This window comes from Physcomitrium patens, chromosome 6, assembly GCF_059467195.1.
Source record: "Physcomitrium patens ecotype Gransden chromosome 6, ASM5946719v1, whole genome shotgun sequence".
NCBI classification, from domain to species: Eukaryota; Viridiplantae; Streptophyta; class Bryopsida; order Funariales; family Funariaceae; genus Physcomitrium; species Physcomitrium patens.
This window is the reverse complement of record NC_143415.1, coordinates 19,705,480-19,777,568: the sequence shown is the minus strand read 5'-3', so window position 1 is coordinate 19,777,568 and position 72,089 is coordinate 19,705,480. Positions and strand designations below refer to the sequence as shown.

Below are 72,089 nucleotides of genomic sequence, written 5' to 3'. Positions count from 1 at the left end.
AGTTACTAATTGGTTATTGACAACCTTGAGAATTAGACTTATGGTTAGGTAGTTTAGTTGGTAACAATAGGTTGTTAGTGGAACAAGTGATTAAGAATTCAAAGGATCATAACCTTTGGAATCTGTTGGCTGACGGTCCATCTTTTGGATAGGATAAAGAGGTTGAGGAAAGAGAGATTGGGGCTAGACTGTGAGAGTTGTAAGTTGGGAGGCCAGACTGTGAGAGTCGTAAGCGGGGGGGCCACACTGTGAGAGTCGTAAGCCGGGGGGCCAGACTCTGAGAGTTGTAAGCCAAGGTAAGCTTGGTGCTACCTCTTTGTTATCTTTGCTTTTATTATTTGCTTATAAAGAATTGTGATTGAGAGAAGTATTATTGAAACTATGATTTGAATATTGTAGAATATGAGTTTGGACTGATCAATTTGAAAAAAATCTGTGACCTTGAGAATTAAAATTATTGAATTATATTGTATTAAGTGAAGATATTGAATTCTGTATGATGAATTGAGAAACTGAATATAATAAGTAAGCTGGAGATCAGTAATTGAATATATAAAAATCACAAAGAGAGTAAGTAGAAAATGAACAGATAGGAATATGGAAGTATTATTGAATTGATAGTCGTAGAATAGATTCTGTGTTGAATTAAGATGGAAGAAGTAAGCCTTGGTATTTTGTATTTTGACAATTGATTTTAGATAGCTAGAGTATAGTCATTTGTGATACTAACAGATCCAATTCATATAACTAGTTTTTCCCATGTTCGAACCCACTCCTATTAGTTCAATTGCTTTGGAATATTGAAGCATGAATACAATGAGAACAACAAGGTATAAATACATAATAACTTTGTGAGTGATTTGCAAAATTATGATTGTTTTATATAACTTTATTTTGTATAGAATAACAACAGATTGTATGTTGATAAAATTTGTATATTTTATAGCAAATATATCGATGAAATTGTATAAATTTGTAAATAAAGTTATATAAGATGTTTTTTTTAAATTGACCTGAATTTGGTAAAAAGAAAAAATAACTAAAATTTATCTAAATTATGGTTTCAAAAATTGAATTTAAAAAAACAATGAGGATTTTATAATTTTAAGTAATTTCTTACTTGGAGTTAAATGGATTACTTATTTTTTAATGGTTAATTAATTTTTTAATAATAATATAAATTATAAAAATAAATTAAAGTTTTAAAAAAAATATAAAAAAATTGGAAGGTTGACATTGAGGTTAGAGATTAGAAGACAACCAACATATAAGCAAATTAGGATCATTTTCTTTCAATTTGTATATTTGATTCTTTTAAAATATTTTGAAGTTAGTTTCAATTAATAAATTGAGACAAATATAATATTAGAATAAAAAAATAATAAAAATAATAATTATGAAGGTTTAAAAACTATTTTAGAATTAACTTAAGATTCAATTATGATTTTATTAGGATTTGATTAGTACTTTATTTGGATTTTATATAGGTTTTTTAATTTATTATCTAAAATTTGATTAGAATTAAATTAAGATTCTTTTAGAATTTTTTTAGGACTTTTTTGGATCTCTTTATGTTTTTTTTTAAGATTTCTTATGATTTCTTTGGAATTAAATTGTAATTTTATTAATATGGTTTAATATCTATTTAAAGTTGATTAGATGTCAAGGACAAGAACTTGATAAAGACAAATAAACAAGTGAGACTTCTCTCAAAGAAAGATGTCAAATTGGAAATAACTCAATATGTATATTAAGAAAGAAACTAGAATGGCTATTGCCAAAAGACAAGAAACCCTTGAAATTAGACCAGAAGTAAAAAAGGAGTTGATAAGAGTGAAGAGAGTTTCATTCTTTTCTCTATTTATACTAACTAATTAGGACTATGTGGCAATGTTCTATAGGACCTCTAATATGTGTTGACTTTGTAGGACACATGCCTTGACTTACAAGGTAAGTTTTTATATGTGTGGGCCACATAGTTAGCTTGATCTTCAAGCTAACAACATGTGGGGCACATGGCCAACTTGTTGATCACGTTTTTAATCCAAAAAGTCAATTAAAGACACCTGTAAAGTCAAAGTAGCATCTATGAAGCTTCTAGAAAGCTTTGATAGGAAATATTATAGAATTAACTTATTTTTACCTACTTTTATTTATTTCTACCTATTTATATATCTAATTATTGGCTTACATACGTATGTCTATGACATTACCCCCTCTTCTAGGAACGAGTTCCACAAAGAGTGGTAATCATATGTTGAGAAAATCTATGATGCGACAAATTATATTCGCCACATACTCTGATCTTTGTTCTCTTTAAAACTGATTGGTAGGGCCTCTCAACCATTGATAGTGTTCCATATCAAGGTACAAAGACCACCCAGTTATTTGATCGTTGGTGAGGCCTTCATAACTTCCTTCAAATAAAATATTTGGAATAATGTCAGTAGTTGTTCCTACCTCTAGTAAAATCATCAAACATCAAGAGTTTCTTTCAAGGTCGTGATATCAAATACATTTTTATCTCGCCATCTATTCGAGGAAGAACATATTGTTCTTGAAGATTTTCATTTCAATTGCGTCGTCTTCAAGGTTATAACAATCGTAATGTCTCGTTTGACAGGTCAACAAATAAACGCTCTTGAGTCAAAACTACTAGTTGTTGGTTCTCCATCTATTCAGCGTCACAACTATAAAGAAGCTACAATCAAGAATTGAAAGTAGAATGTTATCTTGCCTAGATCTTGTTTCTTTTATAAAAAAAGTTTTCATCTTGATTTTGATGGATTTCGTCAATGACAAGCCTCCATCGCCTTTGTTGCATTTGTAAGATTCTTTATTGTCTCCTATGTACATTCACTAATATCATATCCGTATCAATGAATAAGATATTTTAATTTATTTTGGCGCTGCTTAGAATCTAAGACTTCTTTCACTTCAAACTCTTCCTTATTGTCCACTTCTATAGGACGAGGTGGAACTTGTCTTCTTCTTGATATGTCCACTATCTTGTATGGTTCAAGAAGAGACACGTGGAATATTAGATGGATTTTCATTGACTCCGGTAGGTATAAATGTTATGCAACTACATTGATTTATGCAGAAATAAAAAATGATCAAAGCCTTCAATAGTCAAATTTGTCACAAAGACGAGTGGTCTTGGTATTATGACAAAGTAACCATACCTTATCACCCATGTGGAATGGTGGTTGTTTCTTTTGATAGACATCCACATTGACCATTTATTGTTCATTAGCTTCTTTTAACTGTGCCTTCATTATTGCATGTAGCTCTAATAAATGAATTGCCAAATCTTTGGCCACAAGATTATCAACTTTTGAAAAATCAAAAGTATCAAGTCGTGGATGATAACCATAATTGGCAAAGAAAGGTGTTTGTTTTGTAGAAGAATATATCATTTTATTGTAAGCAAACACTGCCAATGGTAAAAAAGTTATCCAATCATCTTGTTGGTAGTTGATGGTACATCTTAAACACTGCTCTAAAACTTGATTAACATGCTCCATTTGTCCATCAGTTTAAGGATGGAATGCCAAAGATAGTTTTATATCCACTTTTAGAATCTTGAAAAGAGTGTGCCAAAATCTTAATACAAATTGAGTTCCCATATCTGATATAATATCCTTGGATAATCCTAATAGCGATAGATATTGTCAACAAAGAGCTTAACTATTTCTTCACTTATGATGGATTTATGCATAGTACAAAATGTACCATCTTGGTAAAACAATCTACTATCATGAATATAGAGTCATAAAAACTTGAGATTAGAAGATCTATGATGAAATTCATAGAAACAGAAGATCATTTTTGTTCTGAAATGGGTAATGGCTGAAGAACTCCGTGAGGTCGATGACAACAAGTTTTTGATCTTAAGCAAGCATCACAAGATTGTACAAAATCTTTGACTACTTTCCATATTTATAGCCATCAAAAGTCCTTGAATATAAGTTCAAAAGTTTTATTGTACCAAAAATTTTCTGCTATTGGAAAGTCATGACGAGCTTGAAGAACATGTAATCGAGCTTCACCTTCTGGAACATATAGGCGTCCCTCAAAATATAGTAGATTGTTCTTGAATTCAAACTTGTAAGTGTCATGAGACTTTAAAAGATTTACCTTAATATCACGATGTCGTGTTGTGGTTTAGCTACTATATGAAAATAATGTAATTATGTACTTAATATATAATTTATTAAGTAACATGGTGAGAGCCATGTTAGTAGATTTTAGTTGGTTGTAGAATATAATTTAAGTATTACTTTGAGAAGAGGTTGTTTAAAAAGATTACTATAGAATTTGTATAACTTTAATTTCTTTATTATAGTGGCTTTTAGGATTGGTTTTAGTTGATAGTAACTTCTAAATATTTAGAGTCACCTTTGTTAGACATTGGTGACATTTGAAAACTTATTTTGGTTCTTTTATTTGGTGTTTAGAGCATACATTATGTAAATCTTATAAGAAAAAGGATTGAAGAAGGATTTTGGTAGCAAAAGGAGGAATTAGGGCACCAATATAGATGAATGGAGATGAAAAATAAAAATCTCCATTCCTATTGGTCAAAAATCATGACCAATGGGCTTTGAGGAGGCTGCCCGAGGCCATATTAGGGATTAGGGTTAGTTTCTCGAGGCCATTCGAACTTTGAAGGCTAAGGTCAGAAGGTTTAGGTTTTTGGTTAAGGTTTTGGTGCCAGTTTTGTGTCATTTGGGGTTTTTATGAAGAAGTTTTAGGCGCTCAAAGTTAAGGTGTTAGTTTTGGACCTACTATCACTCTTTTGGGCATAACACACGCATATGGATGGCAATTGAGGATCGGCGACCGCGACTCGAGAGAACACTTTTGCGGCTATACTTTTTACATATTTCTTATTACATTCTAAGTTGGGATGAAGGAGTTATTGGATTTTGAAGTCAGCACATGCAATCTAAGGATAGTAAGTAAACCGATTTATTAGTGTTTGTCTCTTGAGCTATATCTTGAGCAATTTTGTGAGATTTTGGCTCAAAATTTCAAGAAATGTGTAATTTCATGTTAGTAAACTTTGTGTAGAAGTTTTATGACATTTGGAGTTCGGATTTTTGAGATATAAGGAAAATAGTTTTCAGGTGCTTGTAAATTAGGATTTGGAGTGTCTGCTCGGATTTCTTAGATGCTAGAAGATCGGGAGTGAATTTGCAATTTTTTGTTTTTGTGGTGCAAGTTAAGGGTAAATTCTACCTATCTTGTAAATTTGAAACAAAATGAATAGTTAGATCAATAGTTATGATGTTTTATAGTTCGGGGCAAAAAAATCCTTCGCGCGAAAAATATGTTTTGAAGGGATTTTATTATATTTGGAGTTTTATACAAAAATAAAGGAGTTTTGGAAGCCAAGAAAAGAATCATATAAAGGTTTAAGGTATACTCTCTATAGCTAGATACCCAGTGTATTCCTAGATAGCAAATCACACCATACGACAACGAATAAGAAGATCAGAATACATACTTGACTAAACTTGCTTAATAAGAGTTGAATCAACAATTAGTGTTGATTTCATTGCTCAAAGATGAAGATACTCTAGCTTGAAGAGAATTGTCCATTATTAATTGAAAGCAACATCTCTTTCTTAAGGTATATGGTAAGATCGTTTAGAGAGTGCATCTAATAAACCTTGTTGTTTTCTTGGTCGATAAGTGATCTTAAATTTGAATCTTGACAAAGACATACTCCAACGGGCTTGGCATCAATTCAAAATACATACTAATATAAAATATTTAACGTTCATGTGATCCATACATACGATGATTGGACTAGAAGCACCTTCTCGATAATGGCACCATTCTTGAAATTAATCCATGATTGCAAGAATTTCTTTGTCATGGATCTTATAGTTGATCTCAACTGCTAAAAAGTTTTTGGAATAAAAAGTTATTAGATGAAGTTTATCATCTGTTTCTATTTTTGACAATACGGTACTCAAAACAAAGTTTGATGCATCTATTTTCATAAAAAATAGCTTAGAAAAACCAATGCAATATAAGATTGGTGGAGAAACAAAGGTTGTCTTCAAAACTTCAAATGCTACTTCCGCTTCTTGATTCCATTGAAGTTTGTCTATATAAGTCAAATGTGTAAGTGGAGCTGCAACTTAAGAGAAGTCTTTGATGAAGATCCGATATTAGTTGGAAAATCCCAAAAAGCATTAGACATCCTTTACCATTTTTGAAATCTTTCAATCCATAATAGTTTGAACTTTTTTAGAATCCATCTTAAGTCTATTATTTGAAATGATGTATCCTAAGAAGTCGACTTGAGTAATATGAAATATACACTTTTCTATCTTGGCATAGAATCCCGCATCTCTTAGTTTTTGTAACACATGACAAATATGAAGTTCATGTTCTTCTGAGTTCTTAGAATAGATTAAGATGTCATCTAATTAAAAGACAACAAAATCATCTAAAAATTTCCAAAAGACATCATTTATTAGATGTTAGAATGCTGTTGATGCATTTGTAAGTCCAAAAGGCATGATGTTGTATTTGAAATGTCCATACCTTGATCGAAATGCAATCTTCCATTCATCTCTTTCTTTAATACATAGTAGATTGTATGCTCCTCGTAGATCTATTTTTATATAGATCTTAGCTTGATTCAACTGAACAAGGAATTCAGATATAAAAGATAGCAGGTACCTATTCTTAATGGTGATTTTTTTGAGTCCTCGATAATCGACATACATCTACAATGATCCATCTTTTTTCTTCACAAATAAAATTGAAGCTCTTGCTAGAGATTTGGAATGACATATGAAGTTCTTGTTTAAATTCTCTTTAATATACTCCTTGAATTCAACTAACTCATTTTATGATAAATTGTAGATTGGTCCAAATGGCAATTGTGCTTCTTCTTGAAGGTCAATTGAGCAGTCATAGGAATGATGTTTCAGAAGAGTATTCGTATTTTTCTTCTCAAATACATCTTGAAAATCTTGATATTTGTTTGGAATGCTACTTGAAGTCTTTCTACTAGTAGAAATAGGTGTGGCATAAATAACACAAGGTGATCCTTCCTTTGTAGCATGCAAGAAAGCTCTTACACCTATAAATACAAGTTTAATTATACAAGACTTTTGACTTTCTACTTGATTAACTACACTCTTAAGTAAACTTTCAAAAAAGTCAAGACTACAAAAAGTTTAATCTATTTTAGGATTATATTTTTTTAGCTATGATAAACCAAAAATCGTTGGATTAGAAGGAAATCTAATGATATTAAATATTATAAAGCTACTATGACCATTAATTGCTACTTCAATAGGAACGGTGGATTGTTCTAACATGAGTATATGGTGAAAGATGATAATATGGATCTTATTATAGAAGAGCCAAGTTAAAGGATAAAGTAGAAAAATATGGATAAAAGATAGAGAGGTAGTAAAACTTTTAGTAGTAATACTGACTTTTTAAAAAAGTGACTTCTATTTACTTTGTAGGGCCATAAATAAGGCAAAATAAGGTAGATTGGAAGAATAAATAATAAAAGCATCTTTATGAAGAAGTTAAGAGTAAATTCTAGAAAAAAATATTTAGAAAAACTAGCTATTGATACCCAAAGAGGGCCGTTTATGAACCAGGATCAAAATCAAACTCCAAGGCACAAAACCGAGTCTCGACGACCACTAAAGGATTCTTTTGTAGATCGAAGAGTGGGATTGGATAGCAGACTAGATAAGGTTTTTATGAGCATTGATTTTAGGTGATTTGGATCTATATTGACTTTGTAAGAGCTTTGCAAAGTCAAGGTTTGTTTTGGATGACTTGGGTTTTGTGAAATAAAATAGAAGTTACGTTTTAGATGATTTCAAGAGTTTTGTAGTAGATCTACAAGTAAAATTTTGTGAATTAATGGTCGTAGTTGTATTCAATATGTGTTATAAATCTTAGCTCAATCTAATGGTTGAAATGAAGGTGATTGAGGTTTAAGTGGATCAAGGTCTCGGAAAGTAGAATTTTAGGTCCAGTGAGGGTTATTAAGATTTCTTGCAAACTACTTGTTGAATTGAAGTAAAATTTATGTGAAATGATATTAGACTTATTTTTCTGTGTGTATGAGAATTTTGAGATCAATCGAATGGTAAAAATAAGAAATATTGGCTATGGAAGATTGACATCATGGTTGGAGAAGAAGGGTGGCCAATATCCGAGCACGTTTTTGAGGTTATTGTCTATTTAGTAATTTTGATCCTTTTAAAAATTTTTGTACTTGTTTTGAACTTAGTTTTTAAGAATTATAAAAAATTGAGTTAAGATCAACGATTTATTCATTAGTTATTGAGGTTAAAATCTATTATAGAAATTACTAGGATTTAGTTAGGGTTTGATTTAGGATTTAGGGTTTGATTTAAGGTTTGTTTAGGATTTGGTTTAGGATTTAAGATTTGATTAGGATTTGTTTAGGATTTTTTTAGGATTTGGTTTAGGATTTATGATTTGATTAGGAGTTGATTAGGGTTTGAATTAGGATTTGGTTGAGATTTGGTTTAAGATTCGTTTAGGATTTAGTTTAGGATTTAGGGTTTGATTAAGATTTAGGGTTTGATTTAGGGTTTGGATAGAGTTTAGTTTAGGATTTGATTAGGGTTTGGTTTAAGGTTTAGGGTTTGATTTAGGATTAAGGATTTTATTAGGATTTGTTTAGGATTTAAGATTTAATTAGTTTTGGCCTAAAGTTTGAATGAAGTCCAATAGGATTTTAACTAGGATTAAATTAAGATTGAATTGAGATGTATTTGAGATATATTTGTGATCATTCTAATATTTTTTTAAGATTTCTTATTGTTTCTTTGAAATTTCTTTGAGTTTTTTTTTAAAAAAATTTAATTAAAGCTTACTTAGCATTATTATGGTCTAATTAGAGAATTCTTAATATTCTATTAGAATTAAGATTTTGTTATTGTACTTTCTATTCTATTTTCTACAGCTAAGTGCCTAGAGCATTCTAAAGCAAGACTTCACATATTACGACAACAATTTCATGAGTAACATCTTCTGAAGATAACAGACGACCATCTTTGACTTCTATGTGTATACGTTTAATTTTCTTCACTAAAAGTGTGCTATGTCTTCTAGCAAATTCTTCATCTAAGAAACATGTTGAGGCTCCTGAATCTAGCAGGACAGAGGCTTTGTGATGTTTAGGTCCTAGAATAACATTTATCGTAAAACATGGAGAGGATTCTGAAGAGAGGATAGGACCTTTACTAGGCGTTGTATAAGATTCCAACCGCTGGTCAAACTCATTTTCCGACATACTATCTTCTTTGATTGCCCTACTCCTCATTTTATAGTTACGTTGCTTCTTTAGGCAACGTTGAACAGTGTACTTAGGTTCTCCACAATATAAGCACAATCCTTCCTGACAACGACGAGTCTTTTCTTACTCAGTAAGAAGTTTGAAACATACAGCATCAATTTGTATATCCTCTACTTTCGAATGTATGTGTTGAAGGAATGTTGGTATTGCCATTGAATTATATTAATGTTGAGATTTTCTTGTAGAATTCTCAAATCAAAATTAAAAAAGATGATTGTTACACTTCACAGCAAAGTCAATTCCTTGGCTCAATGTTTGAAGATAAGGTAAGTTGAGCATTAATATTTTTACCTCATATTGTAATCCATAGAAAAATTAGTTAACAAGTGTAGCATCATCTCACTTGATATCAGTTACAAGTTGTCAAAACTGTGAAGTGCATAATGTTACTAATTGATTGCCTTGTCACAATGTATGGATCTTATTGGTTGCAATATGAATTGCATCATATTCTCTATACATGGATCAAATCTCTACCAAAAAAGCCTCCAGATTATCTAATATTGGTTCTTGTCATTCAAAAAAAGATGAAAACTATGATAATGTTGAACCTGAAAGAACCGTATCAATGAATCTAACTTGCGATTGTAGAGTTGGATAGCTTTGGAGTTGAAGTTCAATGACAAATTATATTTGATTGATAAATCTTCTAAATTTTGATGTGGTGCCATCAAACTTCTCGGATAGGATAATTCTAGGTTTTCTAATACTGGAAGGGCGTTCAACTATGGGAGAAGGGATATGATTTTATGCAGATGTTAAAGCAGCTCCAATCATTTCCATATCTTCACTTCCTGGCAATCTTGTTGCTCTTTATCGTGGTAAATTGAGTTGATGCATTGCAAGCATTAACTCCTTCAATTGCTCTTGCATTTATGTCATTGCATTCTTCATTTCAGCAAGTTTTGCCATAATAACACTTAGAAAAAAAATGTCTAATATTGCTCAAGACAAATAAAAGACAGGACTTGAGTACAAAGAAACTACTAAGGACAATATCAATTTAGAAGAGGGTAATCCGTAACTTCTAATATGCTTATGACTTATCAAGAGAAAGGAATAATCCACTCTTAATTAAGATTAGACAAAGCTTTGATATTATAAGTGTAGTCTTATCAATCTGTTAAAGATAAGAACTTAATAAATACAAATAAACAAGTGAGACTTCTCTCAAAGAAAGATGTCAAAATAGAAATAACTCAATATGTATATAAAGAAAGAAACTAGAATTGCTATTGCCAAAAGACAAGAAAACTAGAAACCCTTGAAATTAGACCAGAAGTAAGAAAGGAGTTGAGAAGAGTGAAGAAGACTTCACTCTTGTCTCTATTTATATTAACTAATTAGGGCTATGTGGCAATGTTCTATAGGACCTCCAATATGTGTTGACTTTGTAGGACACATGCCTTGACTTACAAGGTAAGTTTTTATATGTGTGGGCCACATAGTTAGCTTGGTCTTCAAGCTAACAACATGTGGGGCACATGGCCAACTTGTTGATCACGTTTCTAATCCAAAAAGTCAATTAAAGACACCTATAAAGTCAAAGTAGCATCTATGAAGCTTCTAAGAAGCTTTTATAGCAAATATTATAGAATTAACTTATTTTTACCTACTTTTATTTACTTCTACCTATTTATACATGTAATTACTAGCTTACATGCGTATATCCGTGACATTAGAATTCAATAAGATTATTTTTAGATTATTTTAATTTATTAAGAAGGTATTCCAAATATCTTATATATCATTTTTTGGATTATATATTCAACTTTTCAATAAGATAAATCATTCCATAACCAATGTCCAATGCATTTTTGAGTTGATTTTTATATTACACAAAAGAGCTTTGAAGAGTGGTATTGAATAAGCTTTTCAAAGTAGAGTTTGAAATCAGCAAGAAGTTATGCTTCAAAAAATCAATAAGAAGCTTGACAATCTACCTCATTGTTCTCCAATCTAATCTATCAAGCTCTTGGGATCTATGAGTCTAAAATCCACCACTCTGTGGAATTACTACTACATAACAAGCTCAAGAGGTAGAATGGAAGAACTTCCAATTGTAAAATTGTTAAGTTAATTTCAATATGGATGTTTTTAGTTCAATTAAAATAATTGCCTTTCAAGCAATGGTTACTAATATTAAATTAAAATATTATATAAAATTTATTATGTAAAATGATAAAAAAAAAATTAACTAAATTATTACTATTAACTCATAATAAGAATAAAAACTTAAATTTAATTTTAAATTAAAAGCTAAAATTAAAAATTAAATTAAAAAGTTTAAGTTAAAATTAAAAATTTTAATTGAAAATTAAATCCAAAATTTAAAGTTGAAAATTAAAATTTAAAATTTTAAGTTAAAAGTTAAAGTTGAAAGTTAAATTTTAAAACTTAAATTTAAAAATTAAATTTAAAATTTTAAGTTAAAAATTAAAACCTAAAGTTAAAAGTTAAAGTGAGAATATTAAAGGATAATAGTTAAAAATTAAAATTTGTTATTCAAAAATTGAAATGTGGAGATTACAAGTCACTGTGAAGATGGAAATAAAAATAAAATAAGAGAGGTAAAAGCGAAGGTACCTTGTTAACGTCCAAGGATTGAAGGCAGTGACCTCCTTCTACTCTAAAATTTGCCAGAAATTGTAACTAGTTCTAAATTGGACGGTTCTTAGTTTGTTGCAAGGTTAACTTAAAGACGCTCTTGTTTTAATAAATTTCTTTGCAATCTATTAATTCAGTCATAAGAATTTTTCTTTGAAGTTGAGTGATCCAAACTACCACTACAACCACCCCCCTTCACTTAGAAATTTGCTAAAAATCCAAATCATCTTCAAATCCAGCAAAACTTATGTCTTTCAAAGCTTAGCTTAAATACCTTAGCTTATTAAGCTCAATTCTTTCAAAATTTCAATTGAATCCAATTATAAGGCCTAAAGAAATGCCTTCCCAAATTCGATAAATCCAAATTGTGAAGGCAGTTGACTCTCTTGTAGTCAAAATTCCACCAAAAAGTCAATTCAACTCCAAATTGAGTGAGCCTTATCTTGTTGGAAAGCCAACAACAGAAGCTACAATCACAAGAAATTTTATATTGAAATAAAAAAACTAACTGATTGATTGGAAGAAATCCGAGGCTCTTGAAACCCTTAAAGTACTTGGGAGGCCAAGGAAGCTATCTACCACAATGAAGCATGTTTTAAAACCCAATGATTGTCATTCATAACTAAAAATCCATGAAAACCTGCCCACAAGTTCACAATAAGATTCAATGATCTAAATGAAATTAAAATTAGGATTTTTGGCCAAATTTTGGCATGGCTTTGCCCTTCACCAAAAGACGAGAGAGAGAGGGCTTTGAAAACCAAGCCTCTCTTATACAATTGAGTAGAGGCTCATAGAATGGTGGATGCATCTTTACCCTTGATTTCTAAGATTCCTAATCTAGATCTATGGCCTTCATTCATCCAAAAGCCAATTTCGTTACTAAGATTGATGGATATTATTAGTGGTAAAAAAAATAATTTTTGGTAAATCTAACTTTACCATTGTATTCAAAATATCTTTTTATGCTAAGGTTGACTATTCACATGCTTTGATCTATGTTTATTTATAATTTTTATGAAAGTTTTTATCTCTAGAGATTTTAGCAATTATTGTAAAATCCTTCAAAAATAAAAATTTCAGTGCTCGACTTATATGTTGGAGGAGAAGGTTCTTAACTTGTTTTCTTCATCCCATAAGATGAATCCAATGCCGCCATTACATTTGAAAGCCTCCATTAATTGAAAAAAAACTACTTTTCCACTTGGATTTATTGAAGTTGAAGAAGAAGCTTCATAACTGTCATTACTAAACTTCACTAAAATCTTTTAGAAAGTTCAAATTCTAATTCACTATAAATCATATGACATGATTGTAGGTGAACTCATAGACTCACAATCAACCCTTATAGGAATGACTCACAACCTCTAAATTATTAAAATTAATCAAATTACTATTCTAATTTTTTAATCCTTATCATTTTGGTCTTAATTAACTTAACTCAAGGAATCAAGCTAGGATTTATACCATCAAAGGTTACAACCCTAAAAATTTAATAAAACTAGATTCTACTTATATAAATCCTAATCTACATGCTCAATTATCATAAAATAATAAATAATTTAAAAATTAAAAATTTGGAGCATAAATGACAGCTCATAGGATCTAAAAGTAATAAGCTTCGAAGGAGTGTAATGACACAATCATTGTTGTGTTATAATAAAATCATAAAATAAAATATTAAAGTAAAGATTTTATTATAGAAGAGCTTAAATGAAAATTATTTTAAAAACATAGATAATAGATAAAGAAGTGATAAAAATTGGTAAGTGTTAATATAGCCTTTTTGTAAAAAGAACTTCTACTTACTTTGAAGGGCCAAAAATGAAAAAAATCAAAGTGCATAAGAAAAATAGTTGATATAGACATCTTTAAGAAGGAGTTAAGAATAGTTTTTAGCAAACATTACCTTAAAAAAACAAGAATTGATATCCAAATAGGACTAGTAATGAACTTGGATCAAAATCAGATATTGAGGCACAAAACTACACACCTATAGCAATATTGAGATTATTTGGTTGATTAGAAAGTAGAATTTAAAAGTAAACTTGTAAATTTTTCAATAAACATTAATTTTGAGTCATTTCAGTTTGTATTGACTTCGTAAAGGCTTTTCAAAGTCAAGGTTGTTTTGGAGGTGACTTTGGATTTTGAGTAATACAAAGAGCTCATATTTTGGAGAGTTGTGCAAAATTGGTAGATAATCTATAGGTGTAATTTTTTGATTGTGTGATTGGTGTTATATTAATTTTTTTTTTTGAAAGTTTGAGCTTAATGTAATTATTTGTTTAAAGATTATTAGAATTCAAACATATTGGGATCTCAAGAATTAGAGTTTAAAAGACCACTAAGGGTTTCTAAGATATATAATAATCTATGAATTTAATTAAGTTTTAAAAAAATCATAATAATATTTAAATTTAATTTTAATAAATTTAGAAAGTTTAAAATCAATTGAACAATGCAATTTAGTAATATTAGCTCTAAAAAATTGGGACTAAGATTAGAAAAGAAAGTCGGCTAATATCCAAGCAAATTTTAGGATTTATCTTTTATTTAAAAATTTGATCTTCTTGAAATTAATTGTACTTGTTTTCAACTTAATAATTAAGAAGTGTGCAAATTTAGACTTAAAATCAAGGATTAGATTATTAGTTCTTAAGATGTCAATTTATTGCAAAGATTGATTAAAAAATTTCTTAAGTTTTAAGGTTTGATTAGGATTTCATTAAGATTTGGTTTAAGATATGATTTAGAATTTGATTAGGATTTAATTAGCATTTGATTAATTTTTTTTAAAAATTTGATTAGGATTTGATTAGGATTGATTTAGAATTACATAAGAATTTAGTTAGGATTCATTTAGAGTTTTTAAGTAAATCAAAAAATCAAATAATAAATATAAATATACATATATTATGATTTTTTAGATAGGTACAAAAGAGGTTAAAATTTGAACAAATCAATAATACATAACATGTGTAGTATCTATACATATATAGATAATAGGTAATTTAAAATGATGAATAAATTATAATAGATATTAAATTACAAGATAGTAAGATTAAACATATATTTAGTCTATGGATATGTGTGGATATATATTAATAATTAAATAAAGGGAGAGGTAAATGCACTTGTTTTATGTAAATATCTATTATAAGAATATAAAGTGATAAAATCACTATTCATCGTCTTGTGTAAGTCTTTTAAAGTTCCAACATATTTAGTATGTTCTGATAACCTTTTACATTATTGGATACAATAGTGCTGCATTTTGTAAGCATGTCAAATACTCTTTCAACATTGAAGACTAGTGGGTAAACAATTACCTCAAAGGCATAAGAAGGACCAAAAGAAGTTAATGAACGGACGAATGGATTACTAATTCATAAATAATTATAAAGTATGAATGATCCATCTGTAAATGGGAAAACGTTACGACGGATTGTTCAGCCGAGAGCATTGACCAAAGAAATAAAACGAGGGGCACAGTTGCACAAAATGTGAGTGGAACTTTTACGCAATTCAGTTGCTGTATAGCAAATAGCGCAAACATTGAACGTGGACAGAGAGCAAAATTTATTTGGGAGTAAGAAAGCATTTGAGCCACGCTGCGGTGGAAAATACGTGGAGTGGGCAGGGAAGAGGCTGCGTCGGGCAGCATGGGCAGGGGGGATGCTGCCCGTTCAGCCGAAGTCGTCCGTGGTGGTGACGTGGCAATTAGGGCAACAGGATCCCGGGCAGGGCCGGGGGGTGGGGGGGTCGGTTTCATTTGGGTTTGCCGTCGCAAGAGTTGCAACGCAAAAGGGAAGGCAAGGCAAGGGAAGGCAAGGCAAGGGAAGGCAAGGCAAGGGAAGGCAAAGAGGGCTTGGGTGTGTGTTTTGACGTAGGCAGAGTACACTCTCATAGCCGTGTCTCGACGTCGGTCTCTAACCCTAAGCAAAGCAATCAAGCAAGCAGGCAAGCAAGCCACGTCCCAGGAGCACAGCTTTTCTCCCATCTACACGATCATGCCTGACTGCCTTCCTTCCTTCATCTCCACTTGGTTTGTTTAGGTTTGTCACTAAGACCACTACTGCTCATCCACCCCCACCCCCCTTCCGGTATCGACGATTTCCAGCTTGACGCCTTTTATAAAATCCCGTAATCCTGCTGCTCCACGCCTCGGGTTAAGCGTTCCCGATTTTTTTTTATTCTCACTTCTTTCCTTCTTAGTTTTCTTCCTTTCTTTCTTTTTCTTTTAGCTAGTCACCAGAATTAAGCTGTTATTGTTGCATGTTTAATTTGGTGCGTTTAGGCGTGGTGCCTGGCTTAGGTTGGATGATTAGCGCAAGTGTTTTTAGGTTGTCGCGGCTGGCCTGTTTGTTGTGCGTCTCGCGCGCGCCTGGTCCCTATTAAGAAGCTGCTTGAGTGAGTGCTGGGGTTGGGGTTAAGTTTGTTGAATTATTGATCGTCACGTGGAATTTTATGGAAGTTGCGGGAGTGCAAGAGGTGAGAGGTTCGTAGCGAGGGTGTAGAATTGGTTTACATTTGTTCGGATGAACCCGTTGGTCGGTTCTTCAGTTTGGTGTTTCGGAGACTGTTGAATTTCGGTGCTTAGGTTTAGTAGGTTTCGGTGGTCGTTCAGCTGAGAGTCGGTTGACATGCCTCTGCGGGGAGGTTCAACTGTCATGATCTGCAGTGGACATGTAGTAAATAATCTTATCGGCGTCTTTCTTTGTTTGACGAATTCTTTCGTGGTATCGTAGATGTCTTTGTGGTTCGAAGTATTGTTGTTTTTCATAGCTTCTCTTTTTAGTTGATCTTCATCTCTCAGAACTCTTTATCTACTCTATTCCCTGAATAAAGATATTTTATGGTAGCTCCAGCTGATTGCTTTGCTTCTGTTAGTTCTTAGCGTACATCCTTGTGTTCGAGTCAATTGGCTGCAAGTTTGTTTATTCTGGCCCTGCCTTGTGGCGCCTTTTGCAGTTTCATATGTCTACAAGTTACGACCGAATCAGTCCTTCTAGACTTAGTGTAGTACAACCCCTTAACTTTTCAAGGTTCTCTGATTGAGACAATGAGGAATTTGTTTCTCCTCAAAAGGAGTTGCCCGGTTTCAATCAAGTCCAATGGAAGTGTGAGGTTACCAACTCCAAAATAGTATTTAAGACTAAGCAGTATTTGCTTCATCTACTTTCTGTCCCAGTTGAATGTGTTTTCCGTTTGGCGATTCGGAAATTCAAAGCTTGAGGTTTGAAACCTATAAAAGAACCTTTTCCGGCTCTGCATTGTGAAGGACTGAATTGCGTTTGAACTTTTAAGTAGTCGTGTGTGCACAGGGCGAGGTTGTCAACTGTGTCTCATGTCCCACATCTTTCGGAAGTAGCAGTCAAGGGGAGTTTTGGACCTTAGGCTCGGCATTTGTAGAATCAGGTTTGCTGAAGCATTCATTGTTAGCCTACTCTTTAGTTTGTTTATCCCAGCTTGATATTCGATTGCCCTTAGGAAAGGTTTAATGTGGACTTCAATCACATCAGTAACTTAAAAATAGTAACCTTTATTACGTGAAAAGGTTGTTAGAACGCTACCTTGTCTTGAAAGTACGACAGATTTTTAATCTGTATCTTTCTTGTATGCAATTCTCCCAACTGGTACTTTCTGCTACTCTTATTTTTTTTTCTGTTTCCTCTGTAAGGTGATTTTATTAGTATTCGTTCATGGATCCATTACAAAGCACGTTGCATTGGCATATGGTGATGGACATAGCCCATCTATGTGATTGCTTGTGGTCCTCAGAGTACGTTGATATGCTCGTCATATTTAAACTTTGCTCACCCCTTTTCTTGAACTGATTCGGGGGGCTTGTCAAATTGCAGCTCTTACGACGGATTATTGTCTGCCCAACCCAACGTGAACAATTATCATGCGAAATGGTTTTGTACTCCTGTACTAATAGGGACTGCTGGTGTTAAATTGTTGCACCAAGTGAGTTCGTGTAAATATTTAGCTGTTCACCCGCGCAGGATCATTATCCATAGGTTTGGAAGTGGGAAAGCTGCCGTCAAACGTGTATGCTGCGGGTTGTTTTTATTTGGAAGTTCTTTTGACTCGCAGTTTTTTTGGTCGTTATTGAGGTTGCTTTTTAATACAAGCAATTGATTTGCCCCCTCAAGCCTGTGTTGCTAAGCACGTGTTATATTTTTAGATCTGGCCCGAGAAGTCAAAACACTGGTGAATAGCGCTTCGCATCCAACATGAGAGGTCATATTGAGGAACTCTCAGATGCTGAAGGTGGAAACTACAAAGTGAAGGCTTCTCGAGTACCAGGCAAAGCTCTTGATTCCTCTATACCAGGTGTCCCTAGATCAGAGAAGAGGGGGCCCAAAATAATTTTCAAGCTTTCCAATGGTCATTCTAAGAATGGTCCCGTACAACAGGAATCTGTACCAGTCAAACCTCGACCTCGAATCATAATTAAACGACCACAACGGCCGGTAGAGCTTGATGACGAGGCTCCTCCTTCAGAACCACTCCCTAGTTCACCTCTGTTTGAGGAGTCTGAAGACGAGAAACCCAAGCCTCGGAAGCATGAAAAGAAGCGGCACAGGAAGATTGGGGATTATATGGAATACCCTGAAGTATGCTCCCCTTCTTTTCTGGATTCTGAAGAAGATGAAGGTGTACTGGAAGAAGATGAGGAGGACGCAGAAGAAGAGCAGTCTCGAAAATCTAAAAAGCATAAAAAGAAACGACGTAAGAAAATCGAAATGGTGGACGATAGCGATGATGAAGATTTTGATCCTATGGTTGAAATGAGGAGAAAGAGATCTACCAAAAAAGCTGGGGATTCTCTTGGAGCGAGTACGCCAACGTTGCCGAATCTACTAGTAGAAAGGATAGATATTCTTGGTGATGAAGCCACCAACAAGAATCTCCATGAAATTTCTAGACCGTCTGTAGCTGTTCCGCTCGTTACACCAGGTCTTGGACAGCGTTCAGATGATAATCCAATTATCAAGACCCTTCAAAAGTGTCATCGAATTGCAGCTAGTTTGAAGAGTGAGCTGAAAGCGACCAGCACCTCTGATGACGCTGTTGGTACGGACCGGTATGCAGAAGTTGATGCATCTGCTGCGAAGATTGTTTCTCAGGTATGTATTACAAGATATGAATCAGTTTCAATCTCAAATCAAAGGTCAACTTACAGACTAGTTTTCTCCTGCCACGAATTTACCAGATTTTCTTAACGTAAAACGTATCGTGTCATCAGTCAGATGTATGTGCTGCCTGTGGAATTTGTGAGAACGATGGCAGTCGTGTACTCAAGCCTTATCAACTTGTTGGAGTTAATTTTATGCTGCTGCTACATCGCAAGAATGTCGGAGGAGGTATCTTTGTCATCTATGACTTTCTTACACATTCGTGAAGTTAAGTAGTTTTCTAAATGTGGTGTGATTTTAGTGAAGCTTCTTAAATGAGAATGTTTCTGTAGCAGGGTTAGAAGAAGGGCATTTAGAAAATGTTACGTTGGCGAAGTTGATTCGGTTGAATCAACCAACGTCATGACTTTTCTTGTTATTGTATGTTTTTATTTTTATTTTTTTATATATGTATGTTTCAGGATTGTCCACTGCAATATGTTAAGTGCAGGTGTGTCAGGATAAGCAAAGAAGTCAAGAAGCTATCAACATATTTGTAATGGTGTGCTGATTTTTAGTTGTTGTTTCCAGCTATTTTGGCAGATGAAATGGGTCTTGGGAAGACTGTTCAGGTTAGATTGCACATTCCGCTTGCCTTTACAACTAATCTTCTATACTCCGTATTGTGATGCTGATGTTATTTTATAGGTTAGTTGACGTGGTATCTGCTTCCCTGAATTTGAGCTCTCTTACTGCGGCCCCTACACTAAGTTTTGGCGATGTTAATTTCTATTTCCTGGATGAAATCCTTGTTCTCTCGGTTCCGTTGTTTGAAATTATTTCAGCAGAGTTATTGTGTCAGGATTCTAGCCCTTCCATCACGAGCAGCCATAAGTTATCATTTTAACAGTTGATTAGTGAAGGTTCAATTTTATTTCATCATAAATGCTTGTTCAATTCACTTATGTGTGTTTATTTTCGTTGTCTGGCCAGGCTGTTGCCTTTCTCGCACTTTTAAAACACCTTGACAGAGACCCAGGCCCTCATTTGTTAGTTGCGCCAGCTTCACTGCTGGAGAATTGGCTTAGAGAGATAAAAAAATGGTGCCCAGCGTTCACAGTTGTGTTATACCATGGAAACGAGAGGGCCGTACAGTACGAGAGGTTGCATCGTGCTGCCAAGGGGAAGGGACCAGCACCTTTCAACGTTATGCTTACTTGCTACTCCCTCTTTGAGCGGCAAAGGTCAGTGAGTTCTTTAGATTCTTTGGTTATTTTATTTCGAGCCTCTAATCAGGCACTGTCGTAGCAAGGTCTGTTCAAAGATGCGTATGTAGTAATATCATTATTTGGTCTCATCTCTTGTTTGGTTCTGAACCTTAATCACATGTTCGAATTATGGTTATTGGGTGCTGTTATGAATTTGGCTTTCTCCATGTTTGACAGTGAGCAAATGAAAGAAGATCGAAAGTTTCTGAAGAAATGGAATTGGAGCACCGTGCTTATGGATGAGGCACATTTACTCAAGGATCGTGGCAGTTATCGCAGCAAACGATTACGTGATGTTGCTCAGAAGGCTAAACAACGTGTCATGTTGACTGGAACTCCGCTTCAGAATGATTTACAGGTATTTTTGTTTGACCAAGTCACTTTCACGCCTCAATGCAATGGTGTAGGTGACTCGCTACAAGGACCTAGTACTGCTTTTCTTAAAAGATGAACCGAAGTATTTCCCAGAGAGAGGATTTGGTAGAGACCCATCTCCTGGATAGTTCCTGTTTTCTTGTATGTTTTCAGCAAATTGGTGAATCTCCGTCGTTTGCAAGTTAAAAACTTAATAAAAGTTGACTTTGAATACACAATGTTAGCATAGACATCTTGTCCTTTCTCCTTAAACTGCAGAATGACATTTCTGCCATGCTGATCTGGTTTGTTTCATGTGACAGGAATTATGGTCACTTCTGGAGTTTATGATGCCAGATATATTCGATACTTCGGGTGTAGACCTCGATCAGTATCTTGGAACCAGAAATTGCACAACTGGTGTTTTAGCTCAAGACAAGGACTTGATTAATCACATTAAGGCTATTCTTGGTCCTTTCGTGTTGCGACGCGTTAAAAGTGATGTTATGAGACAGCTTGTGGCCAAAACTCATGAGGTACCTCGCTACATTAGTCATAGTTGGTTACAATTCTTTTTGTAGCTTGTTGTCTTTGATCTCAGGTTTTTAAAGTCACAAATCTGGCATCCACTGCATTTGCTGTCAGAATGATCTTTGTTTAGATTGTTTAATAAAGTATCATTAACAAATACTAGCTTATAGTACTGGTATCTGACTCGTTAATCTTCTCATCCTGAACAACCTAAAGCAAGAGAAATTGTTAATGAGCCCCGCCGGTATATGTGTATAGGTTGTCTCTGTTGATATGCTCGAGGAACAAGCTCTTGCTTACAAGCAAGCTGTAACTGAGTACCGGGCTTTGGCAATGGCGGCACGAGCATCGAAGAATTCAAAGGCTAATTCTACCAATATACTGGACTGCCTGGCTCGTCGACAAGTGTCAAATATTTTCACTCAGCTCAGGAAGGTCAGATTGTGAATCACATGCTTTAATTTCACATCAATTTAGGTAACTTTAGTGAGTTATTCTGCGTTACTCCCTACATTCTGCGTTCTAGTGAATTTTCTGCAAATAATTTTTAACGTGACGAAATCTCTTCGGACAGCTTGGCAATCATCCATTGCTCATCAGACGGATTTTTACGGATGAAACTGTGAAGAAATTAGCTAAAAAGTATCACAAGATGGCTGTGTTTGGTAATGAGTGCACTGTTGAGCGTGTACAAGAAGAGTTGAGCAACTACAGCGACTTCACTCTCCACAGAGTTTGTCCAGTAACCTTTAAACCTGCTTCTATTTGATGCGAAGAGTGCAAATAGACAAGAATCAGTAGATAGAGAAGTTGTTGGACCAGTTTCGCAAGCAATGTTAGGTTACGCTATTATTTTTTAATCAGTTGAATTGATTTTGTTCCACTTCTATATTGTGTGGAGAACTCTCAGTCATGGTTGTGTGTAACACCTGTTTTACCTATTCGTGTACCCAAACATGCTGATGTATCCGTCCTCTTGTCATATACAGATGTGTTTGGTATATGGCGGAGTTCCTGGAGGTCAAGGAAAGCTAGATGATCATCATGCTTTGGCATCTGCCAAGTGTCGAGTGAGTATCTACACCTGAACTTACCCGTCGTTTCCAGTAGTTCAACATCCCCCTTACAATGTTATTTAAGCGTCCTGAAATGGCAAAGTAGAGAAATGGAAGGTCCGAAATCATCCCACATGTCATCAACAGTGATTTTGTTAAAACATAAGTTTGTGGGTAACCCCGCAGGCTTTGGTAACTCTTTTGCCACAGCTAAAGAAGGAAGGACATCGTCCTCTAATTTTTAGCCAGTGGACGAACATGCTGGATATCCTGGAATGGGCACTTGATGTGATTGGACTTCGATTTACTCGTCTGGATGGAAGGTACGATATCTTCCTCTTTTTAACGTCCTTGCTGTGTAGAATTCATTGACGAGTATTTAGGAATCTTGAAGACAATCCGCTTATTTTAGATTTAGTGGGTAAAATATATATTATATTTGGAGGTTCTGAATGATATTCCAGTTCTTGCCATTCCACAGTAGGTTTCCACCCTTATGATTTAGGTTTCGAGATATTAATTTTTGATGGCTAGAAGAGCGTATTTGATACAAAAATGCTAATTTTTTCATTGTATGAACAGCACCCCTGTGACGGAGAGGCAGAATCTTGTGGACGAGTACAACAATAATCCAGATATCTTTGTCTTCTTACTGTCAACTAGGGCTGGTGGACAAGGCCTGAACTTGACTGGTGCAGATACTGTAATCATTCATGATGTGGATTTCAATCCACAAATGGATCGTCAAGCTGAAGATCGTTGCCATCGAATTGGACAGACAAAACCTGTGACTGTGTATCGGTAAGAATAGTAATCACTTTGTGTCACAAGACGATTCTATCTTTAATTACTTTGATCAGCATAGTTTTTATGATTATTTTCATCTTTAGCATCTTTAGCAACTATCTTTGAGTTGAAAGGCACAGTCTAACTTCAATTAAGGATGTAACGTAACACGTAAATTGCAGTTTTCAGAAAAAAGTAGTGATGAAGAATAGTGCAATTTCAAATAAATCCCTCAGTTTAGTATGTTAAGAAGAAAGCGTTAGAAAGATTAGGACTTTTTCCTAAGCGTGTTGCTATTTTATTCTGCAGGCTTGTTACCAAGGGTACTGTGGACGAGAGCATATTCAGAATTGCTCAGCAGAAGTTGGTCCTGGATGCTGCTGTTCTGGAGTCTGGCGGAGACAAGGAATCTGCTACCGTCCAGAATGAGCGTGATGTACGAACTATGGGAGAGATTTTGTCAGCCCTTTTAGCTGCCTCGACATCATAATTTTTGTAAGTTTAGGTTCGCAGATTGGAAACCACTGATCAAGTTGCTACTCATTGTCTGTGTACTACCAACTGTCACATATCGAATCAAAATTAAAACATTTACTGGGCTCTCCTAGTTACGCTTAGGTTTAGTCAGGTGCACAAGATCATGTTCATAAGAATTTCTGTCGAGGCCATTGGATGAGCCTGGTTACAAGCTAATGGGACTGAAACCCTAAAATTGTCTACGGAATTTTGCAATTCATTCCTTGATTGCTATTTTAATTGAAGACGAGGAAAATTTCCTTCTTTACCGTTGGTGGCGAGCGGGGATATCGTTTCCGCAGCTTTTTAAGAATCGGTGACGGTGTTACAACTTTTGAAGTTGAAGGGACAATTGTTTGCTCTTATACTGTACAGCTAATAAAACATGTCACAGATGCTATGTAGATTTGTCTAGTTGTGGGGACCCTTTCTCTCAGGCATTTGGAGTTGTGAATAAATAAACCTCACGGTTTAAAAACAAAAAATGTAGTAAATATGAAACAAGATTTCCATCCTATTCAGAAATAAATTTGTTTCTGCCTAAATTGCTTCAAAAAAGTTGTTTTTCAAATTAAGCTTCAGTTCTAATAATCAATGTGAAGGTATTTGAGATTTTTTGAATTTAAAATGCCAAAAACATTCAATCTTAATTTGGGACCCCAATACTATTTTTTAAACTATATGTGATTTTTTGAAAAACAGAACACAAAAGTTCAAATAAAGATCTTAGATATCTTAGATTTCTTTTTAATTATAATAACAATTCATGTGGTGTACATATATATACAATAAGATTTGTAAAGTATACCAATTATGCAATTAAAAATCTTGTTTAATCAATGCTCAATCATAACCAAACATACTTGAAAGTTTTGTGGATTGAATTGTACATGACATTCATAAATATCTATGAAAATACTCTTATTTAGGAAATCTCTATTGTATCAAAATATTAAACCAAAGACATTGTAGTTAATATTTTTAATTACACAGAAAAAACTTTGCAAAAAATCGTAAAAAATTAATTTTTAAGAGCTACAAGTCCATATATCGTATAAATTAGTTTTTTCTTAATTTTTTTTCCAAATATAGTTTTTTAAATTATAAAATATATACATATATATACATAATCTATCAATTTAGAGAAATAAAATTTGTATTTATTTGTTTAGTACTATTTTAAATGTTTACAAACTACAATTTTGTTTTAAAAAGAATATTTTTATTTTATATAATGTTGGTATCTTTTGATACTTTTTATTATATTTTGATTTAAAATATATGTAGACTTTAATCTTATATTTGTGAATAAAACATATCTAGCAATAATTACTAAATACATTTTTTATTTTATGATTAACAAAACAATAAAATTTATATAATGTGAGTGTCCAATTTAACCATTTTAAGAAGACAAAGACAATCAATTAGCTTATATAAGATTTTTGCATCCACCTAATGGAAGATTAAAATAATACACAAACTTTCTAAAAAATAAATCAAGAGATAAAAGTTGAATAATACATTTGAATCTATACAATACAAAAATACAAAAGTATCAAAGAGATGAATTTACACAAACTTATAAGATGACACTATATTTTTGTATAGCAAAAAAAGAAAATAGAAGATTAAAAAAGAGAACACCTACTAAAAAAAATATTATAAAAAATAGAAAAAATATCATACATATTCTATAAATATATTGAAATATCAATAATACTCCTATATTCTTAATAATAGCATATATATACCTAGAATTATTGATAATAGTATAAATATCTTTAGAATTGTTGATAATAGCATACGTATCTTTTACCTTGATAATGTATTAGAAATCTGACAATTCTATTAATGTTTTGTCTTCATATGGGCTAAAAACAAATAAGATCTTGCATGATGTGCACTCTTCGGGAAATTGTCAAAAAAATAAGGAGAGTGCTACAGTTGCTCAATAATGTACAACATACTATGACTCTCTCTTCTGCAACATCCTATTTGGAGTGCGATTTGAATGGTGATTATTTAAGTTAATGTGCAATGTTTTAGTTTGTATGCTTCACAGAGCTAATATTGCATATTGAAGCCATCATGATTCTCTTAGTTTGAAGTTCACAATTCTTGTACAACAAATTATTAGTCTAAGATTAAAACATGTTTGTATTGCCTACCTATTGATTCCTTACTCCATTAGTAATATAAGAACACAACTTTGATGTAGAACTTATTGTCAGTCAAAATGACTTATTGTACATTAAAAGAAGGACTAGGAATGAAAAGTGTTGCTATGATATTGTGATGTGATATATTGATCCACTAGTTGAATGCTGTGTCTATATTCTAATGAAGATGTTGTGTGTGCTTTCCATGTATCAGAAAATGTTTGCTTTGGCTTGTAGACAATGTATTAATCCTATAGGAGCTTGAGTTAGTTTCTAGACATGAGAAGATATCAGTCCTTGCAAAGAACAAGTCTTATAATAGTCAAATATAAAATAATGTTGCCACACATAAAATTACAAACTACAAATAGCCTTGGATTGAAAATAAAGGCTTCATTTTCAAAACAAAATATAGAAGAATCCTAAACTATCCATTGTCAAGGACATAAATATCAGAGAACTGAAAGATCAATTCATTCATTTGTTACTTCAAAAGTCTAAAGAATTATTCAAAGATAATATAATATTAAATTAAAATAGTTATTACCAAAGACAAGACGTCTAGAAAGTCATGAAATAAGACTAAGGACTAGAAAGGCATTGATAAGAGTAAAAAAGGCTTTACTCTTACTTCCATATATATATATATATATATATATTATTTAACTAGAAGCTATGTGGGAATGTTCTATAGGACTTCTAACATGTATCAAATTTGCAAGTCATGTCTTAACTTACAAGGCAAGTTTCATATATGCTCACCATATTGTTAGCTTGTACCACAAGCTATTCACATGTGCAATACATGGCTAATTTATTGGCCAAGTTTTTAACCTATCAATCAACTATAAACATATATAAAGTCAAATATATATCTATGAAGCTTCTAAAACGTTTTTTTTACAAAATAATATTAAATCTACTTACATTTACCTACTACCTAGTACTTCTTATTTAAATAAATATATATATTTATGATATTACCCCTCTTCTAGGGACAAGTTCTACGAGGAGTAGTCATCACATATTGAAGAAGTGCAAGATGTAAGAAATTATGTTTGTTACATATTCTAATCTTTGTAACTTTTGATGGCAGTTCAACCATTAATATTGTTTCATATCAAGCAAGAAGATCAACTTGTCATTTAATTATTATTGAAGCCTTCCTAATTCTCTTCAAATAAATCATTTAAAATACTATCAAGATCTTGTTTCTTGTAGAGCAAAGATTTGATATTCTTCATCTTGGTATTGATAGATGTTGTCAATGAAAAACATTAACCTTCTTTGTTGCATTTGTAACATATTTGACAAACTCCTATGTACATTCACTAATATCATTTTCTTGTTAATGAATAAGATATTCTAATCTATTTTGGTATTGTTATATAATAACATGGCTATTAAATAAAAGATTTTTTTTATTACTATTATAAAAGAACCTAATAGAAATATTTAATAAAAAAATAAGAATAAATAATAGGAAGGTAATAAAAACTTCAATCTTTATATTGTCTTTTTGTAGAAGAAACTTCTATTTACTTTATAAAAGAATAAAATAGCCAAATCAAAGTAAATAAGATTAGTAATTAATATAAGCATATTTAGGAGAAGATTAAGAATAGATTTTAACAAACATTACCTCAAATATAAAGAATTGATATCCAAAGAAGATTGATTGTGAACAAAGGTTGAAATTAGACTCTAAGGGACAAAACCATGCACCTGCAGTAATATTAGGCTTCTTTGATTGATTAAAGAGTGGAATTTATAAGAAGACTTATGAGAGGATTTTCGAGAGTTGTTTTCATGTGATTTGAAGATATATTGAGGTTTTGAATGCTTTTCAAAGTAGGAGGTATATTTAATAGTTTTGGATTTTAAGAAATAAAAAGAAGTTCACAAATTTAATATTTTTTGAGTGTTGTAGCATATTTACATGTGAAAAATTGTCAGTTTGTCATTATGTTTGTTGCAAATGTATGTAATAAATTTGAAGTCAATGGAATAGTTAGATTGAAGGTTGTGAGAGTTTTTGTGGATTATGGTCTCAAATAATTAAAATTTAGTATTAGAAAGGATTTTCACAATCATGCAATATTTGCCATTTGATTGAAGCAAAAATTGGTGAGAGCAATTTAGATTTGAATACTTACAGACAGATAAATTTTTAGAGCAATTGAATTATTCAAAAAGGAACAACCTTTAATGGGAGATTAACATTCAAGTTGGAAAAGGAGGGTGGCCAACATCTAAGAGGTTTTGGAAACTTTTCTTTCAATTGATGTGTTTGATTTTAATTTTTTTTTTAAGATTATAAATTATTTATAGATTAAAGTCTAGATGAAAATTTAGTCAAGATCAATGGTTCAATTAATATTTATTGAGGTTTCAAAATTAAATTAATAATTAATTAAGATTTATTTAGGAATTATTTAGGATTTGATTAAGATTTAAGATTTAATTAAGATTTAGGATTTAATAAAGATTTGACTAAAATTTGATTAAGATTTGGTTAGAATTGATTTAGGATTTTCATAGGATTTGGTCTAAGATTAGGATTTAGAATTTGAAAAGGATTTCATTAAGATATGATTCAAAATTTGATTAGGATTTTATTAAGATTTGATTCAAGTTTATTTAAGATTTAATTAGAATTGGTTTAGGATTTCATTAGGATTTAGTTAGATTTTGTTTAAAATTTATTAAAGGTTATATTAGGATTTGATTAGGATTCAATTAAGATTTTTATTTTTAATATTTAAACTTAAAAAATATACTTTTTATGATTTGTTTATTATATTTTTTAAAAATATTAATTTATGATTTCTTTATGTCCATTTTGTAAATTATTTAAGACTTCTTTTGAGATTTAATTAAAGATTGATTAACATTTTTATAATTTAATTAGAGTTTTTTTAGAATTCTATTAGAGTTGTTAGAATCTTCTTGTTACAAGTTCCATTTTACCGTTGTCGTATTACGTGTTGTATTGCTTGGAAATGCACCAGGCAATTAATTATAAAAGATGAGGTTGTGTTTCACAAACTTCCAAGAAACCCTAATAGGTTTCATCCATATGAGAAGAATATAATTCAAATACCAATTCAAAAGTGCTAAAAAACACTCTTCTTGGTAGTCTCTTTCACACATAAACCTCAATTATCTTGTTACTTTCATATTTAAGTAATTTAGATTTGTCTTGTAAGCCCTAATCCTAATTAGTGACCTTTAACAAGCTGTAAATTCTAATCTGACCTTTCAATTGATGTAAAATTTTATATGCAATTGTCAATGTAAGTCTTCCATACGCTTAAGAATTTTCAGCCCAATCCAACTTACATATTTTCAAAAAACCTCCAAAAACTACACTGATGTCACTCAGTTGCCAACTTGAAAGATGAAGCAAAAATTCCAGCAGTGATTTCTCTTTCACCAACCGTTAACTTTGATTCAAAATTGGTTTGTAATTTGATCTTCAAGTCTTTCAATACTACGCAAAATTTCATTTTGATCCAACAAGTAGATCTCCAAATATCATAGAAATCCTACTCAACTCCAAACTGCCAACTTTCAATATGTACTTGTACCAAAATCCACATATCTCTCAATTGCATTGTTGGATTACCACAAAATTTCACATACACTTAGAACACTTAATTATCCAAGCACTACCAAAATTTGAACTATAGATATGATACCAATTTTACGAACTAGATGAGAGTGCTAGCCCTGATTTTATTGCATAAATCTCAAGTTGCCAATATAAACCTTGACTTTCCACAACAATTGCTAATCCTCTTTAAATCCTATTAAAATCAATCTTATGTCTCTGGAAGAAGCTCTAACCTAGCTCTCAAATCCTAATCTCCGATCTTTGAATAAAATCCTATTTTGTCCTAAGCTATTGTTTAGTAGCCAAAGGTATGATTTCAATCCTATTTCACAAACGGTCAACCCTTGGATATCAATCTAACCTATCCTAAGGTTTTTTTAGTCCAATCCTATCTTCAACTTAATCCTAATATCAACTATATTAATTATTTACCTCTTCTAACCTGATTTTATTAATTTATGGCCTTTTTAAGGTAGTAAAAGAATTTTTATATCCTAGAAGGTAAAAATACTATTTAACTTTTATCTACTTGCTATTAGAACAAGAAAATAGGCTAAGAGGCTTTCATAAAAGCCTCATTAAAATATATTGAATTCTTGTTGAACTAATATAATAGAGTATTAATTAAAAAATCATTTTTAGTCATATTTTCACCATATAATTGTGTCACAACACGACACCATCTACAACTAGGTATCCAATGCATTCTTAAGCAAACTTCACAAAATACAATAGCATTGCCTTGAATATGAGACTTTTTTAATTTTATATTCTTAATTATTATCTACTTCTATATAAAAAGGTAGTATTTGTCTTTTATCCAAAAAATTCATTGTCTTATATAATTCAAGAAGAGATATATGGAATACAAGATAGATCTTTATAGACTCTATTAGATACAATTGATAAGCAACATGATTGATTTGTTCACATATAAGAAATGGTCTAAGCCTATAATAATCTAATTTATTATTATCATTGCTGGTCTTGATATTAATTGTGCCTTCATTGTTATATGTAACTCAATTAAATAATTTGCCAAATCTTTTATTATAAAAATATTAACTTTTGATGAGTCAAAAGCATCAAATCATGAATGATAATTATAACTAGTAAAGAAAAATATTTTTCGCCTAAAAGAATGTATTGTATTATTATAAAAAAAACTTTTCTAATAATAAATAAATTTTTAAATCATCTTATTTATAATTAATGATACACCTCAAATACTATTTCAAAACTTGTTTTACATGCTCTATATGTCCATCAATTTGAGGAATAAAAATCAAAAGATAGTTTTATTCTGCCTTTAAAATCTTGAAAAGAATTCTCTAAAGTCTTGAAACAAATTAAATCTTCATATCCAATATAAAATCATATGACAATCTATAATAGCAATAGATATTGTCAATAAAAATCTTGGTTGTTTCTTTACTTATGATAGATTTTGTACATGGTATATAATATGTGATCATATTAAAATAATCTACTATCATAAACATAGAATCATAAGAACTTGAGATTTAAAGATTCATGATAAAATCCATAGAAACAAAAGATCGTATTTGTTCTAAAATAGGTTATGGCTTAAGATGTCTTTAAGATTGATGATGAGGAGTTTTTGATCTAGAAAAATGTTATATGATTGTACAAATCTTCAAATGCCTTTTATATTTGAGGCCACCAAAAAACTTTAGATATTAGCTTCAAAGTCTTGTTATATCCAAAATGTCTGGTTGTTGAAAAATTGTAATGAACTTGAAGAACATGTAATTATGCTTTGTCTTACAGAATGTATAATCATTCCTTGAAATAGAATAGGTTATTTTTTAACTCAAACTTATAAGTCTCATAAGACTTAAGAAGATTATGTTTAATATCATGAATAAGAAGATCATAGGACATATTCAATTGAACTTGCTTGAGAAAGATTGAATCAATAGTCAATTTTGATTTCATTTCTTGAAGTTAAAAATGCTCTAACTACAATTAAATTATTCTTTGTTGATTAAAAGTTTTTTTTTTTTTTTTTTTTTTTTTTTTTTGATATATCATAAGAACATTTTAAAATGATGTTTTACAAACCTTATTGAATGAATAAGTGAACTTGAAACCAAATCTTGGTAAAGACATGCTTCAATATATTTAGCAATAATTCAAAATATGTGCCATCATAAAATACTCGAGGTTCTTTTGATCCATACTTATATAGTGACTAGGCTAAAAGTTCTTTTTAAATAATGATGTTATTTTTTAAATGAAGCTATAATTACAAAAAATTGTTCATTGTAGATCTTATAATTAATCTCGGATGTTGAAAATTCTTTGGAATAAAAAGCTATGACTTGGAGCTTATCATATATTTTCATTTGTAATAACATTGCATTTATGACAAAATTTGATGCATGTGTTTCTCTAAAGAATGCCTTGAAAAAGTTAATGTAATACAAGATTGGTGCAAAAATAAATGATTTCTTCAAGGCTTCAAAAGATGCTTCAACTTCTTTGCTTTTTTCAAGTTTGTCTGTACAAGTCAGATATTTAAATTAAATAGCGACTTAAAAAAATTGATAAAAATCTCCTAATAATTTATAAATTTCTAAAAATATTATTTATTTTTAATTATTTTTGAGATCTTCAATCTATGATAGTCTAAACCTTCTTAGGATCCATCACAAAGCCATTGTTTGAATGATGTATTTAAAAAAGTCAACTTGAATAATATGAAATATATAATTTTTTATCTTAACATATAATCTTGCATCTTTTAATTTTTTTAACTCACAAAAAATATGAAATTCATATTTTTTAAAATTATTAAACTAGATTAAATTATTTTCATAAAATTAGATAATAAAATCATCAAAAAATTTACAAAAGACATCATTCATCATGTATTAAAATAATTGGTACATTTATGAGGCGAAAAGGTATGATATTATATTTAAAATACTAATATTTGGTTCAAAACGTAATTTTCTATCCATCTTTTTTTTATGCATACCTAATTGTATATTCCTTATAGATCTATTTTTGTATAGATGTTTGCTTGATTGGGTTGATCAAGAAGTTTTGGAATCAAAGATAAAAGATACTTATTCTTAATAGTGATCTTATCGAGTCGTTAATAATCTATATTCATTTGTAGAGATCTATCTTTTTTCTTTATAAATAAGATAAGAGCTTTTATTAGAAATTTAAAATAGCATATGAATTTTTTAGCAAAGTTTTTGTCAATATATTCTTTTAGTGTAGCCAATTTCTTTGCAATAAGCTATAGATTAGTCTGAATGGTAGTTGAGTTCTTTCTTAAAGAGCAATTGAAAAATTGTAAAGATAATGATTTGAGAGAATATCAATATTTTTTTTTAAAAATATCTTGATAATCTAAATACTAGTTTGGAATTCTACTTATAATCTATTTTCTATTAAAATTATGTATGGAATATATAATAAAAATTAATCTTTATTTTACCAAATGTATAAAAGTTTTTATACCTATCAATAAAGATATGGTTATATTGAACTCATAGATTTCTACTTAACTATCAGAATCTTGGACTTAATTATGGAAAAATGAAGATTACAAGAAATCCAATCTATTTGAAGGTTATACTTCTCTAACCACAATAATCATAAAATAAGTAAGTTGGAGGGAGATCTAATGACATTAAATATTACTAACCTAATATAATTTGTAGTTGCTATAATTAAAGGAATTATTTTATAGATAATATCTCTAAAAGACAATAAATGAGTATCTAGAACTTCTACATGTATGGATTTGATTTTCTTGACTTAAGATATTTCTTATGTTTTGTCAAAATGTGTCTATAAAACATATTGAGCCTCTTGAATGTAATAAGGCAATGAATTTGTAATTTTTTGTTCCAAAATAAATTTCCATTGTAAAATAAGATGAGGGATCTTAAAAAAGTATAAGATCTTTATGAGTTATTGCACAAGTTTTCAATTGCATGGTTCTTATTGTAGTTAGAAAATTTTATTTTTCAATACATTATTTTTTTTAGCAACTATGTTCTTTATTTTGTGATTATGTTGTTTCTATAGACAATATTGAATAGTATATTTTAATATTTCACAATATAGCTAAATTTTTTTTGATGATGTCAAGTCTTTTCTTGCTCAGTAAGAAATTTAAAACATATCATGTTAATTTGTATAGACTTTAGCCTAAAAGAATAAGCTTTTGAAAACTTAAAATTTGTCACCATGACTTGATTTGTATATCTCCAATCAAATCTTTGTTCTTAGCATCTTTTAAAAAATAAATTATTATACACAATAGTTTGAATAATAAAATGCTCCAATGAATCTACTCTTGGTATTATTAATAATAAATCCTTAATATTATCTTTCAATCTATATTAAAGTTGATTAATAAGGATTTTATCATTTTAATCTATATCATAGGCAAGGTTTTGGAATTCAATAATATATATGATAGTTGAATAAGATCCTTGTTGTAAAGACACAAATTTTGTCTCTACTATTCTTTCTTAATAATTTTCTTCAAATGTCGTCATAAATACTTCTAAAAATGAATTCAAATCATAGAATAGTTGTGAACCTTTTTCTATCAAAAATATTCAAAGGTAGGATTCACAACTATTCTATGATTTGAATTCTATGTCAATTCAATAATATTTATATTTAGGCAAAGAATATCAATTATTTTCTATAAAATATGAAAATCTAATTTCCATTGCTATTTTTAAATAAAAACTTGATTTAAAAATAAATAAACTTGCTAAAAGAATATTCAAAAAGAGGTTCCATGAACTACTTTAATCATGTTTAGTGCAAAAATAAGATATGCCTTGTATTACTACAAACTCTTAAATCCATAGTGTGAAATGTTGTTGTTAAAAAATTCCTAATTGTTTTATAAATAGAAGACCTTGCATCACTATAGCATGAATATTATAGTGCCAAAGTGATTGTAAATTTGTAAATCTTACAATGATAATCCTATATATAAAACGTTGTCATAATATGTATATTCTTGCTTGAAAATGCACCGGGCTTTTTAACTATAAAAAATAAATAATAATGCAAAAAAATTTCTATCAAGTCTAATACAACCTCAGATAAACTTTAAATAATTCCTAATAATCTAATCAAACTTTAATCTATCAAAATAAATTGAAAAGAAGTCACAAAAGAAATACAAAGAATCTTTTAAAAATACTAAACATAAAAATCCTAATGTAATTGTAATTGAAACTATAATTGAATCTTAATCAAATCCTAGGTCAAATCCTAATGAAATCCTAATGAAATTCTAAATCCTAAATAAAATTTAGACAAGTTTTAAATCAAATACTAAGAAAATTCTAATCCTAATCAAACTCTAGACCAAATCTAAACCAAATTTTAATAAAATCCTAGATCTTAAATAAATTCTTAACAAAACCTATAACAAAATAGAACCTCAATAACTAATGATCAAAATATTGATATCAACTCAAAATTTGCATACTTCTTAATGTCTTAGTTAGAAATAAGTATAAGAAAGATGAAATCAATTGTACTTACCAATTTAGAGAAATGCAAGCTAATCCAATTGGATGTTGAGTAGCCTTCTATTCCAACCTAAATATTGAACTTCTAGTGCTAATATCTCCATCTTGAATTATTAAATTACTCTAAAATTTTAGTTAAATATTAAAAATTAAGTCTAGTATTTATACAAAAAAATTTCACTTCAATCTAATTGACAAGTCACTGAAGAACTTAGAAACACTCATTGACCTTCAAACTCTAAATAATGAGACCTCAACCCACAAAAACCTTTATATACTTCAATTTAACCATTCAATTGATATCAAAATTTGTATATATATTTAAAATTAGTAAATCAACACATTTTTCAAATTTTATCTATACACACACTATAAAATAGAAAAAATCTTTAAATTTGTAAAAAAAAAAAAAAAAAAAAAAAAAATTAAACCCTACTTCTACTTAGAACATTATTAATTTTGAAAATCTTTCAAAATCTCAATATTCACTCAAATAATATGAAACTAACATCTAAAAATCTTTTTTTAAGCCTGCTCTCAAATTCCACTCTCTAATCTATCTAAGAACCCTAGAGTCACTATAGATGCATGGTTTTATGCCTTAGGATCTGATTTTGACCTAGGTTGACAACCAATCCTTTCTATTTATCAATTCTTTGCTTCTAGCTATAAAGTTTACAAAAAACTACTCTTAATTCCTTCCTACACATGCTTGTATTATTTAATTTTTTAATCTATTTATTTTATTTTATTTATGGTCCTCCAAAGTAAATAGAAGCCCATTTTGTAAAAAGGTAATATTAATACTTTTTAATTTTACTATTATTTTGACTATTATTTATATTTTAAAGATAATTTTCTATAATATTTTAAAATAGAATCTTCTATAATATAACTTTTTCTTCTTTCTTTCATTCAATGGCCATGTTACATCACAACAACATACTCATGTTGGAGAAATTAGTATTATAGATGAGGTTGTCATAAATTTATTGTATTAATACATCAATCTCCAATATATCTAAAAGTGAAGACTTCATGAGTTTTGGTATCAAAGGATGTTTCTTTCAAAAGCAGAGGTTTATTTTTTAAGATATATTAAGTTATAAAGTTGTATATTTTTGTTGTATGTTTTAATGAAGAAATTTGATCAATCTTAAATTATGGATTAAAATTTATTTTTAAATGTTTAGATTTGTTAGAAGGCCTATAAGAAAGGTTTTGGAAAGGAGGTTATTTCATAAAGAAGTATCCAAAAACTTGTTTATATATAAGATTCTTTTAGGCATCAATAAGCTAGTTCTTTTGTGATTTTAGTTCAAAGCTGGTAAAAATTAAGTCTTTGATGCAATTGCAAATTGATGCTAGATATACCAATCAATGCTACATTAGTTGTTTAAGACTTTACTTTTATTTTGATAAAAAATTCCTTAAATTTTCTTTAGAATCAAAGATTCATCTGCTATATATATATATATATATATATATATATAATATCTTGTCAAATTTATCTATCAATCTTAATATAATAGCACCTATAAGATATCAAGTTTTGTTAGAACTTAGTCATCTTTTTGTAATACTCAATTAATTGGTAAATCTCACTCTTCTACTTAATGCTACATTATTATAGAATTTGTAATATTATGGTATTTTCATTGCTTTCAAATCTTATGGATACTATCATATTACCATTTCTATTTTTCTAGCACATTACAATATTCCAAACAATGGTATTTAGAGGCTTTGCAAATACCATCATTATTCTTCAATATTCTCAAAATTTGTCATATACAGTGTCGTAATATAACATGGCTAATGAATGAAAGAGAGAAGAAAATCTTATATTATAGAAGATATTACTTTAAAATATTATAATAAATATCTTAGAAAATAGGTAATAGTTAAAAAGATAATAAAACTAAAAGATACTATTGTTGTTTTTTTACAAAATAGGCTTCTATTTATTTTTTAGGGCCATAAAAAAAAATTTTAAAAATAGATTGGAAGATAATATAATATAGGTATCTGTAGGAAGAAGTTAAAAATAGATTTTAGCAAAAATTATCTCAAGAAGCTAAGTATTGATACCCAAAGAGGACCAATTGTCAACCTAGGTTGAAATCAGACTCCAAGGCACAAAACCATGCACCTATGGTGATTTTGAGGTTCTTTGGTAGATTGGAATGCGGGATTTGAAAGCAAACTTGATAGGATGTTTTTAGACATTAATTTTGAGTGATTTGAGTGTATGATGACTTTGTAAGAGCTTTGCAAAGTTTTAATTGTTTTGAATGACACTAAAATTTGTGAAATAAAAAAGATATAACGTTTTGGAAAATTTTGTGGGTTTGGTAGTAGATCTACAATTTAAATTTCAAGGACTTATGAAAATAGTTGTTTGAAGTGAATGCTACAAGTTTGAGTTTAATTAAACAGTTGAATTGAGTTAGGGTCTACACATATGTGAATTTTGACAATAATTGAATAGTGTGAAAAGGAAATATTGGTGCTAGAAGACCAGCATCAAGGTTGAAGAAGGAAGTCAACTGAAATCTAAGCTTATTATGATAATTTTCTTCTATTTGGTAAGTTTGATCTTCTTTGAAAATTTTTTACTTTTTACCAACTTAATTTTTAAGAAGTGTGTAAAATTTTACGCAAGATCAATGATTTAATGAATAGATATTGAAGTTCTAAATTGTGTTAGATTAGGTTGAGTTGGTTAGGTTTTTATTAAGATTTGATTAAGATTAGGGTTGAATTAAAATTTAGAATTTCGTTAGGATTTGTTCAAGGTTTAAGATTAGACTAGGATTTAGGCTTTGGTTTAGGATTTAGGATTTGAGATTTGCTTAAGATTTAAGATTTAGGATTTGTTTAAGATTTAAGGTTTAGTTATAATTTAGGATTTGGCTTAGAATTTGATTGAAGTCCATTAGGATTTCAATTAGGTTTAAATTAGGACTTGGTTGAAATTTATTTAAGATATATTTGTAATTATTCTAATATTTTTTTAGGATTTCTTAAGGATTCTTTTAAATTTTATTGTGGATTTCTTTTGAATTCTTTTAAGGTTTTTTATTGCTTCTTTTGTAATTTCTTTAAGGTTTCTTTTGAATTTAATTAAAGCTTGTTTAGCATTGTTAAGGTTTAATTAGATTTATTTGATTAGAATTAAGATTTTGTTGTTGTAATTTCCATTCTACCTTCCACATCTAGATGCCCAGTGCATTCTCGAGCAAGACTTTTCATAATACAACAACAGATAGCCAAGAGTACTTTAATATTCTATTAAAAAATGAAGCCTTTATTTTTTATCCAAGATAATTTGCAGTTTGCAATTATATGTGTAGCAACATTATTATATGTTTAACCATTATAAAGCTTGTTCTTTACAAGGATTGGTATCTTCTTATTTCTAAAAATTGACTCAATCTTGCATAGGATCAATATATTGTCTACAAGTTAAGGCAAACATTTTGTGATTCAAGGAAAGCATATACAATTTCTTCATAAGAATATAGATACAACATTCAACTAGTGGATTAATACATCACGTCTCAATGTGATAGCAACACTTTTCATTCTTAGTCCTCTGTATTAATATACAGCAAGCTATTTCAACTAATGACAAATCTACATCAAAGTTGTGCTCTTATGTTACTAACATAATAAAGAATTGATAGGTAGGTGATATAGATATGCTCTAATCTTAAACTAACCACTTATTGTATGAAAGTTGTGAACTTTAGATTGAGAAAAGCACAACAACTTTAATATACAACATTAGACTTGTAAAGCACACAAACTAAAACATTGCATATTAACTTAAATAATCTCTACTTAAACGATTTCTCAATTGGGATGCTATAAGGGAAAGAGTTGCAATATGTTGTACATTGTTGGACAATTGTGGTAGTATCTTTTTTTTTTGATAATTTGCCTAAGAGTGCATATTATGTAGGACTTCATTTGTTTTTAGTCCATATGAAGACAAAAACATTTATAAAATTGTTAGATTTCTAATACCTTATTAAGATGAAAGAAATATATGTTATTATCAATAATTCTAAGAGTATATATGCTATTATTAAGAATATAAGGATATTCTTGATATTTTGACATATTTGAAGGATATGTGTGATATTTTTCCTAAAAAATATTGTTAAATTTAAAAATATAGTAGTAATTATACCTAATGTGTATTTTGTTTGAATATTTTATTTTTGAACAAAATAAGGTTTAAACCTTTAATAGTTTAAGTTGTTGTAAAGTGGATTATTCATGATATTATAATAAATTATTATACTTTATTACTAAGATGGAATAGATGTTGTTCTTTCCTAAAAATATGTGCATTAGTTTTTTTGTCAATTTTTAGCATCTTTTAGTTGCATCTTTTATATAATATAAAACTTTGATAATTAACTTATTAGATCTTCTACTACAAGATTTCTAAATTTTGTAAGTAAAAATATCAAATTATAGATGATGACTATAATTTGATAAAAGAAACTACAATGTTTTTACATAAAGTTTTGCTATTAGCAAGAGAGTTGACAATTTGTCTTGATAATTATTAATGGTATAATATATATACTATTTTGATACTTTAATTCATATATTTAATCAATTATTACTTTAATGATAAAAAATTAGAAATAATTAAATTTATACTTTTTAACTTTTAAATATTTGAGAATAACTTAAAAAAAATTAATGATAGTTTTTTTACAAAGTACAAGATGATTAGACAATCTAGTATAAGATATATATATATATATATATATATATAAATTGAAAGTCAATAAAAATATAATGAACTATATTAAAATATTTAATCACAATGTTTTAAAAAAAAGACAATAGTTAGGAAATTACATATAATGTATTATTTTTCCTACATATCATAAATAATGGGATCTCCTTAAACCTTGTATAGGCCTATTGCCAAGAGGCGATTTTTACAACATCTTAACAATCTATGTCAAAAATTGTTAAAAATGTTCATTAAAAATCAAAATATTACTGAAAAATTATTTGTCAAAGTTGTCACTATTACTTATTCTATATTTACAATGATAACAAAAATATATTTAGTTCATCTAAAAAAGACATATTTTTGAAGGACAAATTTTCTTCACCAATCATGAAACCTTCATATAACTTTTAAACCATAACTTTTCAAAGTGGGCTTCTAAGTTCCAAAAATCCTCATCTCTTCTTCATCAATCATAAAAAACTAAACAAAATGCAGAGGAGCACCAAACCTTGATGCCACCTTGAGATTCACAATTACATGATCTCTATCTCCTTGACTGAACTTTCTGATTTTCCAGGAGCAGTTTTTTATTTTTCATTTCCATTCATTAATCCATCCAACAAATGAATCAAGTAATCACCTAGTTTTACGTTCAAAATTTACAACACTACTCCAGTGAGCGTGTTTGAACAAAGAAACCCTAATTTCACTGAAGCACACTTTCTGGCACACTTTCAGAAGAAGCAGAGATCCTGCGAACGTCAACATCGGGGCGGGGAGCGCTGTGGTGGGCCTCCTCCTCCTCTGCCCGTCAGCTAGTAGCAGCATCGTCCCCTCTACCACCTTCACGGCGGCTGCTGGCTGGAAGCACGATGGCAGGGATCGGGATTTCGGAGCTCAAATCCAATATCACATGGTACAAATGTCAAGTTGCGCTCCCGGGTGAGAGAGGGAGCGACACAGAGCAAGACAGAGAGAGAGAGAGAGAGAGAGCGAGGTCGATGAATCTGGAAGTGTCTGGGCAAGCGCTTTCGAATGCAATGACACAGTCTGATCCGGTAACATTGCACTGTGCTAGCCTTGGAAGATGCTCAAGAAGAAGAATGGTGGCTGGCTGGCTTGGTCATCGTTCCTGATATTCACTCGCCCTCTTTTCATCCGATACCCTGCGTCCTATCTTAAGCCTTCGTCATTCCCACGTGTGGAGTGGTTTTTTCTGCGGGGTTCAAGCCCCCCTTCGACTTTTGTATTATTGATTTTTTTGTTGGGCGCTGCATCGGGGTGAACTTCATATTTATCCGCCTTCGTCACATCCGTGCAAAGGTTAATACTCCATTTATTCACACTTGACTTCTGACTTTAGGCTTCAGTTTGGTTTCGGTACTTAGCTTCAAGTCTGTGCTGTTTTTCATTGGGTAGCTGTTCTAGCTCGTTTTCTCTAGTTTTAGTTGATCTACAGGCTATTGTTGAAAGTGCCGAGTTGATGTTCGCAGGATCTCTGCTTCTTCTGAGTTGGGCTTTGTGTAGTTCGAGAAGGTTGTGGATTCTTGGATTAGACCCATACCCTGACGACTAGGTTGTTGGGGTTAAGGTGTTCGCCATTTTGGACAATTTCAGGAGATCAGCTTGGTGGATTGGAGAAGTTGGAGAGCATTGGAGAATCATGGGGTTTGCGCAAGTTGGTGCGATGGTTCAGCTGAAAAACATGGGTCTTTTCAAGACGCAGGGGCTTATCAATGGCGAGTGGGCGAATGCCCTCGATAACCGTACTCTTGCCGTATGTACTCATGCAGTTACTTATTCCTACTTTCCTTCAAGATTGTGTTCTCGCGTTGTGTAAGGAATCTTTTAGTTTCATTATCCGCTTCATTCACACTGGCATAGTATCGAAGATGTGGGCTCTGTGCCATATCTCTTGGAATCGACCTATATTAACACCACTCACAACCACTTTATACTACTGAATTCGTGGCTCTGTTTAGCAGCCGCAGTGTACATGTAATTGTATCTGCCACCCACCATTATTCATTTATCAATTCATTCCTTTTAATAGCCAGGTTTCTAACTAGGCGTTTTTAGACTTATGTATCATATTCGATGGAATTCTAATTATACGCGTTGCTATCATGCACTCGAAGTTTATTTTATTTTTAATTTTATTTTTATGTTTTTATAATTTTGGGGATCTCTTGCGTGTCTATTGAGAGAGTCTCTGTAAATCCTAGGAGGTTCGGGATGACTGTTTTTCAGGTTAACAATCCAGCCACTGGAGATGTTCTTGCGAACGTGCCGTTCATGGGAAAAATTGATGCGGAGAAGGCGATTGCGGCCGCCTCAGTAGCTTTCTTACGTAAGTGATTGAAACTACTTCCAATCAGTACTGTCAAGGACATACTTGACACACCAGCATCAACTAGAATATTACCAGGCTTCTTTACCAGCGTCGATGTTGTATTGTGACTGCATTTTTGTTCCGTGTACATGTCTTGGGATCTTCAAGGGCTTCAGAGTAATGAAAAGAGTCCACTATTTAGAAAACTATCACAATTTTATGACAATATTGTAGCATGTATCTATTTGACATCGCTCAAGAGCCCTCTGCTGTTGCTCATTGCAGCTTGGAGCAAACGAACTGCTTTCGACAGATGCAAACTCTTGCGGAAATGGTGATTTCTTCTTTTTGTGTTTGATGTTGATGTTGAAAACACGAAGTAGTGGTTGCTGAAAATGCAGCAAAGTTGTCATTTGACGTAGTTATCCACTGGAAGTGTGATGTTGCAAATTTTCAAGTGTACTATTGACACGTTTATTCCCCAGGTTCGATCTTATTCTGGAGAACAAAGATGACCTTGCAAAGCTCATAACCCTTGAGAATGGAAAACCCTTAACAGAGGCCAATGGAGAGGTAGTGACCTGCTAGAGATCGTCAACCATGGTCGCTCAATGGGCATGTTAAGTTGGTGTTCTTTACAGGGTGTGGAAGTTTTTGATGACTATTTCACATGCGTCGTTTATTCATGGTAGATGCTGCTGCTATGGATGATCACCACAGTGTGTGTGCAGGTTGTGTATGGGGGAGGCTTCGTAGAGTACTACGCAGAAGAAGGAAAACGTGTGTTTGGTGATATTATACCCTCTCCTTTTCCAACTAAACGTATGCTAGTAATGAAACAGGTGAGACCGTCTTGTTACTTTTAACTTTATATAACGTCTCCAGTAATCTTACACTAGAGTTAATCTTGTGGAAACGTTTGCATCGGAAGACTTGAGTTATATGGAGATATCGACACTAAGAATCATTTTAATTTACTTTACAGGAGAGTTTATAAAAGATGAGAAGGTTGGTACTTAAACAACTTGTGCCATATACAATTGTGCTTTCGCCTAAAAAAAACTTTACACATCCTTGAAATGGCCAGGGGCAAGCGTTGAGGTTAAGCTCTAACCTCTGTTTGGTTGGCAGGCAGTTGGGGTTGTAGGTGCTATCACACCATGGAATTTTCCGCTTGCTATGATTACTCGAAAGGTCCTTCAATCTTTTCAAATTATAATTTGATGATTGCCTTGCATAGAGATTAGCCAGCCGTTACGAACCGTTGCTCGAGAAAGTTCAGGTTACAATTCAATGTTGTGTGCAGGAGTGTGTAAAGTGTGTTTTGAACTTTGAGAGTGACGAGATCTCTGAAAGCAAGTGGGTCCATGAGCTTGACTGCAGGTGGCACCAGCATTAGCGGCAGGCTGCACCATAGTTTTAAAACCAGCAGAGCTTACGCCCTTGACGGCTCTGGCTGCAGCTGAACTTGCGGTTCAAGCTGGCATTCCTTCGGTGAGTGGCAATCTAAATTCAACCTTTCCATCTCAATATTTTCGGTCGGTCTGTGTTTTTACTTCCAGTAACCACATATTGCAATCGACACGAGATGTTCTTTTGTAGAATAAGTTTCTCATATCGTGCTCTTGTGGCATATGATAGGGTGTACTGAATGTGGTGATGGGGGATGCTGTTGAAATCGGTGCTGCAATGATGGATAGCAACGAGGTAGTTCTACTTTCATGCATCTACACACCGTTATAATCACGTCTTCACTTTGACGTTTTTCTATGAAATATTCTCCCCACTTGCTTTTGCTTAAGGTGAAAAGCCACATAAAATACTCTTTTGTGCCTGGATTATTTGGGAACAAATGACAGACTGATCTAATCTGCATATTAAATTTGAAATGTTGGATGAAAGAATTCTTGTGTGCCTGAAACTGCACACTTACGAGCTGTTATTTCAACACTCTGCTAAGTGTGCAAGCTTCTGCAATCGGGTGTCCTCAGGTGCGGAAGATTACATTTACAGGCTCTACGCACGTCGGAAAATTACTTATGGCTGCTGCTTCCAAAACTGTGAAGAAGGTGAATTGCATGTGGTCTGGAGTAGATTTTTGATTAATCTATTTCAGTAACAGGTGCAAAATGAGTTTATTTCTAGAAAATCATGTCGAAATTGTACTATTCTCACAACCATACAATTCAATGATGTAATTACCATGTGTAGATTGATGTGATTCAGAACTACTTGGTTGTAGAAGAATTTTGAGTTCCATAAGAGCTTATGTTTTTGTAAGTTGAAAATACTAATGCGTCAAATTTATGTGGACACAGATATCTCTCGAACTCGGTGGAAATGCACCTCTCATCATTTTTAATGATGCTGACATAGAGATTGCTGTTCAAGGAGCGGTAAGCTTGCATAGCTTGATGTTTTACGATAATTAGTGTTCTCATTTTTCTATATTCTGGATTTCATTAATTGTCTTGTCTGCTGTATTTGGTTTGAGTTCTAGGCATTCTTGCTTTAGATGATCAGAAATTTTAAAAATATGGCTTCAGAGAGAGTTTGGTATGAACACTGTAATCTCATGTGGTTTATGAGCTTGGTGCAATTTATGGGATACAGCTCTATGGAAAATACAGAAATGCAGGCCAGACTTGTGTTTGCGTCAACCGAATTCTTGTGCAGGATGGTGAGATTCTCCTGTAAAAGTCTTCACCAGTTTAGAAGCATTACAACAGTGATGGAAGTATCACTGAGAGAATGCGCCCTGATCGAGTTGTAGTTTGTGAATTTTGTTTTAGACATATTAGAAGGAGGTTATCTCGATGGCTACAGACACACTGACTGTCGCATTGACTATTTTCTGTATTTAATGACAGGCATATATGACAAATTTTCAGAAGCTTTTACGAAGGCAGTACAAAAGTTGCGTGTAGGTCATGGACTAGACCCAGGGGTGACCCAGGTTCGTACGAACGCCAATTGTTACCGGGGATTGTGGACATTTCGGGTAGACTATGCTTTGCTTTCAGTTGGAAACGCTTCCCGTGATGATGCTGTAGTAATAGGTCTTAATTTGTGCAGGGACCGCTAATCAATGAGGCTTCGTTGAAAAAGGTGAGAGCTTTACTCTTAAAATTTCTGGTTACACTCGATTATCAAAACCCTTATAAAGCATCGACCTCTTGATTTGTTTTATTCTAAAGATGATGATGATTTGCGGCAATGGAAAATTCTCTTTGAGAGGACTTTATCAGTGCAGTATCCATCTCGATTATTGTTGACATAGTTAGCAACTGGGTTAAATAATTCCGGATTTTATTCGACCAACTTATATTTGACTTGGTTTTATGGGCTCCACAGGTGGAAGCGCATGTCCAAGATGCAGTGTCCAAGGTAGAATCTTATTCACAGTTAGCGGAACCATTTGTGTGCACAACTAATGCAGTGCTGATTTTATGAGGCAGTATATTGTTGTGAAAAAATAAATTCTACCTTGCTCACAACCTGATGTGGATTTTGCAGGGTGCTAAAGTGCTGGTAGGAGGCAAACGACATAGTCTAGGAGGCACATTTTATCAACCTACTGTTCTTTGCGGTTGTAACGATGAGATGCTAATATTTAGGTGAGGCCCTTGGCTTTTTCATTAAATAGGTGTTTATGCTAGTGGATGCACACTGAAGGTAGCTTGCTGAAAGGAGTAAAAATGCATGATTGTGGATGTTAAATCGCCTGATGATTTGGATCTGTGTGTGCTTCCTTTGGAAATTTTTCCACGAGATTTGGATGATGCGTTAACATTCATTAAAAATTGATTTTTTATTTGTAAAGAGAGGAGGTTTTTGGTCCTGTAGCACCTCTTATGCGCTTCCAGACGGATGAAGAGGCTATCAAGATGGCAAATGATACTGAATATGGTATATCACGGCACATTTTTATAATGAAGCAAGCGATTTATTTCTTTGGTGTGTTTTCAATGAATTAATGGCAGTTACTTCTGACCAAACTGCTGTACCTGGATCAGAGAGTTGATGTTTTCACGTCAAAATTGATAAGCATGTTATGTGACACAGAAACAGTAACCTGGAAGGATTAGGTATAGCGCAGACGTATCGACACGTACTTATGGATAGTGTGGGTGGTTGGACAGGCTTAGCAGCGTATGCCTACACAGAGAACATCGAGCATGGTTGGCGTATCGCTGAGGCTTTGGATTATGGCATGGTTGGTCTGAATGAGACCCTGATTTCGTCTGAGGTATGCGTCACTTGATTGCTGCCTGTCTAAATATTTTGGGATCCATGTAGTGTTAATCTAGCCGTTAACCGATGAACTGAGACCTTCGTAACAGCTGTCTTAACATGTTTCCCTCTGTGCTTTGGATCACCCTCAGGTGGCTCCTTTTGGGGGAACGAAGCAATCTGGACTAGGTCGTGAAGGTTCCAACTACGGAATTGATGAGTATCTTGAGGTACATTCTTGGAATCAGCCATTCCTTCTTAAACCATGCTATTTCCCAGGTGACAAGGCCGCTTGTTAAGATGTGCAGAAATGTATGAAGACACATCACAGAACTTTACATCCATGAACTGAGATCATTTCAATCTGGTGTTTTGATACATTATCTCCTTGTGTTGTTGCCACGATCCATGTATGCAAACTTAGTCACATCTTTGTTGTGGCTGGTGTTTTGGATGCAGCTGAAATACTTGTGCCTGGGCAACATCAAGCAACCCTTCATGTGCTGAACCTGGGAGTTGTTACTGGATTTGATGTTTCGGGGGAGAGGTTCAAATTGCAGCATAATAACACGTATAATAATTTTCATAACAATATTGGTCGACTTGCCATGCCAGGATTATCTTCTCTCAGTTATAGAGATGACAATCATATTCACTCTCAGCAATGATGCAGCTCTCGAAAATTTCATGACGATCCTACTTGGGATCGACTCACCAGAAATTCCCTCGAATGTGTTTAAATCTTGTTCTTAAACGAAGCCTTTGCACTGTCGCTTTAGTTGACAGAATTTGAGAATGAATTATGCTTCATCAGCGACATATGAATTTATGCTCCTTTGGTATTGTTGACCTGAATTGTGCCGAAGGTTTCTGAATGTCATTTCGGCTGGAAGCTGACCAGGATAATAAATTGCGTTCATGGCATTTGTGTTACGTCTAGTGCGTTTACTTTGCACGGCGTATTGAATCTATATCGGTTAATTTCTTTCAATCGAGTTTTCCGCATTAGATTACTAAGTAAAATTTCACGATGACCTTTGAATCTTACTCAAACTGCCTACAGTTCCTTCTCTCTAAGTGTGTCATTCCTTGTGAGAACGATTAGCAGGAAGATGAAGACAGTAATTTCAGTGCACGACGTCCAATGGATTCTTCGTAAATATGTTGGATCACACATTTCTACCACTTATCTCTAAACTATCACGGTGCCAAGTCCTACTGTTATGTCCTTACTGGGCTGCAGAATATGATGAAACTAAGAAACTGGAGTTACGAGCAAATTAATAGCGAGTGCCTCCAAAGTGCAGGTCTTACATACTTAACACAATGGCTCCCACACAAAACACTGGGGGTGGACCCATCTCTGGGTGTTAGCAATAGAGAGCCTCGTCGCAGTTGTTCATCATTTATTATAGCGATGCGACTCATGCGCACTCTCACTGACAGTCAAGTCAGAAACTAGAAAGTAAGGAGCAGAGAAAAAGCCCTCTAAATCCTCTCTTCTCTCTGCTTGTGAACTTTATGCCTCTAAAGTTAGGAATTAATTGAGCAGATCAATCGAAAATATTATTATCTTGCTGAAGCTAAAATTTATTCACACGTATCGCACACGACTGAATAATAGTAGAACGAACGAAAAGAGAAGGAACGTTTAAAATAGTGCTGTTTAAGTGCGCTTTCACCTTCGCTCCACTGCCCCAGGCAACTGCGGATCCAGCGAAGAATGTGTTCGTGGTGACCATCTTCTGCGTGTAGTTGCTGGCTTATTCATGTTTCATTGATCATTCCTTTCGACTTGGCTCGTGTGTTTCAGTCGTTCTCTATTTTCGGTAGTTACTTTTCTCCACCTTTGTTGCTTTGTTTGCTGATATATTCCAAGCAAGCGTTGGCTTGCTGCTTCGCAGTTTTTCAGGAGCTGACTATACAGCGTAGTTTTAGGTTTTGGGGTTCTGGGGATAGTCGCGACAGTAGAGCTGGTGTGAGCTCGGTTTACTTGCAGTCCGTGGGGCTGTAGGGGACAGTTTTTAGGCTATTTTTGTTTGCGTGAGAGTTTCTGTGAGCAAGGGTTGCTTTCTGGCCTTGCTCTTGCGTTATATGTCTGTGGTCTACAGGTAATGGGGCGACATTCGAATCTTCGAAGTGGCAGAGGGTTTTCGGTGTGGTTGCTAGAGCTTTAGAAGCGAGGACGTTTCTTTTTTCAGACGTTTTCGCCAGGTTTTTGTTGTCGCGCGTGCTCTTCTGCTCTCTGCCCGGCTACCAAGGATTAGGGCAATATATAACGGACACGGCAGCGGCATAATTCCATTGATGTATTAAATTTAAGGTCGCCACTTGGTGGACTGGGAGCCTCAAAGATAGATGTTTGATTGCAGATTTATTTTTCTCTTTCAACTTTCAACTGACAGATGACTGGCGGAATGAATTTCTTACTCTTCACAGTCCTGGATCTCGACATTGATCCGATCTTAAGAATGAGAGAAAGATCACGAGCTGCATTGTGACGGAGAGGAAGCGCAATAAATGCACCATTAACGTTTACGACTTTCAATAGAATCAATGTAACGTTGTTATAGTCTATGTAATTTGTGATGGTGTTTTAAATTTTTTCAGTAATGGTGATCGCGTTCTTTTGTTGTTCGCAGTGTGCTGGAATAGGGCTGGTGGTGAAATTGCTATGATAGCTGGCAACGAGTTGATGCTGGAACCCAAGGCTGGATTTTGAAATTACAGTTTTGGACGGTAGAGATTGAGAGGGATGGGGCTAGAGCAGGGAGGATGGCAGCAACAGCCCACTACGAACAACGATTTGGAGCGCCTGGCGAGCGTCATGAAAGCTGTAGAACAGGCTTGTGCAGCACTTCAGGTACATTGTTGGCCATCGATTACAGATCTAGGTCAGGTAATAAGGTTACTGATTTTCAACGACATAAACAGGAAAGAATTGAAAGTTTCTCGCGGAGCTAAGTAAGAGTCAAATTGAGTTGACTGGTAAGAAGAGTAATAAATCTGTTAGCGATCTTCCTAAGGAATTTGTGGGGTGCCCTTGGCGCGAGGAGCCATTTGTCTTGCAATGCTGAGGCACCTGCCAGTTTTCTGCAGCTTTGTGTCTAGAACGAATACTTCGAGACTACATATTGGGAATGATTATTGGTGTCGCTCAGAGGTTAAATAGGCGCTGAGTACTTGGACTAGAATTATTTGAAAACCATCCAGTAATCTTTTCAGACTGTAAATGGGGTCTATCAAGACTTTCAAAGATGAGTCTCCTTTTCCTTAGTGCAAGGGCAGAGTCGAAGATACTATTCTGTCCTGGTTGTACTCAGGGCATCTCATTATGGTAATGTTCTAGCTAGGGAATCATACTTCTGGAGAGTAGAGTCTATTTACGTGCCAATTACAATGATAAAGTTCTGTCTTGATGAACTTGATATCGAAGTGAGGCAGCCGAGTTGTTTAAGGAGTGTACAAAGTTCGTGGATGTGTGGAAGCAATGTGCTTGTCGCTAGTGTGGGAAAAATTCGTCCTTATTTCTAACTTTGATGATTTTCTAAATACCTATCGCTCACATGAATCATAGAATACGGACTCTCAGCAGCTTGAGCTTTGCTAAGACTGAGAATTGATGGGAAAGCAGTCGATGTTCACTTTTAGAAGGTTTCATGGAACAGATGAGTTGAATATTATTATTGATGGTGCCCTTGTGACTGATTCTCAGGATCCAAGTTCTAGAGCTGCTGCCGAGGCGACATTGCTTGCATTTCGAAAATCATCTCAACCAACACCAGCATGCCAATACATCCTAGGTCTAGCCTTTTGTCCCAATCTGGAATTGGAATTCTGGTGTTGGCTAATTGCAATATCGGATATATGTGGTGTGCAGCTTCTCAAGATACGCTTACCCAGATTGCTTATATTTGTACAGAACACTCGCAAATGGCCACAGCAAGGTTTCAAGCAGCAGCTACAATGCAGGAAGCTGCTATCCGGGAGTGGCCCTTACTCACAGCAGACGAGAGGAGCAACCTGCGAACGTAATTTCTACTTGTCTCATGAAATGTCCTTTTACATTATTATTATTATTCTCTTACCATTGTAAAGTGTATGAACGCAATGTTTCCACTTGAAATGCACTTGTGATTCAGCTGTAATGTGTACTATTGACGTGAGAAATTGAAGTTTTCGAATTGTTGTATCAGATATTGTCTACATTATGTGATGGCGAGAGCTGATGCTGCAGAAGCCTATGTTCAAATGAAGGTTTTATCAGTAGCCGCTGTGCTGTTGAAAAGAGGCTGGTACGTAGCGACTTTCCATTGATAAAGCATGTTCATGGCAAGATTCACGCAGTATTTAGTTTCACACTTGTGTCACACAACATACTTGATTCTAGAATCATCAACGAAAATGCCACTTGGGTATATTCAGATGCTATTTTTGTTTTCTTAGTTACTGAATCTCTGGTATGTGGCTATTTTATGGTAAATTTTGACGTGGAGTGTCAATGAAACCTTACTTCCGTTGCAAGAGTTGATGCATTCTCTTTATCCAATTATTCCTGCTTTGAGGAGTTCGAGGGCATGAGTAGTTTAGGGGTACCTCTTTGTGATTGAATTGTCGTTATTTCGTCTATTTGGTATGTAAGTTGACTAGTAGTAGGCATATTTTTAATAGGAAGGTTTCAAGAAGACTCTTACGTATGGTTTTCTTTTGAAACCACAGCCATTGATGGTCAAGTTTGAAAAGCCTGAGCAGTAAAGTTTTCGTGGTGGCAGGTTGGAGTCTGTTGCCACGGAGAAGGAAGCATTTTTTTCTGAGGTAACCGATGTCGCGTAGATTTGTAGTTGATGTGCATTTTTGTCAAGCTGTAAGCTGTGACTTCATTAATGTCAGAATGCAACCCTTCGGGATTTGTTGGTTGCTGAGTCATGATGGCTTCTGCTCTACGTAGAAATGTTCACCTTGTTTCTCTATTCTTTACTCTTTATATTCGTGATTACACTTCTGTATCCTCGACTTCGCAGCTGCTTCTTCAGAAGTATAGTATTGTTTTAATGCTTTCAAGAATGCATATCTATGTCTTACTGTCTTACTATCTCTTCTTCAACTTTCGTTGGTGTGACGATTTTTCTGGTTTGTACGTGATATAAATCAAGTCGTTCCTGTGCAGGTCAGGCAAGCTGTTTTAGGGGCCCATGGGCCTGCTGCACAACGATCTGGTATAGCGTTACTAGAGGCGTTGGTTTCCGAGTTCGCTCCTTCCACTGCCAGCGCAATGGGCTTACCCGCAGAAGTGCACGAACATTGTCGGGCCTCTCTGGAACTAGATTATTTACATGTAAGAAACTTCTCCTTTTCCTTAATTCGGAACACCGTTTCCAAATGTCATAAATTACTGAAGAGTATGCATAATCTTCAATTTTAGTGCCTCAAATTGATGTTGTGGCTGCTTTTATGGATTGTTGTTCATTCGTTTGTGGGTAACATCTAGTCAGGATACTATTGATGAGTAGAAGTTGACTCTGGTGCTAAGAAGTGCTTTCTGTATGACAGGTATTCTACACGTGGGCTCAAGAAGCTGCAGTAACATCTGCCGAAAGGGCTCTACAAGGAGTTGGGGGTGCAATGGATATTAATGTCTGTGCATCAGCATTAAGGCTTATGTCTCAACTTTTAAACTGGGAATTCCAAGGCACAAATTGGGTTCGTAGTATTAACGGTTCCGTTGTCATGGGGAAAAGTAAAACGAATGCTTTTATATCTTCAATAGGGCGAGACACAAATATTTCCAATCGTCCTGGTGATCATGCGTCCTTGGTCCAGGTATGAATGTTGGAAATTAGTTCCTCGATTTTTCTACATATTTGAAAATTCCGAAGGATTTTTGCTCTTGGCATTTTTAAAATTATTGTGATATCCTCTTTGTACTAAAGCCACGTTCCAGTTATTTTCGGTGGTTAGGTCAGTTTCTATAAATATCTTCTTTGGCTGTTGTCTTACTCCTTGATTTGAATGTCTACGCAGCCAGGGCCAGTTTGGCATGATGTTTTGTTGGAAGCTAATCGGGTGAATTGGATCTTGGAGCTTTATTCACATATTCGCCAAAGACAATTTGGTGGACCTTCATGGCTGGATTCACCTCTTGCGGTTTCCGCTCGCCAGCTCATTGTTCAGTTATGCTCCTTAAATGGGAGCATCTTTTCACCTGGTGAGTTGGATTGTCGCCTTGTAGGCATGACGTTTTATTTGTTGGTGTCTGATAGTTTATCACAAGATGAGAGATGAAAGCTTTACTGGTTTATCAAATTCAAGTATATAATCACGTACTGTGTTTTTACAGATGGGTTCGTAACACAAGAGCTTCATCTCCAACGTCTAATGACAGGAATTACGTCTTGGTTAGATCCACCTGAAGCTGTTGTCAGGGCTCTGTTAGCAGGTTCAACTTCTGAAAGGTGGGTGAGCTTTGACATGCATTTCCTTGTTTGTTTAGATAGTTGACTCTGGATTAAGCGGAGAAGAATATATCCTCTTCAGGATTATTGTGTCTGTGTTTTTTATGCGTATATTTATGAAATTTTTCGTGTTCTCGGCTGCAGTGAACTGTTGGATGGATGTCGGGCTCTTGTGGCTGTTGCCAGTGTAAACTCTCCATCGGCATTCGATCAACTTCTCAAACCTGTATCTAGGTGAGGGGAATTTATTGATTCAGAGTCAAGGCGTCCGATCGTCATCTTTGTAATTTTTGATGAGGTAGAAGGTGGACTTCGATAGTTGCAAGTCCAGTCTTATAGTTCAATCTATCTTCTAAATATCATATCTGTATGGTCTTGGAGGTTTTTATCTTATATCGTATTGGCTTTTTAGTGTAATTATTTTTTGGCTCGTAAAGTTCCTTCATTTTCATGATCTTTTCGGCTTTTATTTTGTTCGACATGGATGTCATCCTCTCCTTCATATGAATATGTTGAGTTGCTTTTTAAAAACAGATCATCAGGTACTTTGAGCCTGTTAGCTTCCCTTACGCGAGAGGTTATCAAGGCCCGTGAGCAGAATGGTAAAGAAGAGGATACATGGGCTGCAGAAGCTCTCGATACTCTTTTAGATACCTGGACTGTTCTCCTACAAGTAAGCATCTTTCTAGTTGTGATTAGGAGATTATATTTAATTAATCATCAGATGCCTGGAAGTTCATGCATAATTTTCTTGTGCATCTCTGTTGCTCAAATTTTTGTCGAATCATAAGCTAATTCTAGTGCTTCTTGGCGAGAGTTTAAAAGAATCCTATGCTGCCTGATCATCGTTCCCTGTTCCTTAGGTTTTGCATCCCAAGCACGGTTTCTGTTTGTGCTGGATTCTGGAACTCTCCTGCCATTTGTGTTCTCCGCAGAATTGAAACTTTTTTATTATTCTTAACACATAATTAGAAGTGGATCGTTTAGAATATAAGTACTTTCCACTGCATTTGTACCCATTTTTTACCACAATGCAGACTTCTTGATTGCGTCATCCTGCATTCAGCCTGCAGATTTCAGTAAGAGGATACCATTCCCCTCCACCGGTGTCGAGGCAGCTGCTGCAGTTTTCCAAGCTTACGTGGAAACTGAAGTGAGAGGTGTTGTACTAAATTCCTGTTTTATGGTTTCTTGTTTGTCTTCGTTGTGACTTATTTGCTCTTGATTTCCTGCTACGGGTGATATTTTAAGGAGGACAACTAACTGGATTGTCTTCATAATTCTTCTAACCTTGTCTTGTGTTCACAGCTGCTGCAGCGTCAGCAAATGATGAAGATGATGCTGCTGAACTACTCCGTGCTAGCATTGCAGGTGTTCAGCTTAATCATTCAACAAAATAGAGAAAGTATATTGAGTTGTATGAGTCATTGCAGGTGTTTAATTTAATTAGCTTTACGAATCTGCTAATTTCTCCTCTTTTTATAAGTGAATTGTAGAAGATGCATTCATTTAATTTTGTTCTTTGGTTGGTGTACACAAGATTGGGTTCCTATGTCCTGTTGTCAGTGATTAATAGAAAACTGACGATGTAAGGGTGTTACATGCAGCAAGAGACGAGCATTTGAGTGCGGTAGCATTGGTGGCTCGGGCAGCTCCTTTGTCAACTGTTCCATATCTTGCAAGGCTTATCACTGAACGCTGCGCTTGGCTACATCAAGTACGTTAATCTCTTTGTTTAGTATATTTAGACTCTAGCATTAGTCATTCGGTTGTTTTTGTACAAGTTAATTAATTTTCATGCATTGTCAAAGCGTTTGTGAAGCTTTCTCAACTTCCGTACTGCTATTGTTTCTTAGTAGATGTCATTTATTCTTTTATGCGGTATACCTCCTAGTTTTCTTGATAGAGCTGCATGGGAAAAATATTAGTGCGCAGGCGGAAGAAATGATCCTACAACAGTATTGGAGGAGCTACATTGGCTTTTGTTAATGTCAGGACATGTTCTTGCGGATTGTGGGGATGGTGAAACACCTCTGGTAAGTTTTTAGATGTAATGCTAATCTATATATATATAATCATCTTAGAACTAGTCCTTAAATTCGCTCTGCCTGTTGTTGTTGTAGTTTTTTTTTTTTTTTTTTTTTTTTTTTTTTTTTTTTTTTTTTTGTTCTTCTTATATTACATTGTGTTTTTATTATCAAATATATTTTTTTGTTTGTTCTTGGACTTGTCTGACCCTCTGTACCAGCCTCTTGTTTTCAGAAGTCGTGATGAGAATTTTCTACGAGTTACTTTTGTATGTTCTTAAAAAAGATCTCTTGGACATTCATCTGCAGGTCCCAGAGTCCATATCAGCGCTGAGTGTGAGCACAGCAGAGGCTGCTAATCATCCAGCTGTGTTACTTTCTCGGTTGGCATCTGTGTCTTTTTCATTTTGGAATATGAATGAAGTTCCTAGTGCTTTGTTTGAGCATGGTGTATGTTTTTGTCCTTCGCTCTATTTACTTTTGCTTCAACAACGTTTTGTGTTTTTGAAGACTGCGAAGTTTTTAAGTTGGTTGGTGCTTATGAGATGTCTTTTTGGCTCCAGATCCGTCATTGAATTGGCACGCCAGAGCCTGAATATAGCTTTTCGAACGGAGTTCTTCAGTTCGCGTCTGATGGAGGTAGCAATAAGAGATGCGTTGCTTTTTATTCTCTCTGAATTTTTAATGCTTCAAATGTTGCTAGTCTACAGATGTGTAGGTGGAGCCTGTTTCTTGTGACATGACCAATTTATCACAAGACAACAATACTCTCGCTCTTACATGCCGCGGTTGCAGTTATTGTGTCAATGATGCAGTCTCAGTAGATATATTTCTAGAATAATTAAGTTAATAGATCGTGCTAGTATATCTGGCCATTCACTCTTCAGATTGTAGAGTCTCACTGTTTGAAACCGATGGTTTTAAGTTTCGGGTTTGTAAAATGTCCTAGTATTGTTTGAGACACCCTGAGAAACTCTGATCCTACTTGGCATAAGAAATAATTTGCATATTGCCAATTGTGAAGTTCATCATTCAAATAGTGGCGAGGATGACCTTTTTACTTCAGAAAAATATGAGACGGTTTCGCGTTTTGCAAGTGTCCACGTTCATAATCATAATCTGGTGCAACCGAGTACAAATGATGTACAAATGGTTCTTAAGTAGTTGGATTATCGCTTGCAGGCTGTCGTGTGGTTTTTTGGGAGATGGGTGGACACATACTTAATGCCAGCCGACGCAGGGCGAGGACCCAACTCTACTCCTTCGAGCAACGAAGGCGACCAACAGCAGATGTCTGGCATAGCCGGTCCACAACTTCATCCCCTAGTCATGGCATTTGGAGAGGAAGGGGGTGGTAAAATTGTGCTGGATGTACTTGTAAGGGTAGCTGTAGCCGCGCTCACAGCGTGGCCTGGTGAACGAACATTGCAGGTATGTTTTTTGTTACACAATGTGGTTATGTTTGTCCAGTTTTTCGGCTGTATGGAGGGGGTTAAACCGGTTTACTTCAACTTTGATGAGACCTCCTGCCTGGGCAATTTTTGAAGTTCAATTCTTTTTTTCTCGTGTCAGGAACTTGCGGGATTCCAGCTCCTTCCGTCCCTGGTCCGGAGACGCAACATTTGTGTTCATTTAGTCACTCTGGTGGGTTTCATTAATCATATTGTATTCCTGAATGGAAATACCCGTGTCGCATATTTTAGCAAGTGTTCAGTGATTGTGGTTTCTTAACAGAAAGAAAGTCGTGAATATGTTCGATCTTAATGTCATGCTTATCATGTTATTGGATGACTTGCTACATTTGGCCAGTAAAGGGTCCTCGGCTTTTCAACTGGCAGATATTGAAATTGTATCAGCTTATGAGTGAGTTAGGATTATGAAGTTTAAAACGAAGCGATTCATGTGCAGGAACCTTGGCAGGAGTTGGCTCAGGCTTTTGCATACCAACAACCTCCTCTTTCACTGCTTGCGTCTTCAATTCAGGTTAGAACAAACGCTATTTATAATGGTTTTTGAGCAGTTTGTCCATGGGGCTGCTCTTGCACCAAATCAAGTAAAGTATGCGAATAAATGCTAACTTTTTCATTTTACGAACGACTCCTTGAATTTGGAGTCATCTGTAGTGCGGCCAGTTTTTGCATGATATTGAAATAATTTGCATTTTGTTTTGGTGATGCAGCGTGCATTGTCAGAGGCCCTCTGTCGATCAGCAGCTGGTATGGGCAGCGGCGATGCAACCAATCAGTAAGTGGATGTGGGACTTCTCCACCTTTGTCAAAACATATATATTTATATTCTAATTTCTGGTTTGTTTTATGTGAACGTGGAACTTATTCCTCTTCTTCTTCAGCATATATATCTTCTTTGTTTCTTTCTTGGCATCGGAATCTTTATTACTGTTCTGAATTCAAGCATCCACAATCGTAGAATATTATATCAATTCCATGGTTGGAAAACTTCTCTAGTTCTGGTGGGTTACATGTTCATTTATAAGTCTAGTTCTTTTGTGCAGGTACGTCAGGGATTTGTTGGGTCCAATAACCAATACTTTGTCTTCTCTTTCAAAACATGATGATCTGCAAGCCTTTGCACAGCAGGCTGATGTCATCATGCAGGTGAGATATGTCCACATATTTGTATTTGACTATTTCGTTCTAGTGTATCTTGTCCTGCTGTTTGTTGTGGAGAATTTATCCTGCAAATGTTGAATGAAAGTCCTCATGTTTGTCACAAGAACCAGAAGGATAGGTTTGCTGCGTTGAATTCAATAGATAGTCTTGATGGAGAATTTCTGTCGATCCCATCAATCTTGTTTATGGTATGAAAGTAGTTTGGACAGAGAGACCGGATAGCCTCTGCCTTGTGGTTGATTGCAGGCTTGTGCATGGGATTGAGTTGAATGAAGAATCATCCAAGTATTGTCCTGCTGTCCCATTAAGGGATAGAGCGACGGATAGATTTAATGTGGAATCTGGTGTGATATCTCGTGATTATCGTGGTCTATAAGATCTGTGGTGACACCAGTGTAGTGTCTGTGGGCTGAAGATTCGCTCAGTCTTTAATCTCTCTCTAGCTATTTAGTTATAATTTAAATCCGTTGATGTTCTAAGCATTATCTCATGTATAATTATAGGTGAGTTGTCTAATTGAAAGATTAAGAGGGGCAGCAAGAGCTACATTGCCACGAAGTCAAAAAGCAATTTTCGATGTAGGGGCTGCAGTTATGGAGCCATTGTTGGTATTGGTGCAAACCTACAAACACCAGGTATGGGAACTTGACAAGAACCTCAAGAGTTTAAAATAGGGGAACTTTTCGCAGATAGCTTCCAATTGTCGTACCTATTATGATTACTGTAGTGTATTCGTTGAATATGGGTATCATGCTAATGCAGACAAGAAGTCTGAATGCTGATTGCGGTATGCTTTGTGTGTTTAATGGAAAGCTGATGACATTGTGTAGTTTACTAGAATGATGTCTACAGCAGAGATGTCTCATGACGGATAGTTGTGATTATTAGTAGAATATTATTGTCAGACACCTCGCACTTTTTATTAATTCTTTCATGTCATTTGATATTATCCTTTGGGCTTGCGTTACGTTGAATTGTGAAAACGCGTGAAGGATATCTCACGTCTCTTAAATATATCCACATGTGGGAGTGGTGCAGTCTTCTGTGATCTACTTGGTGCTCAAATATGTCGTCGATTGGGTGGACGGTCAAGTAGCATTTCTGGAGGCTAAGGACACAGCCATCCTTTTCAGCTTTTGTGTACGGCTGCTTGAGATATATTCTGCTCATAATATTGGGAAAGTATCTATAAGCGCGTCAACGAACTTGTTGAGTGAGAGCCAAACTGAAAAGTACAAGGACCTGCGGGCTTTACTTCAGCTCTTGACCAATTTGAGCTCGAAGGACCTTGTGAGTGTGTTGCACCGTTATTCAGCGAGTTGGTTCTCTATTTTGCAGGAGAATATTTGTATCCATTCTGTGCTTTTTGTTGTTTTTTCTCTTTGTAGCATGTACATATGTTACTTACTTTTCTCTTAATGCCGCAGATTGATTTCGCGTGTGATGTCAATGGCGAAGTAGAAAATCCTGATGTTGCACAAGTGAGTAAAACATTTGATTTTTAACATTTTTTGTAGTCCCATCGCAACAAGTGGGCTTCTCATGCTCAGCATCCTCTGTCACTAGTCCTGGATCGTTAGTCTTATTTTAACATAGTTCTGTTGGAGTCTTATTTTTCTTTTGTTTGCCAGGAGCTTATCTTTGACAGCAGATAGTCGAAGGACATTGATATGGAGCTAAGTAAGAGTTTTAAAATATGGAGCTAAATAAGAGTTTTAAATTTCTTTGACCTATGTTTTGATCACTTATTTCGTTTATGGCAGGTTGTTTACTTGGGTTTGCATATTATTACACCACTTATGACAATTGATCTTCTCAAATACCCGAAATTGTGCCGCCAGGTTCGTATTCGGAACATTCGCTGTTCGAGTTGAATATAGCTTCCGTTTCTTAGATGCATTGAGAAATGACATATTTCTGTTCTTGAGTTGCACGTGATTCACTTCTGGGTGCCTTGCTGAAATCTCTGGCGATGCGACGTTTGTTCTTCAAACCAGTAGTAGCTGATTTTGATTTCACCTTCATTCCTGATGAGCCAATTTTGTGTCGTGTTCCAGTATTTCACCTTATTGGCTCATATGTTGGAAGTTTATCCTGAGAAAGTCGCAAAGCTATCACCTGAAGGATTTTCCAGGATTGCGAGTACTCTGGACTTTGGTTTGCGGCATCAGGTAAATCCCATATACCATTATCTGGAAAATAGTATTACTAGATGACTTCATTTCTCGAGAGCTTGTTGGATACTATTGAAATTCAGAAGTGTTGTACGATTGAATGTGATCTAGAACTTCTTAGAGTTTTACGAATCATGCAATACTAGTCTACTTGTTAATCAGCATTTACTCTTGCAGGACGTGGAGGTTGTGAGCATGTCGTTCACAGCATTGAATGCTGTAGCATTTTATCATTATCAGGCAATTTGTAGAGGCCAAGAGGGTCTTGGTGTACATGCACTTAGTATCCAAAACGCTCATGGAGTGGTGAAGGAAGGGGTATTGGATCATTTTCTCAGATCAGTCATCCAATTCCTTCTGTTTGATGACTACAGGTAATTACACTTGAACAATTTCTCTGTTGTCTCTCGTAAAGCTGTTTGTAACAGACTAAATTCTTTGTCTCTCAATATGGAGACAAACGACCAGAAAATTTTAGGGACCTGAATCAGTACTGAAGAGCCAGATTGTCCGTCCTCAATTCTTCATGATCTGCTCTTCTCGGCTTCCTGATTTGATAATTTTCGGCTGCCTCTGCTATCAGTTAGACCCTACTTGAAACGTGCTCTTTAAATCCAACCTACGAGTCACTTTCACCTCATAGTAATGAGATCCCTAGTCCTGTAATGCGTGTTGTTCATTTGTCAGTAAGTCTGATGGCTCTGTACTTGGGTGTTCAAATAATTGCAGTAATGAGCTTGTGGAGCCAGCCGCAGATGCTCTTCTGCCCCTGGTCTTGTGCAATACTGCTTTGTATCAGGTAATCATTCCAAGTACAAGCTTATTGGTAGCTGTTTCATACTTTCTTTTTCCACTGTAACGATGTTTGAACAATTTCGTTATTTCTCTTTACTTGTACTTTCTCTGCACGCATTGAATGAAGGTGACACGTTGGTCACGTTTGGTTTGAAACAGAGATTAGCACTGGAACTACTTGAGGGACAGAATAACGCGCTTTTGCAAAGTCGGCTTGCCACAGCTTTCCACGTTCTTTTAAACGCAAATCAAGTGACATCCTCACTGGATCGTCAGAATCGTCGAAAATTTAGGGAGAACCTGTATTCATTTTTGTCTGATGTGCGTGGATTCTTACGGACCAGGTGATTGGCGTGTACAATCAAGGGCGCCTGAGCAGGCTTTCTTTATTCTTTTTGTAGCTACTGCACTTGGGGTCATACTTATTCAGAACTTCTGAGCCAATAAAACTTGTACACTACATGAGGCGAGCAGAGGATATGTAAGTGTGAGGTTTTGGTCTTGATCCTTGTATTTGGATACCGTAGAATCTGACTAGATCAATGTGTTGAAGCATACCAAGCTCTGTGTTGTGTGAACACGTGTGTCCAATTATCACAGTTGGAAATGTATTAGTGGAGAATGCTCAAAAGATAAATGAAAATCAGTTTTGTCTATTTTCCTATACCGTATATGAGAGCTGGGCCCGTCCATGTATCAGTTATTTTTACGTTCAGGATTATCATGCTTGAGTGCATTTGAGTTATGTTGTTGGTTTGTTTGCATCAAACCCTGTCTGTCTAGAAATTTGGGTTGACATATGGATAATGCATATGAAAACATAATCGGCGAATGTAAGAACAGCATGTATTCTGATGGCATGTTCGATGAAATCGGAAGTGGCTGGTTCTGCTTAAGGTTTGCGTTTGGATCTAAGAGCAGAATCGACAGCATAGATGTCCATCAACTGCGATATTAGACTGAAGCAGCTTCCTAGAAAGTACATCCTTGATTCCATCTCTCTCGTCCTCTGCCAAATCACATGGTTAATGTGACAGACGAGTCCGATTATGAACAAGTGTTTCTGAAAATGAACATCCTCAACTGCGTCACACGAAAAGTTAATGAGAATGTCCCGATCTTTTTTGAGGCTCATCGACGATTGTTCGGGATGTCTAGAAGATCCACAAAAGCTTTTTTACTGCCAATCCATGTTCTCATATCTCTTGCTGATAATTCTGGTCCATTTGGCTGGGGCGAACTTCTGGCTTCTACATCATCGACTACTTGGAGGAGTACAACCAGACCAGGCTCACTTCCCATCCGCTCAGATTTGGCAGTAACCACCTTCCTGCTCACTGTTCCATCTCTCTGATGTGGAAAACCAACTAATTCTTCACAGGGTTCGAAGCTTGGCAGCTGACTTGAGAACTGATAGACCAGTTGTGAGGAGGGTATTACAGGCAGGTACGTATCCTCACATGAAGCCAAAACAATGTAAAAATGTCTGTCAATGCACAACCAATAGATCTAAAGCAAAGCAGTGTAAGACACAACTCCCTATTCCTTTGGAGCAAGGGTCAATACTATGTTTAGATCTTAGCCATCTGACTACGGAAGGGTCTCTATTTACCTTAAAGTTGGATTTAAAAGCCAAAAAAAATGCATATAGTATTTGGAAACACTTTTTTGACAATCTTAAACAACCTAAGCAAAGCTTCAAATATTCAAGTATGCTTTACCAACCTTAAAAATCGTAAATGTATCTTATCAAATTCCAATCAACCAAAATAAACCTTAAACAACTCTTAATAACTCATATCAAATCTTAATCAAATCCTAATTAAATCCTAATTGGATCTTTATTTAATCTTAATAAATTTTAATAAAATCTTAAATAAATTATAATAAATCTTAGTAAAATCCTAATTGGATCCTAACAAATTCCAATTAAATCCTAAAAAATTCTACTATCTCCATATCTTTTGCCTATGATTTCTAAAGTAATTTTTTACTATATTTTTAGTAAATTTTTGTCAGCTTATAATCTTCATATATTCTTCTATCTAATAGTTGTGTTATAATACAACACTACTTTAGTGCCACAATCTATAATTCCACTTTGAAGTGAGTTGAACATTGTTCCATTACTTGCAACTATTATGTCTAACTTTGCTACAATTTTTAGTATTAATACTTAGATTGAGACAAAAATAATTATATTTTTTTATAATTTCTTTAGAAAATCAGATTTAATGTCCAATTTATATTTTTTTATAGCAATATATATATATATATATATATATATATATATTATTTTTTTTGGATTCAATAAAAATATATATGCTAAAACTACAAAAATTGATGTTTTAAATGCATATTAGAATATTATAAATTTTTAACTAGATGTATAAAAATGAAAGTGCTTTACAATCATGAAATTTGAAATTTATAAATTTTTTTTGCAATGAATGCTTTATCAAAAGTAAATTATTGAGAAGGTATATACAATTTAGTTTACATGTTAGAAAACATAAGGATTGTATATGTTCAATGTTCATTTATATTTTTGTGTGTAAAAACTGCCAATATTCTATATACATGATGTCTTCATGTTCTTATTTACAATAATAAAATATTTATTGAAAATAACAATAAAGACACAATCTCTATATATACATCTATTATACAAAATTATTATATAATGAGAAGACATTGAAGTCTTTGCTGTTTTTTATAATCTCATTTTCTATTATTCTTTGGTTTCTTTTCAAATTTAAAGTGGTTGTATTTTTTTATCTTTTTTTGACATCTTTTATGAAATATAATATTGGCATTTAATATGAAATCTATATCAATGATCTAAAAAATTTGTATGAGAGAATACAAAGAAAAACTAAAATAGTTACAAGTCCTAAAGCCATATAGAATCTAAGAAGGATGAATATTTTGTATCCTCATTGTAATGCACTACATTGGTTTGATGAACATTTAGCTTGATTGCCAAAGAAGTTGCCATTATTTGGACAATATTGTTGTCAAAGAAAAATTTCTCTACTATCTCTACTTTCTTTGTCTTTGCTTTTGAGATGCTTATTTCAAGACCAAGATGCACAAATAAAGGAGTTCCAAGAAAATATTTGTCAGTACAATATTGCACATACATTTATGTCCTTGGGTGTAAATATTGATCAATTTGTGCTTCAAAAAAATACTTTATATAGTTTTAGAATAAATAGAGAGTTGCACTATTTAGTGGGAGCATTGTTATCAAAAAAAGGTATTGATTCAATTTATGCACAATTCTATATCCATGATGCATCATTTGCACTAAATGAATGAGATGTAATTATAGTTTATTAAGCCAAACTATGTGGAAAATTAGAAAAGTTTCGAGGGAGAATAATCGATTTACTTGATTATATAGACATGCACATGAAATACTATTTGAGGTTTATTATGAAGGAGTAATGGAAGTAGATCTTATTATTTCTTTGCACTTCATGAATGCAAGCAATAAACATTAATATAATCTTCTCACTACTTTTGAAGAAATTACTATTATATTGTCTAGAGATGGATTAGAGCATAATGCATTTTGTGATATTATTATTTACATATGTAATAATAGACTATTAGAAAGGATTCATGAAACTTATTGTAGAATAAATAAATAAATTTTGTGGTAAGTTACTGGTTGGTTATTGACAACCATGAGAATTAGACTGATGGTTAGGCAGTTTAGTTGGTAACAATAGGTTGTTAGTAGAATAAATGGTTAAGAATTCAAAGGGTCATAATCTTTGAAATCCGTTGGCTGACGGATCATCTTTTTAGTAGGATAAAGAGGTTGAGGAAAGAGAGATCGGAGTTAGACTGTGAGAGTCATAAGCCGAGAGCCAGACTATGAGAATCATAAGCCAAGATAAGCATAGTACTATCTCTTTTTTTTCTTTGCTTTTATTATTTGCTTATGAAGAATTGTGATTGAAAGAAGTATTATTGAATTGATAGTCATAGAATGGATTATGTGTTGTATCAAGACAAAAGTAGTAAGCCTTGGTGTTTTGTAGTTTGATAATTGATTTCAGATAGCCAGAGTATAGTCAATTGTGACATTAACAGACCCAATTTATATAACCAGTCTTTCCCTCTGTTCGAACCCACGTCTATTAGTTCAATTGCTTTGGTATATTGAAGCTTGAACGTAATGAGAACAACATTTTGGCACTACTGTCGGGGAAATGATAACAATTTGAAATGATAGAAATTGATTGTATGAAAGATGGAATTATATGTTGAATGAGAACATGAGAAGAACCAATTTTAGGATTATAAATATGTGAGTTATAATTCAAGGCAGTATTGATTTTGTAAAGAAGAATGAAAGATTATGAGTAATAATCATGAAGGGGAGGATTATCAAAGAATTAATCGACAAGCAAAAGAAAGACAGGAGCGATTATGCATAAGAAATCTCCTACGGGAACGACAAAAATGAATTGTAGGTTCAAGTAAAATCAAAAGAAGAAAAATTCAAATTCAAATACCAAAGAAACCAGTGATAACACCAATGGCCGCAAGAATGCCAGAAGTACTAATTGCAGTACAAATGGGAGCAGTAGGAGACCTAACTACAAGTGTGGCACCATTACCTAGTTTTAGTGGTTGGCCGGGCTCTGATCCCAATCACCATATATCTCAATTCTTGACAGCCTACATGGCTAATAATCATAGAACTGAAGACATTTGGTTGAGATGGTTGCCAACAACTTTAAAAGATATAACTTTTGAATGGTATATTCGGTAACCAGTGGGTAGATTTTCCAATTGGGAGGCCTTGAGGAATGCCTTCTTAATCCATTTTAGACCAATTGGATTTGAAGATCGGCTTCGAGAAAGTTTTATGAATAGTAAGATATTTGCGAGAGAATCAATAGAGTCCTATTATTGCCAGGTCAGAGATATACTTCACAAATGGTCAATTAATCAAATGCCAGATGCATTGATATTGTCGATATTAATCAATGGTTTGCATCCACGAGAATTGAAAATGTTTGTAAAAGAGGCTCGACTAGCTACGGTAGAGGCATCGTTGCCACGAGCAAAGATGTGGGAAGAATGTCATTATGACCAATTATTAACAGTGGAGGCCACAATGATTCCAAGTTCAGCAAGCCAACAAACACAACCGAAAAATGTGTCGATGAATAATTATCTACAAATGGCTGACTCCAACATGAAGAATGTTATGTTGCAAAAATCAATTAATGCTACACCTCTCCAAGTAATAGCGCCAATAATAATAACACCTTATTTTACATCACCAATCTATCAACAACCGAAGTTGTTCACAAATACAACTGTTAAAGATCCAAATGAAGCCTTATTATTAAATCTAACAAAGAAGATGGAAGAATTGGCCGTGAATTTGGCTAAAGATAAGGAGAAATGACATAAGCCTTGTAATATGAGACCTAATATATGGTATAATAATTGTAAGGGACAAGGTTATTTTGATACAAAATATCCATCACCCAGACAAACGGTGTCGTATTGTAACACGAGTATACCATGAAAATATAAAGAAAGGGGACTTTTATTAATGTTTAGTTACCTCGAATATTGGGAGCAACGACCGATTCTAGTGCCAATATTCAGGGGCCAGTTTCAGATACCCCGTCACAGTCGGTCAGGGCATACTTACCAATAATGAAATGCTCCATTCGAGTCCAATAGTGGGAGTCAATAAAATCGAAAGGATTAAATCGATGACTAAGCAAGCCTGATGCAAAGGACCAATTTGATCCAATTACGGGAACATCCAGGTCTTACTACGGGCCTCTTAGCCAATATGAGACCTGATTTGGTCGGGCGACTCAATGTGGTCCCGATTATGGGGGGTTTCGATTCTACTTTAGGCTGTCCTATTCTTTGTGCCGTTTCAAAGAACGTTGTTTCCAAAAAAAGAACCTTTTAAAAGGCAAAAAATGAAGGAGAAAGCTCTGACAACGGAGCCAATTTTGGATCCAAGATGGAAGATTGAAGAAATTCAGAGGCTAGGATTTGAAAGGAGGAAAAAAAAATATTCAGGAAATGGTTAGGGTTTGAAAGGAGGAGAAAAATATTTGGGAAATGATTAGGGTTTGAGAGGAGGAGAAAAACATTCGGAAATGGTTAGGGCGGAGGAGAGGATTCAGAGATTCGGAAATTAGGGAGGTTAAGAAAAAGGGAGGATACAAGGTTTTTGGGTAGGGGTCAGAAAAGGGGACTTCTGGCAATCAATGCTGAGAGGTCGATATGTTGTATTGGTGAATCGGGGTTTTAATGAAGTGGGTGTGATTACTCTTGACTGTTTTGTAAATCGAAGTTACATCTGTGATTGAAGAGTTAAAAGGGTATCTATAGGATTGAGTATGTGGAGTAAATGAAAATTTTTGGGTTAATCTAACAAGACAATCAGTGGATACAAGGTCGTGAGTATAAAGCGGTATTAGAGATTAGCAGATTAGGTTGTTTGAGGTTCTCTGTAACATCTAGAGACCTACCGGCTGAGGCAAAAAAGATTTCGACGAGCAGTCGAAGGATATCCATATAGATTTATCGTATATTCTTACAATCGTTTATATTCTAACAATCAAAAACCGATAGACTGCTTGAATATTAGCAAATGTCCATACTATCTCTTACAACCAGACGCCCAACATGTTCTCAAGCAAGATAGCACTTGATACAAGAACATGTGTTCAATGTATATTTTACGGAGGAAAGCATCCTACCCAAAACTGCTGGCATTTACAAAGGCAATAACAATTCAATAATCAGACCATGATCCCATCGACTCAGTGGGAAGTCAATCAAGTTCAAACAAGAAATACGTATAAATGGAATGGAAATCGATCTAATTGATAAAATTGAACATTCAATAATTATCAAAGTTCCAATTTTAATTAGGAGTCTGCATCAAATCCCTAGAACTACGAGAAGGAGCAGCAGAGGTATCAGCAATATGCTCCACCAACGTCATCAAATTAAATATCCTCCGTACCAACGGGACAACCACAATTAACTTCTAACCCTACATAGAATAAGCCTAGTAGGTATATATTGGTGGAGATGCCCAATATGCCAGATGGAGCTACAAGTAGACTACTTGTTTCCATTGCAGACAGATTGGTCATTATGTCAGTGAATGTCTCAATCCCAGAGCCAATGATGATTATGCACCAGTGTGTGCAAATTGCAAGCAGTTGGGACATACTTATCAGCAATATAATGCTCCGTTTAATTTCAATAATCGATATCAGGAAATCCAAAGCCAAGGAAAAATAGAGGAGATAAATCAAGGTCCTGAAGATTCACCAATTCATCGAGTAGAAGTAGTCCAAGCTGTCCTTACAAGAAGTCAGAAAAAGGAGAAAGGACCAATTCAACATTTGGATGATCCTGAAGTAAAGGGCCAATTGGACCCAATTACAAGGTCATCCAATCCAGGTCCTGAAATGGGCCCCTTACTCAATATAAAACCTGAATCGGTTGTGCAACCTAATGAATTATTGATTACGGAGGCTTCGGTTCTATGTCAAGATGTTTTGTTCTCTACAAAGTTTTGGGAAACATCCTTTCCATTGAAAGATTTTCTAAGAGGCATGAATTCCAAGGAACTAATATCAGCCCAATTGAGAGAACAATCTTACAATTGAAAGAACCGATTTCACAAGCTCCATCAACTTCAGTTCAAATAACTTTATCAATTTCTAATATAGAGAAAACCAATTTACCTACGTCAATGTCTAGAACTGGGAAGAAAAAATGGACATTGGAAATTACTACTAATACAAAATCATATGATATTTTAAAAGATTTGGGCATCATACAGCCCACGATCTCTATGAAACAACTATTGGAAATAGCACATGAGTGCCAAACTATCTTGAATTCTTCATTAATTCGTCGAAGAACTCGAAATAAAGAAATCCAAGAAGTAAGTTTGAATCCCAATCCGGGTGCACCAATGATTGATGTCTCAATTGATGGAGTGTTATTATTAGAAGTGCAAGTAGACGGAGGATCTAGTGTAAATCTTATGAATGTTGCTACAATGAAGGAGTTGGATTTCGATCATCTATTGCCTACTATAGTGGTTTTGAGAATAGCTGACTTCACTTGAGTTAAACTTGTGGATATTTTATAAAGTATTGATATAGTAATTATGGAAATTACCTACAAAATTGATTATATTATTTTTTGATTGCGAAGCTCTATATTTTCATACCCAATTTTATTGGAGTGACCATAGTTGTATCAAGCTAAAGCTTGAAATAACTGAGACCATGGTACATTGACAATTAGAAAAGGTAATGATAAAATTATGCTTCAAATTTACCCTGTCCAATATCATAGAGAAACTCAAGTTGCTAGTTCAGAATTCACGTCGGATTGTGAAGATGAGTCTATAGAAGAAGAAATTGGTGCACCTGATCCAATTTATGCTGATACAAGGTAAGTTATCAAGCACACTAGAATGAAATACTAGTACAGGGAATCGGGAGAGTACTTAGTTCCTCCAAATGTTATTCACGATTTTGATCATATGGTTGCATATTGGATGAATAGACAAAATGTTAATCACGTTAGTACTATGGAACTAGAGTTAGAAAGTTCTAATGTATTGGATTTTATGAAAGATTCTAGAATTGAGCAGAATATTATTCTAGAGACATCTAAAATTCCACGATGTCAACCAATTAATTTAAGTACACGGGAGGCTCCTCAAATCATTCAGATTTATGACAATATAAAAGGCAAAGAGAAAGAAATTTGGGTAGATTACTTTTTAACGCATAAAATTACTTTTGCATGATCATATGTGGATTTGAAAGGAATTCCAACTGAAGTTTGTGAGCATTAAATTATATTGGAGGAGAACGCTAAACCAGTATGCTAGAGACAACATCAACTTAATCTAAAATATTCACTTATAATAAAAGAAGAACTGGATAAACTCTTGGAGGTTGGATTTATCTATGCGGTTCCTTTCAGTGAATGGATTTCACCAATTGTTATGGTACCAAAAAAACATGGAAAAGTTTGCATCTGTCAAGATTTTCAAAAATTAAATGCGGCTACCAAGAAGGATTATTTTCTTTTACCATTCATAGATAGTATATTGGATGCCGTCGCTGGACATGAATGTTAGTCATTTCTTGATGGATTCTCTAGTTATAATCAAGTTAAGATTGCAAAAGAAGACCAGTTAAAAAATACTTTTAGTATAGATTCGGGAATCTTTGCCTATAAGGTTATGCCATTTGAGCTTTATAATGCACCAGCTTCATTTCAAAGGGTAATGACGCAAGCGTTCTAAGATTATCTACGAATTTCAATGGAAATATTTCTAGATGATTTCTATACATTTAGTACGAGAGCCAAACATTTAGAATGTCTTGATCAATGTTTGAATCAATGTGCCAAACATGGAATTTTTTTAAATTTGAAAAAGTACCAATTTGGTGTGCCTTTTGGTAAACTATTGGATCATATAATTTCAATGGCAGGCATTACTACAGATCCGGATAAAATAAAGATTATAGTAGAATTAAAGTAACTAGACACTATTACGGGTGTTCGAGCATTTGTCGGCCATGTCAATTATTATTGGCAATTTATCTATCTATTTGGAGTTATGTGCCTTTTTTTGACAAATCTCTTGAAGAAACCACCAACTGATGGGACTAGTCTATTTTGGACAAAGGAATGTACAATTGCATTCGAAACATTGAAACAGAAATTGGTTTCAATACTAATATTGGTGGCATCTTGTTGGACAAAACCATTCCAAGTTTATGTGGATGCATCTAATATCGCAATTGATTTTGTGCTAAGCTAGAAAGATGACCGGGGATTTGATCACCCTATTTACTATGCAAGTCATCAATTGGTAGCAGCTGAAGAAATTATACAACAACCGAAGGAAAAGCATTGGGGATGATTTATTCCATACAAAAGTTTCGACCTTATCTTCTTGGTTATAAATTTGTTTTCCATGTCAACCATGATGCTTTAAAATATATGATTAATAAGCCTCAATTAAGTGGTCGTATTGCATGATGGATTTTATTCTTGCAAGAATTTGACTTTACTATTCAGGTAAGACCAGAAAAATCATATTTTAATGCAGACCATTTATCTCGGTTATCCAATATACTGGGTAATGAACCCATTAACGATACACTACCCGATGCAGAACTCTTTTTGATAGATGTAATTACTCCAAAGTATAGTGAAATAATTCAATACTTGACATTTCAAACCTTCCCATCTAATTTTAATGAAAAACTTAAACAATACTTAATATTAAAATGTGCACCTTATATGATGATTGGTGAAGCTTTATATAAACAAGGCAAAGATGGAGTTTTGTGACATTATATTTATCAGACTGAAGTGAGTACTATATTAGAAGGTTGCCACTTGCACAGTTGTGGTGGATATTTTGCGAGGGACACCATGGCTCGTAAAGCTTTACAGGCTAGTTATTCATGGCCAACAATGTTTGCAAATGTCCACCAATTTGTCCGTCATCATGATCCATGTCAGAAAACGGGTTGACCTACTAGAACTTCAGCAATGCCATTGGTACCAATTTTGACTCAAGCGCCTTTTGAAAAATGGGAAATTGATTTTGCGAGACCAATTGCACCAGCCTCGAGAAATGAAGAAAAATAGTATGTACTAGTAGCAATGGATTACGTAACAAAATGGGCTGAAGTCATAGCTACGAAAATTGATAATGCAAGTACAGTAGCAACCTTTTTGTATGAAAATATTATTATACGGTTCGGTTGTCCACAAGAATTGATTAGTGACCGAGAAATTTATTTTATAAATAGTACAATCAAAGCACTTACGGCTAAATATGAGATAAAATATTATAAGACTACACTGTATCATCATAGAGCCAATGGACAAACGAAAAAGACTAATAGAATTTTATGTAAAATCTTAAAAAAAAAAAATTCAAGAGCGAGAAAAGATTAGGACTCTAATTTGTTCACAGCTTTATGGGCATACCATACTGCGTATAAAGCTACTACCAATGCTACCCCTTTTCAATTGGTTTATGGCCAAGAAGCAATATTACTTATTGAATTGGAAGTCCAAAGTTTATAAATTACTATAGATAATAGATTGAGAGATTATGATTCATTACAGCACTGTTTAGAAGAATTGGAAAAATTGGATGAAACTAGAGCCAATGCATTAATGATGATGAAAACTACACAAAAATGAAGGAAGATTTATTATGATAGTAAGCTTAGACCAAAGGCTTTTATGCCAAATGATTTGATATTTCTTTATGATAGTTGATTTAAAAATTTTCTAGGAAAATTTTAAGGTCGATGGCATAGACCATTTTGAGTTATTGACAGATTTTCAAATGGTTCAGTGCAATTAGAAGATTTTATGGGTACTAAATTTACGACACGGATCAATGGCAATCGGCTTAAACTTTACTATACATAAACTTGGGACGGGTTTTCTGTTACAGAAGGGAGAGTCGACCCAATTGATTGGACCATAGTAAAAAGTAGGAGGGGGGCTCTTGACAAGCATCGTGTTTTTTTTTGTAGTTAAGGAGAAGTGGATGGCAGAAAAGGAGAAGATGGAAAACATGGTATTTGAAAAAGCAAGGATGGAGATCGATTGGAAGGAACAGTAGGAGCAGCTGCAGGTAGAGGTTGCAATGTTA

The 72,089-nt window shown here is 33.8% G+C and overlaps 3 protein-coding genes across 15 annotated transcripts; all 3 read left to right on the top strand.

Annotated features, from left to right (window-relative positions):
• Positions 1-15,787: 15,787 nt before the first annotated feature.
• LOC112283623 (protein CHROMATIN REMODELING 19) lies at positions 15,788-23,899 on the top strand. Of its 10 annotated transcripts, none has more exons than XM_024522576.3 (15): positions 15,895-16,047; positions 17,317-17,410; positions 17,854-17,962; positions 18,183-19,128; positions 19,248-19,365; positions 19,708-19,748; positions 20,110-20,360; positions 20,562-20,742; positions 21,062-21,274; positions 21,528-21,704; positions 21,844-22,002; positions 22,259-22,339; positions 22,511-22,647; positions 22,907-23,125; positions 23,420-23,899. In XM_024522576.3, the coding sequence occupies exons 4-15, from the start codon at positions 18,232-18,234 to the stop codon at positions 23,598-23,600; spliced, it is 2,655 nt and encodes an 884-aa protein (XP_024378344.1). In that variant the 5' UTR covers positions 15,895-16,047; positions 17,317-17,410; positions 17,854-17,962; positions 18,183-18,231; the 3' UTR covers positions 23,601-23,899. The 10 variants fall into 10 exon arrangements, with proteins under 10 accessions (XP_090107639.1, XP_024378341.1, XP_073390816.1 ...); XM_073534713.2 differs by lacking the exon at positions 15,895-16,047 and adding an exon at positions 16,981-17,114; XM_024522573.3 differs by lacking the exon at positions 17,317-17,410 and having other exon boundaries at positions 15,796-16,047.
• A 16,675-nt stretch (positions 23,900-40,574) lies between these two features.
• LOC112283934 (succinate-semialdehyde dehydrogenase, mitochondrial) lies at positions 40,575-47,080 on the top strand. Of its 2 annotated transcripts, XM_024523348.3 has the most exons (20): positions 40,575-41,038; positions 41,209-41,492; positions 41,966-42,065; positions 42,333-42,381; positions 42,533-42,620; positions 42,779-42,889; positions 43,179-43,241; positions 43,431-43,541; positions 43,689-43,754; positions 44,039-44,116; positions 44,366-44,443; positions 44,661-44,727; positions 44,918-45,003; positions 45,123-45,155; positions 45,402-45,434; positions 45,564-45,664; positions 45,871-45,956; positions 46,190-46,296; positions 46,433-46,510; positions 46,740-47,080. In XM_024523348.3, the coding sequence occupies exons 2-20, from the start codon at positions 41,379-41,381 to the stop codon at positions 46,785-46,787; spliced, it is 1,497 nt and encodes a 498-aa protein (XP_024379116.1). In that variant the 5' UTR covers positions 40,575-41,038; positions 41,209-41,378; the 3' UTR covers positions 46,788-47,080. The 2 variants fall into 2 exon arrangements, with proteins under 2 accessions (XP_024379116.1, XP_090107638.1); XM_090251512.1 differs by lacking the exon at positions 40,575-41,038 and having other exon boundaries at positions 41,141-41,492.
• An 882-nt stretch (positions 47,081-47,962) lies between these two features.
• Positions 47,963-61,029, top strand: LOC112283933 (uncharacterized). Of its 3 annotated transcripts, none has more exons than XM_024523345.3 (31): positions 47,963-48,109; positions 48,923-49,143; positions 49,996-50,083; positions 50,203-50,311; positions 50,477-50,575; positions 51,053-51,095; positions 51,448-51,615; positions 51,831-52,100; positions 52,302-52,485; positions 52,618-52,732; positions 52,877-52,966; positions 53,267-53,405; positions 53,799-53,892; positions 54,041-54,103; positions 54,340-54,449; positions 54,661-54,768; positions 55,069-55,142; positions 55,323-55,398; positions 55,942-56,190; positions 56,332-56,403; positions 56,668-56,742; positions 56,939-57,003; positions 57,272-57,374; positions 57,893-58,024; positions 58,428-58,679; positions 58,817-58,870; positions 59,153-59,230; positions 59,447-59,560; positions 59,741-59,937; positions 60,293-60,362; positions 60,518-61,029. In XM_024523345.3, the coding sequence occupies exons 2-31, from the start codon at positions 49,036-49,038 to the stop codon at positions 60,704-60,706; spliced, it is 3,588 nt and encodes a 1,195-aa protein (XP_024379113.1). In that variant the 5' UTR covers positions 47,963-48,109; positions 48,923-49,035; the 3' UTR covers positions 60,707-61,029. The 3 variants fall into 3 exon arrangements, with proteins under 3 accessions (XP_024379113.1, XP_024379112.1, XP_024379115.1); XM_024523344.3 differs by having other exon boundaries at positions 48,066-48,603; XM_024523347.3 differs by lacking the exon at positions 47,963-48,109 and adding an exon at positions 48,256-48,391.
• Positions 61,030-72,089: the final 11,060 nt, after the last annotated feature.

Excerpts from the sequence above, each read along its gene's own strand:
- LOC112283623 (XM_090251513.1), top strand. The coding sequence starts at position 18,232 with ATGAGAGGTCATATTGAGGAACTCTCAGATGCTGAAGGTGGAAACTAC. Across the intron at positions 20,361-20,561 it reads TCCCTCTTTGAGCGGCAAAG|TGAGCAAATGAAAGAAGATC; the intron begins GTCAGTGAGTTC and ends CATGTTTGACAG. Across the intron at positions 22,648-22,906 it reads TTTACTCGTCTGGATGGAAG|CACCCCTGTGACGGAGAGGC; the intron begins GTACGATATCTT and ends TTGTATGAACAG.
- LOC112283933 (XM_024523345.3), top strand. The coding sequence starts at position 49,036 with ATGGGGCTAGAGCAGGGAGGATGGCAGCAACAGCCCACTACGAACAAC. Across the intron at positions 52,486-52,617 it reads TGGGAGCATCTTTTCACCTG|ATGGGTTCGTAACACAAGAG; the intron begins GTGAGTTGGATT and ends GTGTTTTTACAG. Across the intron at positions 54,450-54,660 it reads GCTGCGCTTGGCTACATCAA|TGCGCAGGCGGAAGAAATGA; the intron begins GTACGTTAATCT and ends GAAAAATATTAG.
- LOC112283934 (XM_024523348.3), top strand. The coding sequence starts at position 41,379 with ATGGGGTTTGCGCAAGTTGGTGCGATGGTTCAGCTGAAAAACATGGGT. Across the intron at positions 42,890-43,178 it reads GTATGCTAGTAATGAAACAG|GCAGTTGGGGTTGTAGGTGC; the intron begins GTGAGACCGTCT and ends TTTGGTTGGCAG. Across the intron at positions 45,665-45,870 it reads GATGAGATGCTAATATTTAG|AGAGGAGGTTTTTGGTCCTG; the intron begins GTGAGGCCCTTG and ends TTATTTGTAAAG.